The sequence below is a fragment of the Accipiter gentilis genome, unplaced genomic scaffold, assembly GCF_929443795.1.
Source record: "Accipiter gentilis unplaced genomic scaffold, bAccGen1.1, whole genome shotgun sequence".
In the NCBI taxonomy this organism is placed as follows: domain Eukaryota; kingdom Metazoa; phylum Chordata; class Aves; order Accipitriformes; family Accipitridae; genus Astur; species Astur gentilis.
Window position 1 is genome coordinate 693,598 of NW_026060884.1, and position 70,141 is coordinate 763,738.

Consider the following 70,141-nt stretch of genomic DNA (forward strand, 5'->3'; position numbering starts at 1 on the left):
GAGACTCCTCCCAGGCATCTCCCACAGTCTTCTGTCCTCTGCTTTACCTACCTAAGGGGTCAGGTAGAAGCCCCAGACTCCTCTTAGGAAGCTACCGTTGAGGTTTTTTCTGTTTTGGCGGAGCCTGTGCCCTCTGGGATCCCCTGTGATTCCTTCCAGACGTCTCCTAGAGTCTTTTGGGCTTTTCTTATAAGGACCGGAGATCGCAGGTAGCAGCCCCAGACTTGTCTAATGAGGCTACCCTAGATGATTCTTCTGTTTTGCAGGAAGCTCTCTTCTCCAGGATTGACCCAAGACTCCTCCCAGGCGTCATCCCAGAACGTTTTGACCTCTGCATTCGGGACCGGAGATCCCAGCTCCCTGCCCCAGACTCCTCCAAGTAAGTAGCTCGAGACATTTTTGTTCTCCTGTAGAGAAATCTCTCAACTCCGACAGCCACCTGAGACTCCTCCCAGGCATCTCCCACAGTCTTCTGTCCTCTGCTTTACCTACCTAAGGGGTCAGGTAGAAGCCCCAGACTCCTCCAAGGAAGCTACCGTTGAATTTTTTTTTCTTTTTTTCGAGGAGCCTCTGACCTCCGGGATTCCCTGTGATTCCTTCCAGACGTCTCCTAGCGTCTTTTGGCCTTTTCTTATAAGGACCGGAGATCCCAGGTAGCAGCCCCAGACTTGTCTAATGAGGCTACCCTATATGATTCTTCTCTTTTGCAGGAAGCTCTCTTCTCTGGGATCGACCCAAGACTCCTCCCAGGCGTCATCCCAGAACGTTTTGACCTCTGCGTTCGGGACCGGAGATCCCATCTACCTGCCCCAGACTCCTCCAAGTAAGTAGCTCGAGACATTTTTGTTCTCCTGTAGAGAAATCCCTCAACTCCGACAGGCACCTGAGACTCCTCCCAGGCATCTCCCACAGTCTTCTGTCCTCTGCTTTACCTACCTAAGGGGTCAGGTAGAAACCCCAGACACCTCCAAGGAAGCTACCGTTGAGGCTTTTTTTGTTTTTTGGAGGAAACACTGCCCTCCGTGATCGCCTTTGATTCCTTCCAGACGTCTCCTAGAGTCTTTTGGCCTTTTCTTATAAGGACCCGAGATCGCAGGTAGCAGCCCCAGACTTGTTTAATGAGGCTACCCTAGATGATTCTTCTCTTTTGCAGGAAGCTCTCTTCTCCGGAATCAACCCAAGACTCCTCCCAGGCGTCATCCCAGAACATTTTGACCTCTGCGTTCGGGACCGGAGATCCCAGCTACCTGCCCCAGACTCCTCCAAGTAACTAGCTCGAGACATTTTTGTTCTCCTGTAGAGAAATCTCTCAACTCCGACAGCCACCTGAGACTCCTCCCAGGCATCTCCCACAGTCTTCTGTCCTCTGCTTTACCTACCTAAGGGGTCAGGTAGAAGCCCCAGACTCCTCCAAGGAAGCTACCATTGAGGTTTTTTCTTTTTTGGAGGAGCCTGTGCCCTCCGGGATCCCCTGTGATTCCTTCCAGACGTCTCCTAGAGTCTTTTGGCCTTTTCTTATAAGGACCGGAGATCCCAGGTAGCAGCCCCAGACTTGTCTAATGAGGCTACCCTAGATGATTCTTTTCTTTTGCAGGAAGTTCTCTTCTCCGGGGTCGACCCAAGACTCCTCCCAGGCGTCATCCCAGAATGTTTTGACCTCTGCGTTCGGGACCGGAGATCCCATCTACCTGCCCCAGACTCCTCCAAGTAAGTAGCTCGAGACAGTTTTGTTCTCCTGTAGAGAAATCTCTCAACTCCGACAGCCACCTGAGACTCCTCCCAGGCATCTCCCACAGTCTTCTGTCCTCTGCTTTACCTACCTAAGGGGTCAGGTAGAAGCCCCAGACTCCTCTTAGGAAGCTACCGTTGAGGTTTTTTCTGTTTTGGAGGAGCCTGTGCCCTCTGGGATCCCCTGTGATTCCTTCCAGACGTCTCCTAGAGTCTTTTGGGCTTTTCTTATAAGGACCGGAGATCGCAGGTAGCAGCCCCAGACTTGTCTAATGAGGCTACCCTAGATGATTCTTCTGTTTTGCAGGAAGCTCTCTTCTCCAGGATTGACCCAAGACTCCTCCCAGGCGTCATCCCAGAACATTTTGACCTCTGCATTCGGGACCGGAGATCCCAGCTACCTGCCCCAGACTCCTCCAAGTAAGTAGCTCGAGACATTTTTGTTCTCCTGTAGAGAAATCTCTCAACTCCGACAGCCACCTGAGACTCCTCCCAGGCATCTCCCACAGTCTTCTGTCCTCTGCTTTACCTACCTAAGGGGTCAGGTAGAAGCCCCAGACTCCTCCAAGGAAGCTACCGTTGAGGTTTTTTTCTTTTTTTCGAGGAGCCTCTGACCTCCGGGATTCCCTGTGATTCCTTCCAGACGTCTCCTAGCGTCTTTTGGCCTTTTCTTATAAGGACCGGAGATCCCAGGTAGCAGCCCCAGACTTGTCTAATGAGGCTACCCTAGATGATTCTTCTCTTTTGCAGGAAGCTCTCTTCTCTGGGATCAACCCAAGAGTCCTCCCAGGCGTCATCCCAGAACGTTTTGACCTCTGCGTTCGGGACCGGAGATCCCATCTACCTGCCCCAGACTCCTCCAAGTAAGTAGCTCGAGACATTTTTGTTCTCCTGTAGAGAAATCCCTCAACTCCGACAGGCACCTGAGACTCCTCCCAGGCATCTCCCACAGTCTTCTGTCCTCTGCTTTACCTACCTAAGGGGTCAGGTAGAAACCCCAGACTCCTCCAAGGAAGCTACCGTTGAGGCTTTTTTCTTTTTTGGAGGAAACACTGCCCTCCGGGATCCCCTTTGATTCCTTCCAGACGTCTCCTAGAGTCTTTTGGCCTTTTCTTATAAGGACCCGAGATCGCAGGTAGCAGCCCCAGACTTGTTTAATGAGGCTACCCTAGATGATTCTTCTGTTTTGCAGGAAGCTCTCTTCTCCGGAATCAACCCAAGACTCCTCCCAGGCGTCATCCCAGAACATTTTGACCTCTGCGTTCGGGACCGGAGATCCCAGCTACCTGCCCCAGACTCCTCCAAGTAAGTAGCTCGAGACATTTTTGTTCTCCTGTAGAGAAATCTCTCAACTCCGTCAGCCACCTGAGACTCCTCCCAGGCATCTCCCACAGTCTTCTGTCCTCTGCTTTACCTACCTAAGGGGTCAGGTAGAAGCCCCAGACTCCTCCAAGGAAGCTACCGTTGAATTTTTTTTTCTTTTTTTCGAGGAGCCTCTGACCTCCGGGATTCCCTGTGATTCCTTCCAGACGTCTCCTAGCGTCTTTTGGCCTTTTCTTATAAGGACCGGAGATCCCAGGTAGCAGCCCCAGACTTGTCTAATGAGGCTACCCTATATGATTCTTCTCTTTTGCAGGAAGCTCTCTTCTCTGGGATCGACCCAAGACTCCTCCCAGGCGTCATCCCAGAACGTTTTGACCTCTGCGTTCGGGACCGGAGATCCCATCTACCTGCCCCAGACTCCTCCAAGTAAGTAGCTCGAGACATTTTTGTTCTCCTGTAGAGAAATCCCTCAACTCCGACAGGCACCTGAGACTCCTCCCAGGCATCTCCCACAGTCTTCTGTCCTCTGCTTTACCTACCTAAGGGGTCAGGTAGAAACCCCAGACACCTCCAAGGAAGCTACCGTTGAGGCTTTTTTTGTTTTTTGGAGGAAACACTGCCCTCCGTGATCCCCTTTGATTCCTTCCAGACGTCTCCTAGAGTCTTTTGGCCTTTTCTTATAAGGACCCGAGATCGCAGGTAGCAGCCCCAGACTTGTTTAATGAGGCTACCCTAGATGATTCTTCTCTTTTGCAGGAAGCTCTCTTCTCCGGAATCAACCCAAGACTCCTCCCAGGCGTCATCCCAGAACATTTTGACCTCTGCGTTCGGGACCGGAGATCCCAGCTACCTGCCCCAGACTCCTCCAAGTAACTAGCTCGAGACATTTTTGTTCTCCTGTAGAGAAATCTCTCAACTCCGACAGCCACCTGAGACTCCTCCCAGGCATCTCCCACAGTCTTCTGTCCTCTGCTTTACCTACCTAAGGGGTCAGGTAGAAGCCCCAGACTCCTCCAAGGAAGCTACCATTGAGGTTTTTTCTTTTTTGGAGGAGCCTGTGCCCTCCTGGATCCCCTGTGATTCCTTCCAGACGTCTCCTAGAGTCTTTTGGCCTTTTCTTATAAGGACCGGAGATCCCAGGTAGCAGCCCCAGACTTGTCTAATGAGGCTACCCTAGATGATTCTTTTCTTTTGCAGGAAGTTCTCTTCTCCGGGGTCGACCCAAGACTCCTCCCAGGCGTCATCCCAGAATGTTTTGACCTCTGCGTTCGGGACCGGAGATCCCATCTACCTGCCCCAGACTCCTCCAAGTAAGTAGCTCGAGACATTTTTGTTCTCCTGTAGAGAAATCTCTCAACTCCGACAGCCACCTGAGACTCCTCCCAGGCATCTCCCACAGTCTTCTGTCCTCTGCTTTACCTACCTAAGGGGTCAGGTAGAAGCCCCAGACTCCTCTTAGGAAGCTACCGTTGAGGTTTTTTCTGTTTTGGAGGAGCCTGTGCCCTCTGGGATCCCCTGTGATTCCTTCCAGACGTCTCCTAGAGTCTTTTGGGCTTTTCTTATAAGGACCGGAGATCGCAGGTAGCAGCCCCAGACTTGTCTAATGAGGCTACCCTAGATGATTCTTCTGTTTTGCAGGAAGCTCTCTTCTCCAGGATTGACCCAAGACTCCTCCCAGGCGTCATCCCAGAACATTTTGACCTCTGCATTCGGGACCGGAGATCCCAGCTACCTGCCCCAGACTCCTCCAAGTAAGTAGCTCGAGACATTTTTGTTCTCCTGTAGAGAAATCTCTCAACTCCGACAGCCACCTGAGACTCCTCCCAGGCATCTCCCACAGTCTTCTGTCCTCTGCTTTACCTACCTAAGGGGTCAGGTAGAAGCCCCAGACTCCTCCAAGGAAGCTACCGTTGAGGTTTTTTTCTTTTTTTCGAGGAGCCTCTGACCTCCGGGATTCCCTGTGATTCCTTCCAGACGTCTCCTAGCGTCTTTTGGCCTTTTCTTATAAGGACCGGAGATCCCAGGTAGCAGCCCCAGACTTGTCTAATGAGGCTACCCTAGATGATTCTTCTCTTTTGCAGGAAGCTCTCTTCTCTGGGATCAACCCAAGAGTCCTCCCAGGCGTCATCCCAGAATGTTTTGACCTCTGCGTTCGGGACCGGAGATCCCATCTACCTGCCCCAGACTCCTCCAAGTAAGTAGCTCGAGACATTTTTGTTCTCCTGTAGAGAAATCCCTCAACTCCGACAGGCACCTGAGACTCCTCCCAGGCATCTCCCACAGTCTTCTGTCCTCTGCTTTACCTACCTAAGGGGTCAGGTAGAAACCCCAGACTCCTCCAAGGAAGCTACCGTTGAGGCTTTTTTCTTTTTTGGAGGAAACACTGCCCTCCGGGATCCCCTTTGATTCCTTCCAGACGTCTCCTAGAGTCTTTTGGCCTTTTCTTATAAGGACCCGAGATCGCAGGTAGCAGCCCCAGACTTGTTTAATGAGGCTACCCTAGATGATTCTTCTGTTTTGCAGGAAGCTCTCTTCTCCGGAATCAACCCAAGACTCCTCCCAGGCGTCATCCCAGAACATTTTGACCTCTGCGTTCGGGACCGGAGATCCCAGCTACCTGCCCCAGACTCCTCCAAGTAAGTAGCTCGAGACATTTTTGTTCTCCTGTAGAGAAATCTCTCAACTCCGTCAGCCACCTGAGACTCCTCCCAGGCATCTCCCACAGTCTTCTGTCCTCTGCTTTACCTACCTAAGGGGTCAGGTAGAAGCCCCAGACTCCTCCAAGGAAGCTACCATTGAGGTTTTTTCTTTTTTGGAGGAGCCTGTGCCCTCCGGGATCCCCTGTGATTCCTTCCAGACGTCTCCTAGCGTCTTTTGGCCTTTTCTTATAAGGACCGGAGATCCCAGGTAGCAGCCCCAGACTTGTCTAATGAGGCTACCCTAGATGATTCTTTTCTTTTGCAGGAAGTTCTCTTCTCCGGGGTCGACCCAAGACTCCTCCCAGGCGTCATCCCAGAATGTTTTGACCTCTGCGTTCGGGACCGGAGATCCCATCTACCTGCCCCAGACTCCTCCAAGTAAGTAGCTCGACACATTTTCTCCTGTAGAGAAATCTCTCAACTCCGTCAGCCACCTGAGACTCCTCCCAGGCATCTCCCACAGTCTTCTGTCCTCTGCTTTACCTACCTAAGGGGTCAGGTAGAAGCCCCAGACTCCTCTTAGGAAGCTACTGTTGAGGCTTTTTTCTGTTTTGGAGGAGCCTGTGCCCTCTGGGATCCCCTGTGATTCCTTCCAGACGTCTCCTAGAGTCTTTTGGCCTTTTCTTATAAGGACCGGAGATCTCAGGTAGCAGCCCCAGATTTGTCTAATGAGGCTACCCTAGATGATTCTTCTCTTTTGCAGGAAGCTCTCTTCTCCGGGATCGACCCAAGACTCCTCCCAGGCGTCATCCCAGAACGTTTTGACCTCAGCTTTCGAGACCGGAGATCCCAGCTACCTGCCCCAGACTCCTCCAAGTAAGTAGCTCGAGACATTTTTGTTCTCCTGTAGAGAAATCTCTCAACTCCGACAGCCACCTGAGACTCCTCCCAGGCATCTCCCACAGTCTTCTGTCTTCTGCTTTACCTACCTAAGGGGTCAGGTAGAAGCCCCAGACTCCTCCAAGGAAGCTACCGTTGAGGTTTTTTTCTTTTTTGGAGGAACCTCTGCCCTCCTGGATTCCCTGTGATTCCTTCCAGACGTCTCCTAGCGTCTTTTGGCCTTTTCTTATAAGGACCGGAGATCCCAGGTAGCAGCCCCAGACTTGTCTAATGAGGCTACCCTAGATGATTCTTCTCTTTTGCAGGAAGCTCTCTTCTCTGGGATCAACCCAAGAGTCCTCCCAGGCGTCATCCCAGAATGTTTTGACCTCTGCGTTCAGGACCGGAGATCCCAGCTACCTGCCCCAGACTCCTCCAAGTAAGTAGCTCGACACATTTTTGTTCTCCTGTAGAGAAATCTCTCAACTCCGACAGCCACCTGAGACTCCTCCCAGGCATCTCCCACAGTCTTCTGTCTTCTGCTTTACCTACCTAAGGGGTCAGGTAGAAGCCCCAGACTCCTCCAAGGAAGCTACCGTTGAGGTTTTTTTCTTTTTTGGAGGAACCTCTGCCCTCCTGGATTCCCTGTGATTCCTTCCAGACGTCTCCTAGCGTCTTTTGGCCTTTTCTTATAAGGACCGGAGATCCCAGGTAGCAGCCCCAGACTTGTCTAATGAGGCTACCCTAGATGATTCTTCTCTTTTGCAGGAAGCTCTCTTCTCTGGGATCAACCCAAGAGTCCTCCCAGGCGTCATCCCAGAATGTTTTGACCTCTGCATTCAGGACCGGAGATCCCAGCTACCTGCCCCAGACTCCTCCAAGTAAGTAGCTCGAGACATTTTTGTTCTCCTGTAGAGAAATCTCTCAACTCCGACAGCCACCTGAGACTCCTCCCAGGCATCTCCCACAGTCTTCTGTCCTCTGCTTTACCTACCTAAGGGGTCAGGTAGAAGCCCCAGACTCCTCTTAGGAAGCTACCGTTGAGGTTTTTTCTGTTTTGGAGGAGCCTGTGCCCTCTGGGATCCCCTGTGATTCCTTCCAGACGTCTCCTAGAGTCTTTTGGGCTTTTCTTATAAGGACCGGAGATCGCAGGTAGCAGCCCCAGACTTGTCTAATGAGGCTACCCTAGATGATTCTTCTGTTTTGCAGGAAGCTCTCTTCTCCAGGATTGACCCAAGACTCCTCCCAGGCGTCATCCCAGAACGTTTTGACCTCTGCATTCGGGACCGGAGATCCCAGCTACCTGCCCCAGACTCCTCCAAGTAAGTAGCTCGAGACATTTTTGTTCTCCTGTAGAGAAATCTCTCAACTCCGACAGCCACCTGAGACTCCTCCCAGGCATCTCCCACAGTCTTCTGTCCTCTGCTTTACCTACCTAAGGGGTCAGGTAGAAGCCCTAGACTCCTCCAAGGAAGCTACCGTTGACGTTTTTTTCTTTTTTGGAGGAACCTCTGCCCTCGGGGATCCCCTGTGATTCCTTCCAGACGTCTCCTAGAGTCTTTTGGGCATTTCTTATAAGGACCCGAGATCGCAGGTAGCAGCCCCAGACTTGTCTGATGAGGCTACCCTAGATGATTCTTCTCTTTTGCAGGAAGCTCTCTTCTCCGGGATCGACCCAAGACTCCTCCCAGGCGTCATCCCAGAACATTTTGACCTCTGCGTTCGGGACCGGAGATCCCAGCTACCTGCCCCAGACTCCTCCAGGTAAGTAGCTCGAGACATTTTTGTTCTCCTGTAGAGAAATCTCTCAACTCCGACAGCCACCTGAGACTCCTCCCAGGCATCTCCCACAGTCTTCTGTCCTCTGCTTTACCTACCGAAGGGGTCAGGTAGAAGCCCCAGACTCCTCCAAGGAAGCTACCGTTTAGGTTTTTTTCTTTTTTTCGAGGAGCCTCTGACCTCTGGGATTCCCTGTGATTCCTTCCAGACGTCTCCTAGCGTCTTTTGGCCTTTTCTTATAAGGACCGGAGATCCCAGGTAGCAGCCCCAGACTTGTCTAATGAGGCTACCCTAGATGATTCTTCTCTTTTGCAGGAAGCTCTCTTCTCTGGGATCGACCCAAGACTCCTCCCAGGCGTCATCCCAGAACGTTTTGACCTCTGCGTTCGGGACCGGAGATCCCATCTACCTGCCCCAGACTCCTCCAAGTAAGTAGCTCGAGACATTTTTGTTCTCCTGTAGAGAAATCCCTCAACTCCGACAGGCACCTGAGACTCCTCCCAGGCATCTCCCACAGTCTTCTGTCCTCTGCTTTACCTACCTAAGGGGTCAGGTAGAAACCCCAGACACCTCCAAGGAAGCTACCGTTGAGGCTTTTTTCTTTTTTGGAGGAAACACTGCCCTCCGTGATCCCCTTTGATTCCTTCCAGACGTCTCCTAGAGTCTTTTGGCCTTTTCTTATAAGGACCCGAGATCGCAGGTAGCTGCCCCAGACTTGTCTAATGAGGCTACCCTAGATGATTCTTCTCTTTTGCAGGAAGCTCTCTTCTCCGGAATCAACCCAAGACTCCTCCCAGGCATCATCCCAGAACATTCTGACCTCTGCGTTCGGGACCGGAGATCCCAGCTACCTGCCCCAGACTCCTCCAAGTAAGTAGCTCGAGACATTTTTGTTCTCCTGTAGAGAAATCTCTCAACTCCGACAGCCACCTGAGACTCCTCCCAGGCATCTCCCACAGTCTTCTGTCCTCTGCTTTACCTACCTAAGGGGTCAGGTAGAAGCCCCAGACTCCTCCAAGGAAGCTACCATTGAGGTTTTTTCTGTTTTGGAGGAGCCTGTGCCCTCCGGGATCCCCTGTGATTCCTTCCAGACGTCTCCTAGAGTCTTTTGGCCTTTTCTTATAAGGACCGGAGATCCCAGGTAGCAGCCCCAGACTTGTCTAATGAGGCTACCCTAGATGATTCTTTTCTTTTGCAGGAAGTTCTCTTCTCCGGGGTCGACCCAAGACTCCTCCCAGGCGTCATCCCAGAATGTTTTGACCTCTGCGTTCGGGACCGGAGATCCCATCTACCTGCCCCAGACTCCTCCAAGTAAGTAGCTCGAGACATTTTTGTTCTCCTGTAGAGAAATCTCTCAACTCCGTCAGCCACCTGAGACTCCTCCCAGGCATCTCCCACAGTCTTCTGTCCTCTGCTTTACCTACCTAAGGGGTCAGGTAGAAGCCCCAGACTCCTCTTAGGAAGCTACTGTTGAGGCTTTTTTCTGTTTTGGAGGAGCCTGTGCCCTCTGGGATCCCCTGTGATTCCTTCCAGACGTCTCCTAGAGTCTTTTGGCCTTTTCTTATAAGGACCGGAGATCTCAGGTAGCAGCCCCAGATTTGTCTAATGAGGCTACCCTAGATGATTCTTCTCTTTTGCAGGAAGCTCTCTTCTCCGGGATCGACCCAAGACTCCTCCCAGGCGTCATCCCAGAACGTTTTGACCTCTGCGTTCGAGACCGGAGATCCCAGCTACCTGCCCCAGACTCCTCCAAGTAAGTAGCTCGAGACATTTTTGTTCTCCTGTAGAGAAATCTCTCAACTCCCACAGCCACCTGAGACTCCTCCCAGGCATCTCCCACAGTCTTCTGTCTTCTGCTTTACCTACCTAAGGGGTCAGGTAGAAGCCCCAGACTCCTCCAAGGAAGCTACCGTTGAGGTTTTTTTCTTTTTTGGAGGAACCTCTGCCCTCCTGGATTCCCTGTGATTCCTTCCAGACGTCTCCTAGCGTCTTTTGACCTTTTCTTATAAGGACCGGAGATCCCAGGTAGCAGCCCCAGACTTGTCTAATGAGGCTACCCTAGATGATTCTTCTCTTTTGCAGGAAGCTCTCTTCTCTGGGATCAACCCAAGAGTCCTCCCAGGCGTCATCCCAGAATGTTTTGACCTCTGCGTTCAGGACCGGAGATCCCAGCTACCTGCCCCAGACTCCTCCAAGTAAGTAGCTCGACACATTTTTGTTCTCCTGTAGAGAAATCTCTCAACTCCGACAGCCACCTGAGACTCCTCCCAGGCATCTCCCACAGTCTTCTGTCTTCTGCTTTACCTACCTAAGGGGTCAGGTAGAAGCCCCAGACTCCTCCAAGGAAGCTACCGTTGAGGTTTTTTTCTTTTTTGGAGGAACCTCTGCCCTCCTGGATTCCCTGTGATTCCTTCCAGACGTCTCCTAGCGTCTTTTGGCCTTTTCTTATAAGGACCGGAGATCCCAGGTAGCAGCCCCAGACTTGTCTAATGAGGCTACCCTAGATGATTCTTCTCTTTTGCAGGAAGCTCTCTTCTCTGGGATCAACCCAAGAGTCCTCCCAGGCGTCATCCCAGAATGTTTTGACCTCTGCGTTCAGGACCGGAGATCCCAGCTACCTGCCCCAGACTCCTCCAAGTAAGTAGCTCGAGACATTTTTGTTCTCCTGTAGAGAAATCTCTCAACTCTGACAGCCACCTGAGACTCCTCCCAGGCATCTCCCACAGTCTTCTGTCTTCTGCTTTACCTACCTAAGGGGTCAGGTAGAAGCCCCAGACTCCTCCAAGGAAGCTACCGTTGAGGTTTTTTTCTTTTTTGGAGGAACCTCTGCCCTCCTGGATTCCCTGTGATTCCTTCCAGACGTCTCCTAGCGTCTTTTGGCCTTTTCTTATAAGGACCGGAGATCCCAGGTAGCAGCCCCAGACTTGTCTAATGAGGCTACCCTAGATGATTCTTCTCTTTTGCAGGAAGCTCTCTTCTCTGGGATCAACCCAAGAGTCCTCCCAGGCGTCATCCCAGAATGTTTTGACCTCTGCGTTCAGGACCGGAGATCCCAGCTACCTGCCCCAGACTCCTCCAAGTAAGTAGCTCGAGACATTTTTGTTCTCCTGTAGAGAAATCTCTCAACTCTGACAGGCACCTGAGACTTCTCCCAGGCATCTCCCACAGTCTTCTGTCTTCTGCTTTACCTACCTAAGGGGTCAGGTAGAAGCCCCAGACTCCTCCAAGGAAGCTACCGTTGAGGTTTTTTTCTTTTTTGGAGGAACCTCTGCCCTCCTGGATTCCCTGTGATTCCTTCCAGACGTCTCCTAGCGTCTTTTGGCCTTTTCTTATAAGGACCGGAGATCCCAGGTAGCAGCCCCAGACTTGTCTAATGAGGCTACCCTAGATGATTCTTCTCTTTTGCAGGAAGCTCTCTTCTCTGGGATCAACCCAAGAGTCCTCCCAGGCGTCATCCCAGAATGTTTTGACCTCTGCGTTCAGGACCGGAGATCCCAGCTACCTGCCCCAGACTCCTCCAGGTAAGTAGCTCGAGACATTTTTGTTCTCCTGTAGAGAAATCTCTCAACTCCGACAGCCACCTGAGACTCCTCCCAGGCATCTCCCACAGTCTTCTGTCTTCTGCTTTACCTACCTAAGGGGTCAGGTAGAAGCCCCAGACTCCTCCAAGGAAGCTACCGTTGAGGTTTTTTTCTTTTTTTCGAGGAGCCTCTGACCTCCGGGATTCCCTGTGATTCCTTCCAGACGTCTCCTAGCGTCTTTTGGCCTTTTCTTATAAGGACCGGAGATCCCAGGTAGCAGCCCCAGACTTGTCTAATGAGGCTACCCTATATGATTCTTCTCTTTTGCAGGAAGCTCTCTTCTCTGGGATCGACCCAAGACTCCTCCCAGGCGTCATCCCAGAACGTTTTGACATCTGCGTTCGGGACCGGAGATCCCATCTACCTGCCCCAGACTCCTCCAAGTAAGTAGCTCGAGACATTTTTGTTCTCCTGTAGAGAAATCTCTCAACTCCGTCAGCCACCTGAGACTCCTCCCAGGCATCTCCCACAGTCTTCTGTCCTCTGCTTTACCTACCTAAGGGGTCAGGTAGAAGCCCCAGACTCCTCTTAGGAAGCTACTGTTGAGGCTTTTTTCTGTTTTGGAGGAGCCTGTGCCCTCTGGGATCCCCTGTGATTCCTTCCAGACGTCTCCTAGAGTCTTTTGGCCTTTTCTTATAAGGACCGGAGATCTCAGGTAGCAGCCCCAGATTTGTCTAATGAGGCTACCCTAGATGATTCTTCTCTTTTGCAGGAAGCTCTCTTCTCCGGGATCGACCCAAGACTCCTCCCAGGCGTCATCCCAGAACGTTTTGACCTCTGCGTTCGAGACCGGAGATCCCAGCTACCTGCCCCAGACTCCTCCAAGTAAGTAGCTCGAGACATTTTTGTTCTCCTGTAGAGAAATCTCTCAACTCCCACAGCCACCTGAGACTCCTCCCAGGCATCTCCCACAGTCTTCTGTCTTCTGCTTTACCTACCTAAGGGGTCAGGTAGAAGCCCCAGACTCCTCCAAGGAAGCTACCGTTGAGGTTTTTTTCTTTTTTGGAGGAACCTCTGCCCTCCTGGATTCCCTGTGATTCCTTCCAGACGTCTCCTAGCGTCTTTTGACCTTTTCTTATAAGGACCGGAGATCCCAGGTAGCAGCCCCAGACTTGTCTAATGAGGCTACCCTAGATGATTCTTCTCTTTTGCAGGAAGCTCTCTTCTCTGGGATCAACCCAAGAGTCCTCCCAGGCGTCATCCCAGAATGTTTTGACCTCTGCGTTCAGGACCGGAGATCCCAGCTACCTGCCCCAGACTCCTCCAAGTAAGTAGCTCGAGACATTTTTGTTCTCCTGTAGAGAAATCTCTCAACTCCGACAGCCACCTGAGACTCCTCCCAGGCATCTCCCACAGTCTTCTGTCTTCTGCTTTACCTACCTAAGGGGTCAGGTAGAAGCCCCAGACTCCTCCAAGGAAGCTACCGTTGAGGTTTTTTTCTTTTTTGGAGGAACCTCTGCCCTCCTGGATTCCCTGTGATTCCTTCCAGACGTCTCCTAGCGTCTTTTGGCCTTTTCTTATAAGGACCGGAGATCCCAGGTAGCAGCCCCAGACTTGTCTAATGAGGCTACCCTAGATGATTCTTCTCTTTTGCAGGAAGCTCTCTTCTCTGGGATCAACCCAAGAGTCCTCCCAGGCGTCATCCCAGAATGTTTTGACCTCTGCGTTCAGGACCGGAGATCCCAGCTACCTGCCCCAGACTCCTCCAAGTAAGTAGCTCGAGACATTTTTGTTCTCCTGTAGAGAAATCTCTCAACTCTGACAGCCACCTGAGACTCCTCCCAGGCATCTCCCACAGTCTTCTGTCTTCTGCTTTACCTACCTAAGGGGTCAGGTAGAAGCCCCAGACTCCTCCAAGGAAGCTACCGTTGAGGTTTTTTTCTTTTTTGGAGGAACCTCTGCCCTCCTGGATTCCCTGTGATTCCTTCCAGACGTCTCCTAGCGTCTTTTGGCCTTTTCTTATAAGGACCGGAGATCCCAGGTAGCAGCCCCAGACTTGTCTAATGAGGCTACCCTAGATGATTCTTCTCTTTTGCAGGAAGCTCTCTTCTCTGGGATCAACCCAAGAGTCCTCCCAGGCGTCATCCCAGAATGTTTTGACCTCTGCGTTCAGGACCGGAGATCCCAGCTACCTGCCCCAGACTCCTCCAAGTAAGTAGCTCGAGACATTTTTGTTCTCCTGTAGAGAAATCTCTCAACTCTGACAGGCACCTGAGACTTCTCCCAGGCATCTCCCACAGTCTTCTGTCTTCTGCTTTACCTACCTAAGGGGTCAGGTAGAAGCCCCAGACTCCTCCAAGGAAGCTACCGTTGAGGTTTTTTTCTTTTTTGGAGGAACCTCTGCCCTCCTGGATTCCCTGTGATTCCTTCCAGACGTCTCCTAGCGTCTTTTGGCCTTTTCTTATAAGGACCGGAGATCCCAGGTAGCAGCCCCAGACTTGTCTAATGAGGCTACCCTAGATGATTCTTCTCTTTTGCAGGAAGCTCTCTTCTCTGGGATCAACCCAAGAGTCCTCCCAGGCGTCATCCCAGAATGTTTTGACCTCTGCGTTCAGGACCGGAGATCCCAGCTACCTGCCCCAGACTCCTCCAGGTAAGTAGCTCGAGACATTTTTGTTCTCCTGTAGAGAAATCTCTCAACTCCGACAGCCACCTGAGACTCCTCCCAGGCATCTCCCACAGTCTTCTGTCTTCTGCTTTACCTACCTAAGGGGTCAGGTAGAAGCCCCAGACTCCTCCAAGGAAGCTACCGTTGAGGTTTTTTTCTTTTTTTCGAGGAGCCTCTGACCTCCGGGATTCCCTGTGATTCCTTCCAGACGTCTCCTAGCGTCTTTTGGCCTTTTCTTATAAGGACCGGAGATCCCAGGTAGCAGCCCCAGACTTGTCTAATGAGGCTACCCTATATGATTCTTCTCTTTTGCAGGAAGCTCTCTTCTCTGGGATCGACCCAAGACTCCTCCCAGGCGTCATCCCAGAACGTTTTGACATCTGCGTTCGGGACCGGAGATCCCATCTACCTGCCCCAGACTCCTCCAAGTAAGTAGCTCGAGACATTTTTGTTCTCCTGTAGAGAAATCTCTCAACTCCAACAGGCACCTGAGACTCCTCCCAGGCATCTCCCACAGTCTTCTGTCCTCTGCTTTACCTACCTAAGGGGTCAGGTAGAAGCCCCAGACTCCTCTTAGGAAGCTACCGTTGAGGTTTTTTCTGTTTTGGCGGAGCCTGTGCCCTCTGGGATCCCCTGTGATTCCTTCCAGACGTCTCCTAGAGTCTTTTGGGCTTTTCTTATAAGGACCGGAGATCGCAGGTAGCAGCCCCAGACTTGTCTAATGAGGCTACCCTATATGATTCTTCTGTTTTGCAGGAAGCTCTCTTCTCCGGAATCAACCCAAGACTCCTCCCAGGCGTCATCCCAGAACGTTTTGACCTCTGCATTCGGGACCGGAGATCCCAGCTACCTGCCCCAGACTCCTCCAAGTAAGTAGCTCGAGACATTTTTGTTCTCCTGTAGAGAAATCTCTCAACTCCGACAGCCACCTGAGACTCCTCCCAGGCATCTCCCACAGTCTTCTGTCCTCTGCTTTACCTACCTAAGGGGTCAGGTAGAAGCCCCAGACTCCTCCAAGGAAGCTACCATTGAGGTTTTTTCTTTTTTGGAGGAGCCTGTGCCCTCTGGGATCCCCTGTGATTCCTTCCAGACGTCTCCTAGAGTCTTTTGGCCTTTTCTTATAAGGACCGGAGATCCCAGGTAGCAGCCCCAGACTTGTCTAATGAGGCTACCCTAGATGATTCTTTTCTTTTGCAGGAAGTTCTCTTCTCCGGGGTCGACCCAAGACTCCTCCCAGGCGTCATCCCAGAATGTTTTGACCTCTGCGTTCAGGACCGGAGATCCCATCTACCTGCCCCAGACTCCTCCAAGTAAGTAGCTCGAGACATTTTTGTTCTCCTGTAGAGAAATCTCTCAACTCCGTCAGCCACCTGAGACTCCTCCCAGGCATCTCCCACAGTCTTCTGTCCTCTGCTTTACCTACCTAAGGGGTCAGGTAGAAGCCCCAGACTCCTCCAAGGAAGCTACCGTTGAGGTTTTTTTCTTTTTTGGAGGAACCTCTGCCCTCCTGGATTCCCTGTGATTCCTTCCAGACGTCTCCTAGCGTCTTTTGGCCTTTTCTTATAAGGACCGGAGATCCCAGGTAGCAGCCCCAGACTTGTCTAATGAGGCTACCCTAGATGATTCTTCTCTTTTGCAGGAAGCTCTCTTCTCTGGGATCAACCCAAGAGTCCTCCCAGGCGTCATCCCAGAATGTTTTGACCTCTGCGTTCAGGACCGGAGATCCCAGCTACCTGCCCCAGACTCCTCCAGGTAAGTAGCTCGAGACATTTTTGTTCTCCTGTAGAGAAATCTCTCAACTCCGTCAGCCACCTGAGACTCCTCCCAGGCATCTCCCACAGTCTTCTGTCCTCTGCTTTACCTACCTAAGGGGTCAGGTAGAAGCCCCAGACTCCTCCAAGGAAGCTACTGTTGAGGCTTTTTTCTGTTTTGGAGGAGCCTGTGCCCTCTGGGATCCCCTGTGATTCCTTCCAGACGTCTCCTAGAGTCTTTTGGCCTTTTCTTATAAGGACCAGAGATCTCAGGTAGCAGCCCCAGATTTGTCTAATGAGGCTATCCTAGATGATTCTTCTCTTTTGCAGGAAGCTCTCTTCTCTGGGATCGACCCAAGACTCCTCCCAGGCGTCATCCCAGAACGTTTTGACCTCTGCGTTCGATACCGGAGATCCCAGCTACCTGCCCCAGACTCCTCCAAGTAAGTAGCTCGAGACATTTTTGTTCTCCTGTAGACAAATCTCTCAACTCCGACAGCCACCTGAGACTCCTCCCAGGCATCTCCCACAGTCTTCTGTCTTCTGCTTTACCTACCTAAGGGGTCAGGTAGAAGCCCCAGACTCCTCCAAGGAAGCTACCGTTGAGGTTTTTTTCTTTTTTGGAGGAACCTCTGCCCTCCTGGATTCCCTGTGATTCCTTCCAGACGTCTCCTAGCGTCTTTTGGCCTTTTCTTATAAGGACCGGAGATCCCAGGTAGCAGCCCCAGACTTGTCTAATGAGGCTACCCTAGATGATTCTTCTCTTTTGCAGGAAGCTCTCTTCTCTGGGATCAACCCAAGAGTCCTCCCAGGCGTCATCCCAGAATGTTTTGACCTCTGCGTTCAGGACCGGAGATCCCAGCTACCTGCCCCAGACTCCTCCAAGTAAGTAGCTCGACACATTTTTGTTCTCCTGTAGAGAAATCTCTCAACTCCGACAGCCACCTGAGACTCCTCCCAGGCATCTCCCACAGTCTTCTGTCTTCTGCTTTACCTACCTAAGGGGTCAGGTAGAAGCCCCAGACTCCTCCAAGGAAGCTACCGTTGAGGTTTTTTTCTTTTTTGGAGGAACCTCTGCCCTCCTGGATTCCCTGTGATTCCTTCCAGACGTCTCCTAGCGTCTTTTGGCCTTTTCTTATAAGGACCGGAGATCCCAGGTAGCAGCCCCAGACTTGTCTAATGAGGCTACCCTAGATGATTCTTCTCTTTTGCAGGAAGCTCTCTTCTCTGGGATCAACCCAAGAGTCCTCCCAGGCGTCATCCCAGAATGTTTTGACCTCTGCGTTCAGGACCGGAGATCCCAGCTACCTGCCCCAGACTCCTCCAAGTAAGTAGCTCGAGACATTTTTGTTCTCCTGTAGAGAAATCTCTCAACTCCGACAGCCACCTGAGACTCCTCCCAGGCATCTCCCACAGTCTTCTGTCCTCTGCTTTACCTACCTAAGGGGTCAGGTAGAAGCCCCAGACTCCTCTTAGGAAGCTACCGTTGAGGTTTTTTCTGTTTTGGCGGAGCCTGTGCCCTCTGGGATCCCCTGTGATTCCTTCCAGACGTCTCCTAGAGTCTTTTGGGCTTTTCTTATAAGGACTGGAGATCGCAGGTAGCAGCCCCAGACTTGTCTAATGAGGCTACCCTAGATGATTCTTCTCTTTTGCAGGAAGCTCTCTTCTCCAGGATTGACCCAAGACTCCTCCCAGGCGTCATCCCAGAACGTTTTGACCTCTGCATTCGGGACCGGAGATCCCAGCTACCTGCCCCAGACTCCTCCAAGTAAGTAGCTCGAGACATTTTTGTTCTCCTGTAGAGAAATCTCTCAACTCCGACAGCCACCTGAGACTCCTCCCAGGCATCTCCCACAGTCTTCTGTCCTCTGCTTTACCTACCTAAGGGGTCAGGTAGAAGCCCTAGACTCCTCCAAGGAAGCTACCGTTGACGTTTTTTTCTTTTTTGGAGGAACCTCTGCCCTCCGGGATCCCCTGTGATTCCTTCCAGACGTCTCCTAGAGTCTTTTGGGCATTTCTTATAAGGACCCGAGATCGCAGGTAGCTGTAGGGATTGGCGCTCGGAAGATCTCGCGATGTACGGAAAGAGAAGGGTTAAGGGAGGCGGGATGACCGACAGGCAGTATATAAGGGCGTGACGCAGTTGAATAAACGCCATTTGCAGCATCCTCATATTGGTGTCAGTGCTCTGTGGCCCAGGGTATGGTGAACCCTGTGCCGAGTCCCACGGGGTGATCAGACGAATGTCTACAAGTGGTGACCCTGACGTGATTGGACATCGGCGGATTACGCGGGGCGTAATCGAAGGCCTGGCCAGGCATGGAAGGAGTCCTGAAGGTGTTGGACTCGTGCTCTAGAGAGGTAAAAATCCCTATGGGACAAAAAGAAGCGAAAGCTTGCCTAGAGCGGCTCCTGAAAGAGGAAGCGATAGAGCGCCCGGGGGACATATTGTCTCCTGAGTGCTGGCCGAAATGCACCGCGGCTTTAGCGGAACGGGCTATGGCGACGCAGCATGGTCCGGAGTTAAAGACGTGGGGGCGGATTAGGGCGATTGTCAGGAAAGTGCGGGAGGAGGGCTTAACATGGAAGGAAGCAAAGAGATTGATGCACGCGCAGGCGGAGCGGGGCGTGCAGGCGGATGGGGGGGCACGGACAGAAGGGCTGACGGAGGTAGCGGAGCAGACGCCTCTGGTGCTCCCAGTGCAGCCGTCGGCACCGGCCGAACCACCGGGATACCCTTGGGAGGAGTTTGAACGGGAGCGTGAACGGGCGAGAGAGGAGGAGCGGGAGAAAGAGCGACAGTTAATTCAGGAGGCAGAGGAACCCGTAGCTGAGCAAAGGAGACGGGAGAAGGAGAGGCAGAGACTAGAGGAGGCGGAGAGGGCGGTGATGAAGGGATCGGAAAAGGAGCAGGCAGAGGAGGTAGCGGTTCCCCTGTATGATCCGGAGGATTGGGTGCCGGGACGTGTTTTGCGAACCGCGCCACAAGCTCACCCTAAGATGGCGCCGACATCCGCCTTCTCCCCGGATGTCTCTCCGGAGGTCGGGAGAGGCGGAGCACGGCCAAAGGAAGGAGGAAGGAAAGTCAGGACACCCCCTCTTACGCGCGTAGCGGAAGAGGAAGAGAGTGGGCCAGACTCAATCGAGGGGTCGGCTCAACGGTTAGAGGAGGCGTGGCAGCTGGTGGGCGGACACCGCTGTCGTCCGCCGCACGCAGCGGTAAAGCAAAAGGCTGTCTCCGACTGTAAGGCGCAGTCGGCAGCAGCCAGTGAAACAGCAACGCCTATGTCTTTAATACCTGTGCCCGGCCCAGCTACAGATCCGCTGCAGATGTTGCAGCGAGTAGTAGAGGAGATACAGGAGCAGGTGAAGCAACAGCGGCAGCTGCTACAAGCAGCTGGGGAACAGAAAGGAGTTCCCGATTCACCAAAGATCACGTTGCCAGACTGGAAAATTGTAGCAAAGGAATGTGTTATGGACGGCATACGTTTTGAAGGACCCCCTTTAGTTTGCCCAGTCCGAGCTGGTCCAGGTGGTGTGGGGGTGGAGTGGTCTCCGTTAGATAGCAAGCTTTTGCAACAAGTGAAGAAGACCGTGGATGATTACGGCTTAGGACATCCCATGACAGGCTCTCTGTTAGACGTGGTTTTTTTTTTCAGGTTCACTGACTCCCTCGGATTCGCGACAGTTTTGCAGTATGATTTTGACTCCCATTTTTTTTTGATTTAGAAGGAAGCTTGGACAAACAGATTACAAGCAGCACTAGTTGAGACCCAACAGTGGGCAGATCGTTGGGGAATCCGACTGCTTCACGGTATTCCCTATAACAGTCAGGGACAGGCCATTGTAGAACGCGCACATCGCACATTAAAAGCCAAGCTTGATGTTCTTAGGGAGGGGGAGCAGGTACCCCAAGAGACAGACCCTCTTGACCACGAAAATCATCAGCAACAAAATCCCAAATGCCGACGTTCTGCTCGTGAGACCCCTGTGCACCGTAATGCACGGTTGTTGGCTTTAGCACTATTTGCACTCAATCAGTTTGCCCATGGTACAGAGTCACAGAGTCCAATGCAGAAGCATTGGCAACAGGCGATAAGGGGAGTAGGGCCACCAGTATTGGTCCGTGACCCAGAAACAGGAAAGTGGGAAGGAGGGTGGCGCTTGGTGACACAGGGAAGAGGGTATACTGCAGTACAGTCATCAGAGCACCCAGACTCACGTGTGCGCTGGGTGCCGTCACGGTGGTTGAAACCAGACCTCAGTCAATAACGATTTGTTGTGAGTTATTTTGCAGGATGCCGTTCAGAAGATCATCTGAGTACCTGCACTGTGGTCGTTGTGACCCTTGGGTGCTTGTCAAGTACGACCGCTGTGGACAACAACTCTGGTGACGCACCAGCCGAACATCAAAATGGTGTGACCGATGTTTTGAACACCGCAGATCCACTTTACAGCAACCGCTGTGTGTACCCCATAAGCGGGGGACTATGATATGCTTTTAGACAAAGCCAATCAATTACAGGAGGCAGGTGACAGTGGCTTGACAATCTCCTCTCGTCGACCTGGCAATGGCTCCTGTCTTTGATTGACTGAAAAACGTTGACCCTATTTGGAATCCTTTTGGTGGTGGTTATTATGGTTTGTTGTGGGATACCAGCACTGACTGTTTGCGTGCGGAAACTCTTTATACAGAGTGCGGGTACCCACCAGTACACGAATTACTATGAGGTGGTGGGATCACTTATACCTGTAACGCCAGTTTGTACCGTCGGTCATCCGCCATAGTGAGGGGGGAATTGTAGGGATTGGCGCTCGGAAGATCTCGCGATGTACGGAAAGAGAAGGGTTAAGGGAGGCGGGATGACCGACAGGCAGTATATAAGGGCGTGACGCAGTTGAATAAACGCCATTTGCAGCATCCTCATATTGGTGTCAGTGCTCTGTGGCCCAGGGTATGGTGGACCCTGTGCCGAGTCCCACGGGGTGATCAGATGAATGTCTACAGGTAGCAGCCCCAGACTTGTCTAATGAGGCTACCCTAGATGATTCTTCTCTTTTGCAGGAAGCTCTCTTCTCCGGGATCGACCCAAGACTCCTCCCAGGCGTCATCCCAGAACATTTTTACCTCTGCGTTCGGGACCGGAGATCCCAGCTACCTGCCCCAGACTCCTCCAGGTAAGTAGCTCGAGACATTTTTGTTCTCCTGTAGAGAAATCTCTCAACTCCGACAGCCACCTGAGACTCCTCCCAGGCATCTCCCACAGTCTTCTGTCCTCTGCTTTACCTACCTAAGGGGTCAGGTAGAAGCCCCAGACTCCTCCAAGGAAGCTACCGTTGAGGTTTTTTTCTTTTTTTCGAGGAGCCTCTGACCTCCGGGATTCCCTGTGATTCCTTCCAGACGTCTCCTAGCGTCTTTTGGCCTTTTCTTATAAGGACCGGAGATCCCAGGCAGCAGCCCCAGACTTGTCTAATAAGGCTACCCTAGATGATTCTTCTCTTTTGCAGGAAGCTCTCTTCTCTGGGATCAACCCAAGAGTCCTCCCAGGCGTCATCCCAGAACGTTTTGACATCTGCGTTCGGGACCGGAGATCCCATCTACCTGCCCCAGACTCCTCCAAGTAAGTAGCTCGAGACATTTTTGTTCTCCTGTAGAGAAATCCCTCAACTCCGACAGGCACCTGAGACTCCTCCCAGGCATCTCCCACAGTCTTCTGTCCTCTGCTTTACCTACCTAAGGGGTCAGGTAGAAACCCCAGACTCCTCCAAGGAAGCTACCGTTGAGGCTTTTTTCTTTTTTGGAGGAAACACTGCCCTCCGGGATCCCCTTTGATTCCTTCCAGACGTCTCCTAGAGTCTTTTGGCCTTTTCTTATAAGGACCCGAGATCGCAGGTAGCAGCCCCAGACTTGTTTAATGAGGCTACCCTAGATGATTCTTCTCTTTTGCAGGAAGCTCTCTTCTCCGGAATCAACCCAAGAGTCCTCCCAGGCGTCATCCCAGATTGTTTTGACCTCTGCGTTCAGGACCGGAGATCCCAGCTACCTGCCCCAGACTCCTCCAAGTAAGTAGCTCGAGACATTTTTGTTCTCCTGTAGAGAAATCTCTCAACTCCGACAGCCACCTGAGACTCCTCCCAGGCATCTCCCACAGTCTTCTGTCCTCTGCTTTACCTACCTAAGGGGTCAGGCAGAAGCCCCAGACTCCTCTTAGGAAGCTACCGTTGAGGTTTTTTCTGTTTTGGCGGAGCCTGTGCCCTCTGGGATCCCCTGTGATTCCTTCCAGACGTCTCCTAGAGTCTTTTGGGCTTTTCTTATAAGGACCGGAGATCGCAGGTAGCAGCCCCAGACTTGTCTAATGAGGCTACCCTAGATGATTCTTCTCTTTTGCAGGAAGTTCTCTTCTCCGGGGTCGACCCAAGACTCCTCACAGGCGTCATCCCAGAATGTTTTGACCTCTGCGTTCGGGACCGGAGATCCCATCTACCTGCCCCAGACTCCTCCAAGTAAGTAGCTCGACACATTTTCTCCTGTAGAGAAATCTCTCAACTCCGTCAGCCACCTGAGACTCCTCCCAGGCATCTCCCACAGTCTTCTGTCTTCTGCTTTACCTACCTAAGGGGTCAGGTAGAAGCCCCAGACTCCTCCAAGGAAGCTACCGTTGAGGTTTTTTTTCTATTTTGGAGGAACCTCTGCCCTCCTGGATTCCATGTGATTCCTTCCAGACGTCTCCTAGCGTCTTTTGGCCTTTTCTTATAAGGACCGGAGATCCCAGGTAGCAGCCCCAGACTTGTCTAATGAGGCTACCCTAGATGATTCTTCTCTTTTGCAGGAAGCTCTCTTCTCTGGGATCAACCCAAGAGTCCTCCCAGGCGTCATCCCAGAATGTTTTGACCTCTGCGTTCAGGACCGGAGATCCCATCTACCTGCCCCAGACTCCTCCAAGTAAGTAGCTCGACACATTTTCTCCTGTAGAGAAATCTCTCAACTCCGTCAGCCACCTGAGACTCCTCCCAGGCATCTCCCACAGTCTTCTGTCCTCTGCTTTACCTACCTAAGGGGTCAGGTAGAAGCCCCAGACTCCTCCAAGGAAGCTACCGTTGAGGTTTTTTTCTTTTTTGGAGGAACCTCTGCCCTCCTGGATTCCCTGTGATTCCTTCCAGACGTCTCCTAGCGTCTTTTGGCCTTTTCTTATAAGGACCGGAGATCCCAGGTAGCAGCCCCAGACTTGTCTAATGAGGCTACCCTAGATGATTCTTCTCTTTTGCAGGAAGCTCTCTTCTCTGGGATCAACCCAAGAGTCCTCCCAGGCGTCATCCCAGAATGTTTTGACCTCTGCGTTCAGGACCGGAGATCCCAGCTACCTGCCCCAGACTCCTCCAGGTAAGTAGCTCGAGACATTTTTGTTCTCCTGTAGAGAAATCTCTCAACTCCGTCAGCCACCTGAGACTCCTCCCAGGCATCTCCCACAGTCTTCTGTCCTCTGCTTTACCTACCTAAGGGGTCAGGTAGAAGCCCCAGACTCCTCCAAGGAAGCTACTGTTGAGGCTTTTTTCTGTTTTGGAGGAGCCTGTGCCCTCTGGGATCCCCTGTGATTCCTTCCAGACGTCTCCTAGAGTCTTTTGGCCTTTTCTTATAAGGACCGGAGATCTCAGGTAGCAGCCCCAGATTTGTCTAATGAGGCTATCCTAGATGATTCTTCTCTTTTGCAGGAAGCTCTCTTCTCTGGGATCGACCCAAGACTCCTCCCAGGCGTCATCCCAGAACGTTTTGACCTCTGCGTTCGATACCGGAGATCCCAGCTACCTGCCCCAGACTCCTCCAAGTAAGTAGCTCGAGACATTTTTGTTCTCCTGTAGAGAAATCTCTCAACTCCGACAGCCACCTGAGACTCCTCCCAGGCATCTCCCACAGTCTTCTGTCTTCTGCTTTACCTACCTAAGGGGTCAGGTAGAAGCCCCAGACTCCTCCAAGGAAGCTACCGTTGAGGTTTTTTTCTTTTTTTGGAGGAACCTCTGCCCTCCTGGATTCCCTGTGATTCCTTCCAGACGTCTCCTAGCGTCTTTTGGCCTTTTCTTATAAGGACCGGAGATCCCAGGTAGCAGCCCCAGACTTGTCTAATGAGGCTACCCTAGATGATTCTTCTCTTTTGCAGGAAGCTCTCTTCTCTGGGATCAACCCAAGAGTCCTCCCAGGCGTCATCCCAGAATGTTTTGACCTCTGCGTTCAGGACCGGAGATCCCAGCTACCTGCCCCAGACTCCTCCAAGTAAGTAGCTCGACACATTTTTGTTCTCCTGTAGAGAAATCTCTCAACTCCGACAGCCACCTGAGACTCCTCCCAGGCATCTCCCACAGTCTTCTGTCTTCTGCTTTACCTACCTAAGGGGTCAGGTAGAAGCCCCAGACTCCTCCAAGGAAGCTACCGTTGAGGTTTTTTTCTTTTTTGGAGGAACCTCTGCCCTCCTGGATTCCCTGTGATTCCTTCCAGACGTCTCCTAGCGTCTTTTGGCCTTTTCTTATAAGGACCGGAGATCCCAGGTAGCAGCCCCAGACTTGTCTAATGAGGCTACCCTAGATGATTCTTCTCTTTTGCAGGAAGCTCTCTTCTCTGGGATCAACCCAAGAGTCCTCCCAGGCGTCATCCCAGAATGTTTTGACCTCTGCGTTCAGGACCGGAGATCCCAGCTACCTGCCCCAGACTCCTCCAAGTAAGTAGCTCGAGACATTTTTGTTCTCCTGTAGAGAAATCTCTCAACTCCGACAGCCACCTGAGACTCCTCCCAGGCATCTCCCACAGTCTTCTGTCCTCTGCTTTACCTACCTAAGGGGTCAGGTAGAAGCCCCAGACTCCTCTTAGGAAGCTACCGTTGAGGTTTTTTCTGTTTTGGCGGAGCCTGTGCCCTCTGGGATCCCCTGTGATTCCTTCCAGACGTCTCCTAGAGTCTTTTGGGCTTTTCTTATAAGGACTGGAGATCGCAGGTAGCAGCCCCAGACTTGTTTAATGAGGCTACCCTAGATGATTCTTCTCTTTTGCAGGAAGCTCTCTTCTCCAGGATTGACCCAAGACTCCTCCCAGGCGTCATCCCAGAACGTTTTGACCTCTGCATTCGGGACCGGAGATCCCAGCTACCTGCCCCAGACTCCTCCAAGTAAGTAGCTCGAGACATTTTTGTTCTCCTGTAGAGAAATCTCTCAACTCCGACAGCCACCTGAGACTCCTCCCAGGCATCTCCCACAGTCTTCTGTCCTCTGCTTTACCTACCTAAGGGGTCAGGTAGAAGCCCTAGACTCCTCCAAGGAAGCTACCGTTGACGTTTTTTTTCTTTTTTGGAGGAACCTCTGCCCTCCGGGATCCCCTGTGATTCCTTCCAGACGTCTCCTAGAGTCTTTTGGGCATTTCTTATAAGGACCCGAGATCGCAGGTAGCAGCCCCAGACTTGTCTAATGAGGCTACCCTAGATGATTCTTCTCTTTTGCAGGAAGCTCTCTTCTCCGGGATCGACCCAAGACTCCTCCCAGGCGTCATCCCAGAACATTTTTACCTCTGCGTTCGGGACCGGAGATCCCAGCTACCTGCCCCAGACTCCTCCAGGTAAGTAGCTCGAGACATTTTTGTTCTCCTGTAGAGAAATCTCTCAACTCCGACAGCCACCTGAGACTCCTCCCAGGCATCTCCCACAGTCTTCTGTCCTCTGCTTTACCTACCTAAGGGGTCAGGTAGAAGCCCCAGACTCCTCCAAGGAAGCTACCGTTGAGGTTTTTTTCTTTTTTTCGAGGAGCCTCTGACCTCCGGGATTCCCTGTGATTCCTTCCAGACGTCTCCTAGCGTCTTTTGGCCTTTTCTTATAAGGACCGGAGATCCCAGGTAGCAGCCCCAGACTTGTCTAATAAGGCTACCCTAGATGATTCTTCTCTTTTGCAGGAAGCTCTCTTCTCTGGGATCAACCCAAGAGTCCTCCCAGGCGTCATCCCAGAACGTTTTGACATCTGCGTTCGGGACCGGAGATCCCATCTACCTGCCCCAGACTCCTCCAAGTAAGTAGCTCGAGACATTTTTGTTCTCCTGTAGAGAAATCCCTCAACTCCGACAGGCACCTGAGACTCCTCCCAGGCATCTCCCACAGTCTTCTGTCCTCTGCTTTACCTACCTAAGGGGTCAGGTAGAAACCCCAGACTCCTCCAAGGAAGCTACCGTTGAGGCTTTTTTCTTTTTTGGAGGAAACACTGCCCTCCGGGATCCCCTTTGATTCCTTCCAGACGTCTCCTAGAGTCTTTTGGCCTTTTCTTATAAGGACCCGAGATCGCAGGTAGCAGCCCCAGACTTGTTTAATGAGGCTACCCTAGATGATTCTTCTCTTTTGCAGGAAGCTCTCTTCTCCGGAATCAACCCAAGAGTCCTCCCAGGCGTCATCCCAGAATGTTTTGACCTCTGCGTTCAGGACCGGAGATCCCAGCTACCTGCCCCAGACTCCTCCAAGTAAGTAGCTCGAGACATTTTTGTTCTCCTGTAGAGAAATCTCTCAACTCCGACAGCCACCTGAGACTCCTCCCAGGCATCTCCCACAGTCTTCTGTCCTCTGCTTTACCTACCTAAGGGGTCAGGCAGAAGCCCCAGACTCCTCTTAGGAAGCTACCGTTGAGGTTTTTTCTGTTTTGGCGGAGCCTGTGCCCTCTGGGATCCCCTGTGATTCCTTCCAGACGTCTCCTAGAGTCTTTTGGGCTTTTCTTATAAGGACCGGAGATCGCAGGTAGCAGCCCCAGACTTGTCTAATGAGGCTACCCTAGATGATTCTTCTCTTTTGCAGGAAGTTCTCTTCTCCGGGGTCGACCCAAGACTCCTCCCAGGCGTCATCCCAGAATGTTTTGACCTCTGCGTTCGGGACCGGAGATCCCATCTACCTGCCCCAGACTCCTCCAAGTAAGTAGCTCGACACATTTTCTCCTGTAGAGAAATCTCTCAACTCCGTCAGCCACCTGAGACTCCTCCCAGGCATCTCCCACAGTCTTCTGTCTTCTGCTTTACCTACCTAAGGGGTCAGGTAGAAGCCCCAGACTCCTCCAAGGAAGCTACCGTTGAGGTTTGTTTTCTTTTTTGGAGGAACCTCTGCCCACCTGGATTCCATGTGATTCCTTCCAGACGTCTCCTAGCGTCTTTTGGCCTTTTCTTATAAGGACCGGAGATCCCAGGTAGCAGCCCCAGACTTGTCTAATGAGGCTACCCTAGATGATTCTTCTCTTTTGCAGGAAGCTCTCTTCTCTGGGATCAACCCAAGAGTCCTCCCAGGCGTCATCCCAGAATGTTTTGACCTCTGCGTTCAGGACCGGAGATCCCATCTACCTGCCCCAGACTCCTCCAAGTAAGTAGCTCGACACATTTTCTCCTGTAGAGAAATCTCTCAACTCCGTCAGCCACCTGAGACTCCTCCCAGGCATCTCCCACAGTCTTCTGTCCTCTGCTTTACCTACCTAAGGGGTCAGGTAGAAGCCCCAGACTCCTCTTAGGAAGCTACCGTTGAGGTTTTTTCTGTTTTGGCGGAGCCTGTGCCCTCTGGGATCCCCTGTGATTCCTTCCAGACGTCTCCTAGAGTCTTTTGGGCTTTTCTTATAAGGACCGGAGATCGCAGGTAGCAGCCCCAGACTTGTCTAATGAGGCTACCCTAGATGATTCTTCTGTTTTGCAGGAAGCTCTCTTCTCCAGGATTGACCCAAGACTCCTCCCAGGCGTCATCCCAGAACGTTTTGACCTCTGCATTCGGGACCGGAGATCCCAGCTACCTGCCCCAGACTCCTCCAAGTAAGTAGCTCGAGACATTTTTGTTCTCCTGTAGAGAAATCTCTCAACTCCGACAGCCACCTGAGACTCCTCCCAGGCATCTCCCACAGTCTTCTGTCCTCTGCTTTACCTACCTAAGGGGTCAGGTAGAAGCCCTAGACTCCTCCAAGGAAGCTACCGTTGACGTTTTTTTCTTTTTTGGAGGAACCTCTGCCCTCCGGGATCCCCTGTGATTCCTTCCAGACGTCTCCTAGAGTCTTTTGGGCATTTCTTATAAGGACCCGAGATCGCAGGTAGCAGCCCCAGACTTGTCTAATGAGGCTACCCTAGATGATTCTTCTCTTTTGCAGGAAGCTCTCTTCTCCGGGATCGACCCAAGACTCCTCCCAGGCGTCATCCCAGAACATTTTGACCTCTGCGTTCGGGACCGGAGATCCCAGCTACCTGCCCCAGACTCCTCCAGGTAAGTAGCTCGAGACATTTTTGTTCTCCTGTAGAGAAATCTCTCAACTCCGACAGCCACCTGAGACTCCTCCCAGGCATCTCCCACAGTCTTCTGTCCTCTGCTTTACCTACCTAAGGGGTCAGGTAGAAGCCCCAGACTCCTCCAAGGAAGCTACCATTGAGGTTTTTTCTTTTTTGGAGGAGCCTGTGCCCTCCGGGATCCCCTGTGATTCCTTCCAGACGTCTCCTAGCGTCTTTTGGCCTTTTCTTATAAGGACCGGAGATCCCAGGTAGCAGCCCCAGACTTGTCTAATGAGGCTACCCTAGATGATTCTTTTCTTTTGCAGGAAGTTCTCTTCTCCGGGGTCGACCCAAGACTCCTCCCAGGCGTCATCCCAGAATGTTTTGACCTCTGCGTTCGGGACCGGAGATCCCATCTACCTGCCCCAGACTCCTCCAAGTAAGTAGCTCGACACATTTTCTCCTGTAGAGAAATCTCTCAACTCCGTCAGCCACCTGAGACTCCTCCCAGGCATCTCCCACAGTCTTCTGTCCTCTGCTTTACCTACCTAAGGGGTCAGGTAGAAGCCCCAGACTCCTCCAAGGAAGCTACTGTTGAGGCTTTTTTCTGTTTTGGAGGAGCCTGTGCCCTCTGGGATCCCCTGTGATTCCTTCCAGACGTCTCCTAGAGTCTTTTGGCCTTTTCTTATAAGGACCGGAGATCTCAGGTAGCAGCCCCAGATTTGTCTAATGAGGCTACCCTAGATGATTCTTCTCTTTTGCAGGAAGCTCTCTTCTCCGGGATCGACCCAAGACTCCTCCCAGGCGTCATCCCAGAATGTTTTGACCTCTGCGTTCGAGACCGGAGATCCCAGCTACCTGCCCCAGACTCCTCCAAGTAAGTAGCTCGAGACATTTTTGTTCTCCTGTAGAGAAATCTCTCAACTCCGACAGCCACCTGAGACTCCTCCCAGGCATCTCCCACAGTCTTCTGTCTTCTGCTTTACCTACCTAAGGGGTCAGGTAGAAGCCCCAGACTCCTCCAAGGAAGCTACCGTTGAGGTTTTTTTCTTTTTTGGAGGAACCTCTGCCCTCCTGGATTCCCTGTGATTCCTTCCAGACGTCTCCTAGCGTCTTTTGGCCTTTTCTTATAAGGACCGGAGATCCCAGGTAGCAGCCCCAGACTTGTCTAATGAGGCTACCCTAGATGATTCTTCTCTTTTGCAGGAAGCTCTCTTCTCTGGGATCAACCCAAGAGTCCTCCCAGGCGTCATCCCAGAATGTTTTGACCTCTGCGTTCAGGACCGGAGATCCCAGCTACCTGCCCCAGACTCCTCCAAGTAAGTAGCTCGAGACATTTTTGTTCTCCTGTAGAGAAATCTCTCAACTCCGACAGCCACCTGAGACTCCTCCCAGGCATCTCCCACAGTCTTCTGTCTTCTGCTTTACCTACCTAAGGGGTCAGGTAGAAGCCCCAGACTCCTCCAAGGAAGCTACCGTTGAGGTTTTTTTCTTTTTTGGAGGAACCTCTGCCCTCCTGGATTCCCTGTGATTCCTTCCAGACGTCTCCTAGCGTCTTTTGGCCTTTTCTTATAAGGACCGGAGATCCCAGGTAGCAGCCCCAGACTTGTCTAATGAGGCTACCCTAGATGATTCTTCTCTTTTGCAGGAAGCTCTCTTCTCTGGGATCAACCCAAGAGTCCTCCCAGGCGTCATCCCAGAATGTTTTGACCTCTGCGTTCAGGACCGGAGATCCCAGCTACCTGCCCCAGACTCCTCCAAGTAAGTAGCTCGAGACATTTTTGTTCTCCTGTAGAGAAATCTCTCAACTCCTTCAGCCACCTGAGACTCCTCCCAGGCATCTCCCACAGTCTTCTGTCCTCTGCTTTACCTACCTAAGGGGTCAGGTAGAAGCCCCAGACTCCTCTTAGGAAGCTACCGTTGAGGTTTTTTCTGTTTTGGCGGAGCCTGTGCCCTCTGGGATCCCCTGTGATTCCTTCCAGACGTCTCCTAGAGTCTTTTGGGCTTTTCTTATAAGGACCGGAGATCGCAGGTAGCAGCCCCAGACTTGTCTAATGAGGCTACCCTAGATGATTCTTCTGTTTTGCAGGAAGCTCTCTTCTCCAGGATTGACCCAAGACTCCTCCCAGGCGTCATCCCAGAACGTTTTGACCTCTGCATTCGGGACCGGAGATCCCAGCTACCTGCCCCAGACTCCTCCAAGTAAGTAGCTCGAGACATTTTTGTTCTCCTGTAGAGAAATCTCTCAACTCCGACAGCCACCTGAGACTCCTCCCAGGCATCCCCCACAGTCTTCTGTCCTCTGCTCTACCTACCTAAGGGGTCAGGTAGAAGCCCCAGACTCCTCCAAGGAAGCTACCGTTGAATTTTTTTTTCTTTTTTTCGAGGAGCCTCTGACCTCCGGGATTCCCTGTGATTCCTTCCAGACGTCTCCTAGCGTCTTTTGGCCTTTTCTTATAAGGACCGGAGATCCCAGGTAGCAGCCCCAGACTTGTCTAATGAGGCTACCCTATATGATTCTTCTCTTTTGCAGGAAGCTCTCTTCTCTGGGATCGACCCAAGACTCCTCCCAGGCGTCATCCCAGAACGTTTTGACCTCTGCGTTCGGGACCGGAGATCCCATCTACCTGCCCCAGACTCCTCCAAGTAAGTAGCTCGAGACATTTTTGTTCTCCTGTAGAGAAATCCCTCAACTCCGACAGGCACCTGAGACTCCTCCCAGGCATCTCCCACAGTCTTCTGTCCTCTGCTTTACCTACCTAAGGGGTCAGGTAGAAACCCCAGACACCTCCAAGGAAGCTACCGTTGAGGCTTTTTTCTTTTTTGGAGGAAACACTGCCCTCCGTGATCCCCTTTGATTCCTTCCAGACGTCTCCTAGAGTCTTTTGGCCTTTTCTTATAAGGACCCGAGATCGCAGGTAGCAGCCCCAGACTTGTTTAATGAGGCTACCCTAGATGATTCTTCTCTTTTGCAGGAAGCTCTCTTCTCCGGAATCAACCCAAGACTCCTCCCAGGCGTCATCCCAGAACATTTTGACCTCTGCGTTCGGGACCGGAGATCCCAGCTACCTGCCCCAGACTCCTCCAAGTAAGTAGCTCGAGACATTTTTGTTCTCCTGTAGAGAAATCTCTCAACTCCGACAGCCACCTGAGACTCCTCCCAGGCATCTCCCACAGTCTTCTGTCCTCTGCTTTACCTACCTAAGGGGTCAGGTAGAAGCCCCAGACTCCTCCAAGGAAGCTACCATTGAGGTTTTTTCTTTTTTGGAGGAGCCTGTGCCCTCCTGGATCCCCTGTGATTCCTTCCAGACGTCTCCTAGAGTCTTTTGGCCTTTTCTTATAAGGACCGGAGATCCCAGGTAGCAGCCCCAGACTTGTCTAATGAGGCTACCCTAGATGATTCTTTTCTTTTGCAGGAAGTTCTCTTCTCCGGTGTCGACCCAAGACTCCTCCCAGGCGTCATCCCAGAATGTTTTGACCTCTGCGTTCGGGACCGGAGATCCCATCTACCTGCCCCAGACTCCTCCAAGTAAGTAGCTCGAGACATTTTTGTTCTCCTGTAGAGAAATCTCTCAACTCCGACAGCCACCTGAGACTCCTCCCAGGCATCTCCCACAGTCTTCTGTCCTCTGCTTTACCTACCTAAGGGGTCAGGTAGAAGCCCCAGACTCCTCTTAGGAAGCTACCGTTGAGGTTTTTTCTGTTTTGGAGGAGCCTGTGCCCTCTGGGATACCCTGTGATTCCTTCCAGACGTCTCCTAGAGTCTTTTGGGCTTTTCTTATAAGGACCGGAGATCCCAGGTAGCAGCCCCAGACTTGTCTAATGAGGCTACCCTAGATGATTCTTCTCTTTTGCAGGAAGCTCTCTTCTCTGGGATCAACCCAAGAGTCCTCCCAGGCGTCATCCCAGAACGTTTTGACCTCTGCGTTCGGGACCGGAGATCCCATCTACCTGCCCCAGACTCCTCCAAGTAAGTAGCTCGAGACATTTTTGTTCTCCTGTAGAGAAATCCCTCAACTCCGACAGGCACCTGAGACTCCTCCCAGGCATCTCCCACAGTCTTCTGTCCTCTGCTTTACCTACCTAAGGGGTCAGGTAGAAACCCCAGACTCCTCCAAGGAAGCTACCGTTGAGGCTTTTTTCTTTTTTGGAGGAAACACTGCCCTCCGGGATCCCCTTTGATTCCTTCCAGACGTCTCCTAGAGTCTTTTGGCCTTTTCTTATAAGGACCCGAGATCGCAGGTAGCAGCCCCAGACTTGTTTAATGAGGCTACCCTAGATGATTCTTCTGTTTTGCAGGAAGCTCTCTTCTCCGGAATCAACCCAAGACTCCTCCCAGGCGTCATCCCAGAACATTTTGACCTCTGCGTTCGGGACCGGAGATCCCAGCTACCTGCCCCAGACTCCTCCAAGTAAGTAGCTCGAGACATTTTTGTTCTCCTGTAGAGAAATCTCTCAACTCCGACAGCCACCTGAGACTCCTCCCAGGCATCTCCCACAGTCTTCTGTCCTCTGCTTTACCTACCTAAGGGGTCAGGTAGAAGCCCCAGACTCCTCCAAGGAAGCTACCATTGAGGTTTTTTCTTTTTTGGAGGAGCCTGTGCCCTCCTGGATCCCCTGTGATTCCTTCCAGACGTCTCCTAGAGTCTTTTGGCCTTTTCTTATAAGGACCGGAGATCCCAGGTAGCAGCCCCAGACTTGTCTAATGAGGCTACCCTAGATGATTCTTTTCTTTTGCAGGAAGTTCTCTTCTCCGGGGTCGACCCAAGACTCCTCCCAGGCGTCATCCCAGAATGTTTTGACCTCTGCGTTCGGGACCGGAGATCCCAGCTACCTGCCCCAGACTCCTCCAAGTAAGTAGCTCGAGACATTTTTGTTCTCCTGTAGAGAAATCTCTCAACTCCGACAGCCACCTGAGACTCCTCCCAGGCATCTCCCACAGTCTTCTGTCCTCTGCTTTACCTACCTAAGGGGTCAGGTAGAAGCCCCAGACTCCTCTTAGGAAGCTACCGTTGAGGTTTTTTCTGTTTTGGCGGAGCCTGTGCCCTCTGGGATCCCCTGTGATTCCTTCCAGACGTCTCCTAGAGTCTTTTGGGCTTTTCTTATAAGGACCGGAGATCCCAGGTAGCAGCCCCAGACTTGTCTAATGAGGCTACCCTAGATGATTCTTCTCTTTTGCAGGAAGCTCTCTTCTCTGGGATCAACCCAAGAGTCCTCCCAGGCGTCATCCCAGAACGTTTTGACCTCTGCGTTCGGGACCGGAGATCCCATCTACCTGCCCCAGACTCCTCCAAGTAAGTAGCTCGAGACATTTTTGTTCTCCTGTAGAGAAATCCCTCAACTCCGACAGGCACCTGAGACTCCTCCCAGGCATCTCCCACAGTCTTCTGTCCTCTGCTTTACCTACCTAAGGGGTCAGGTAGAAACCCCAGACTCCTCCAAGGAAGCTACCGTTGAGGCTTTTTTCTTTTTTGGAGGAAACACTGCCCTCCGGGATCCCCTTTGATTCCTTCCAGACGTCTCCTAGAGTCTTTTGGCCTTTTCTTATAAGGACCCGAGATCGCAGGTAGCAGCCCCAGACTTGTTTAATGAGGCTACCCTAGATGATTCTTCTGTTTTGCAGGAAGCTCTCTTCTCCGGAATCAACCCAAGACTCCTCCCAGGCGTCATCCCAGAACATTTTGACCTCTGCGTTCGGGACCGGAGATCCCAGCTACCTGCCCCAGACTCCTCCAAGTAAGTAGCTCGAGACATTTTTGTTCTCCTGTAGAGAAATCTCTCAACTCCGTCAGCCACCTGAGACTCCTCCCAGGCATCTCCCACAGTCTTCTGTCCTCTGCTTTACCTACCTAAGGGGTCAGGTAGAAGCCCCAGACTCCTCCAAGGAAGCTACCATTGAGGTTTTTTCTTTTTTGGAGGAGCCTGTGCCCTCCGGGATCCCCTGTGATTCCTTCCAGACGTCTCCTAGCGTCTTTTGGCCTTTTCTTATAAGGACCGGAGATCCCAGGTAGCAGCCCCAGACTTGTCTAATGAGGCTACCCTAGATGATTCTTTTCTTTTGCAGGAAGTTCTCTTCTCCGGGGTCGACCCAAGACTCCTCCCAGGCGTCATCCCAGAATGTTTTGACCTCTGCGTTCGGGACCGGAGATCCCATCTACCTGCCCCAGACTCCTCCAAGTAAGTAGCTCGACACATTTTCTCCTGTAGAGAAATCTCTCAACTCCGACAGCCACCTGAGACTCCTCCCAGGCATCTCCCACAGTCTTCTGTCCTCTGCTTTACCTACCTAAGGGGTCAGGTAGAAGCCCCAGACTCCTCCAAGGAAGCTACTGTTGAGGCTTTTTTCTGTTTTGGAGGAGCCTGTGCCCTCTGGGATCCCCTGTGATTCCTTCCAGACGTCTCCTAGAGTCTTTTGGCCTTTTCTTATAAGGACCGGAGATCTCAGGTAGCAGCCCCAGATTTGTCTAATGAGGCTACCCTAGATGATTCTTCTCTTTTGCAGGAAGCTCTCTTCTCCGGGATCGACCCAAGACTCCTCCCAGGCGTCATCCCAGGATGTTTTGACCTCTGCGTTCGAGACCGGAGATCCCAGCTACCTGCCCCAGACTCCTCCAAGTAAGTAGCTCGAGACATTTTTGTTCTCCTGTAGAGAAATCTCTCAACTCCGACAGCCACCTGAGACTCCTCCCAGGCATCTCCCACAGTCTTCTGTCTTCTGCTTTACCTACCTAAGGGGTCAGGTAGAAGCCCCAGACTCCTCCAAGGAAGCTACCGTTGAGGTTTTTTTCTTTTTTGGAGGAACCTCTGCCCTCCTGGATTCCCTGTGATTCCTTCCAGACGTCTCCTAGCGTCTTTTGGCCTTTTCTTATAAGGACCGGAGATCCCAGGTAGCAGCCCCAGACTTGTCTAATGAGGCTACCCTAGATGATTCTTCTCTTTTGCAGGAAGCTCTCTTCTCTGGGATCAACCCAAGAGTCCTCCCAGGCGTCATCCCAGAATGTTTTGACCTCTGCGTTCAGGACCGGAGATCCCAGCTACCTGCCCCAGACTCCTCCAAGTAAGTAGCTCGAGACATTTTTGTTCTCCTGTAGAGAAATCTCTCAACTCCGACAGCCACCTGAGACTCCTCCCAGGCATCTCCCACAGTCTTCTGTCTTCTGCTTTACCTACCTAAGGGGTCAGGTAGAAGCCCCAGACTCCTCCAAGGAAGCTACCGTTGAGGTTTTTTTCTTTTTTGGAGGAACCTCTGCCCTCCTGGATTCCCTGTGATTCCTTCCAGACGTCTCCTAGCGTCTTTTGGCCTTTTCTTATAAGGACCGGAGATCCCAGGTAGCAGCCCCAGACTTGTCTAATGAGGCTACCCTAGATGATTCTTCTCTTTTGCAGGAAGCTCTCTTCTCTGGGATCAACCCAAGAGTCCTCCCAGGCGTCATCCCAGAACGTTTTGACCTCTGCGTTCAGGACCGGAGATCCCAGCTACCTGCCCCAGACTCCTCCAAGTAAGTAGCTCGAGACATTTTTGTTCTCCTGTAGAGAAATCTCTCAACTCCGTCAGCCACCTGAGACTCCTCCCAGGCATCTCCCACAGTCTTCTGTCCTCTGCTTTACCTACCTAAGGGGTCAGGTAGAAGCCCCAGACTCCTCTTAGGAAGCTACCGTTGAGGTTTTTTCTGTTTTGGCGGAGCCTGTGCCCTCTGGGATCCCCTGTGATTCCTTCCAGACGTCTCCTAGAGTCTTTTGGGCTTTTCTTATAAGGACCGGAGATCGCAGGTAGCAGCCCCAGACTTGTCTAATGAGGCTACCCTAGATGATTCTTCTGTTTTGCAGGAAGCTCTCTTCTCCAGGATTGACCCAAGACTCCTCCCAGGCGTCATCCCAGAACGTTTTGACCTCTGCATTCGGGACCGGAGATCCCAGCTACCTGCCCCAGACTCCTCCAAGTAAGTAGCTCGAGACATTTTTGTTCTCCTGTAGAGAAATCTCTCAACTCCGACAGCCACCTGAGACTCCTCCCAGGCATCTCCCACAGTCTTCTGTCCTCTGCTTTACCTACCTAAGGGGTCAGGTAGAAGCCCCAGACTCCTCCAAGGAAGCTACCGTTGAGGTTTTTTTTCTTTTTTTCGAGGAGCCTCTGACCTCCGGGATTCCCTGTGATTCCTTCCAGACGTCTCCTAGCGTCTTTTGGCCTTTTCTTATAAGGACCGGAGATCCCAGGTAGCAGCCCCAGACTTGTCTAATGAGGCTACCCTATATGATTCTTCTCTTTTGCAGGAAGCTCTCTTCTCTGGGATCGACCCAAGACTCCTCCCAGGCGTCATCCCAGAACGTTTTGACCTCTGCGTTCGGGACCGGAGATCCCATCTACCTGCCCCAGACTCCTCCAAGTAAGTAGCTCGAGACATTTTTGTTCTCCTGTAGAGAAATCCCTCAACTCCGACAGGCACCTGAGACTCCTCCCAGGCATCTCCCACAGTCTTCTGTCCTCTGCTTTACCTACCTAAGGGGTCAGGTAGAAACCCCAGACACCTCCAAGGAAGCTACCGTTGAGGCTTTTTTCTTTTTTGGAGGAAACACTGCCCTCCGTGATCCCCTTTGATTCCTTCCAGACGTCTCCTAGAGTCTTTTGGCCTTTTCTTATAAGGACCCGAGATCGCAGGTAGCAGCCCCAGACTTGTTTAATGAGGCTACCCTAGATGATTCTTCTCTTTTGCAGGAAGCTCTCTTCTCCGGAATCAACCCAAGACTCCTCCCAGGCGTCATCCCAGAACATTTTGACCTCTGCGTTCGGGACCGGAGATCCCAGCTACCTGCCCCAGACTCCTCCAAGTAAGTAGCTCGAGACATTTTTGTTCTCCTGTAGAGAAATCTCTCAACTCCGACAGCCACCTGAGACTCCTCCCAGGCATCTCCCACAGTCTTCTGTCCTCTGCTTTACCTACCTAAGGGGTCAGGTAGAAGCCCCAGACTCCTCCAAGGAAGCTACCATTGAGGTTTTTTCTTTTTTGGAGGAGCCTGTGCCCTCCTGGATCCCCTGTGATTCCTTCCAGACGTCTCCTAGAGTCTTTTGGCCTTTTCTTATAAGGACCGGAGATCCCAGGTAGCAGCCCCAGACTTGTCTAATGAGGCTACCCTAGATGATTCTTTTCTTTTGCAGGAAGTTCTCTTCTCCGGGGTCGACCCAAGACTCCTCCCAGGCGTCATCCCAGAATGTTTTGACCTCTGCGTTCGGGACCGGAGATCCCATCTACCTGCCCCAGACTCCTCCAAGTAAGTAGCTCGAGACATTTTTGTTCTCCTGTAGAGAAATCTCTCAACTCCGACAGCCACCTGAGACTCCTCCCAGGCATCTCCCACAGTCTTCTGTCCTCTGCTTTACCTACCTAAGGGGTCAGGTAGAAGCCCCAGACTCCTCCAAGGAAGCTACCGTTGAGGTTTTTTCTGTTTTGGAGGAGCCTGTGCCCTCTGGGATCCCCTGTGATTCCTTCCAGACGTCTCCTAGAGTCTTTTGGGCTTTTCTTATAAGGACCGGAGATCCCAGGTAGCAGCCCCAGACTTGTCTAATGAGGCTACCCTAGATGATTCTTCTCTTTTGCAGGAAGCTCTCTTCTCTAGGATCAACCCAAGAGTCCTCCCAGGCGTCATCCCAGAACGTTTTGACCTCTGCGTTCGGGACCGGAGATCCCATCTACCTGCCCCAGACTCCTCCAAGTAAGTAGCTCGAGACATTTTTGTTCTCCTGTAGAGAAATCCCTCAACTCCGACAGGCACCTGAGACTCCTCCCAGGCATCTCCCACAGTCTTCTGTCCTCTGCTTTACCTACCTAAGGGGTCAGGTAGAAACCCCAGACTCCTCCAAGGAAGCTACCGTTGAGGCTTTTTTCTTTTTTGGAGGAAACACTGCCCTCCGGGATCCCCTTTGATTCCTTCCAGACGTCTCCTAGAGTCTTTTGGCCTTTTCTTATAAGGACCCGAGATCGCAGGTAGCAGCCCCAGACTTGTTTAATGAGGCTACCCTAGATGATTCTTCTGTTTTGCAGGAAGCTCTCTTCTCCGGAATCAACCCAAGACTCCTCCCAGGCGTCATCCCAGAACATTTTGACCTCTGCGTTCGGGACCGGAGATCCCAGCTACCTGCCCCAGACTCCTCCAAGTAAGTAGCTCGAGACATTTTTGTTCTCCTGTAGAGAAATCTCTCAACTCCGTCAGCCACCTGAGACTCCTCCCAGGCATCTCCCACAGTCTTCTGTCCTCTGCTTTACCTACCTAAGGGGTCAGTTAGAAGCCCCAGACTCCTCCAAGGAAGCTACCATTGAGGTTTTTTCTTTTTTGGAGGAGCCTGTGCCCTCCGGGATCCCCTGTGATTCCTTCCAGACGTCTCCTAGCGTCTTTTGGGCTTTTCTTATAAGGACCGGAGATCCCAGGTAGCAGCCCCAGACTTGTCTAATGAGGCTACCCTAGATGATTCTTTTCTTTTGCAGGAAGTTCTCTTCTCCGGGGTCGACCCAAGACTCCTCCCAGGCGTCATCCCAGAATGTTTTGACCTCTGCGTTCGGGACCGGAGATCCCATCTACCTGCCCCAGACTCCTCCAAGTAAGTAGCTCGACACATTTTCTCCTGTACAGAAATCTCTCAACTCCGTCAGCCACCTGAGACTCCTCCCAGGCATCTCCCACAGTCTTCTGTCCTCTGCTTTACCTACCTAAGGGGTCAGGTAGAAGCCCCAGACTCCTCTTAGGAAGCTACTGTTGAGGCTTTTTTCTGTTTTGGAGGAGCCTGTGCCCTCTGGGATCCCCTGTGATTCCTTCCAGACGTCTCCTAGAGTCTTTTGGCCTTTTCTTATAAGGACCGGAGATCTCAGGTAGCAGCCCCAGATTTGTCTAATGAGGCTACCCTAGATGATTCTTCTCTTTTGCAGGAAGCTCTCTTCTCCGGGATCGACCCAAGACTCCTCCCAGGCGTCATCCCAGAACGTTTTGACCTCTGCTTTCGAGACCGGAGATCCCAGCTACCTGCCCCAGACTCCTCCAAGTAAGTAGCTCGAGACATTTTTGTTCTCCTGTAGAGAAATCTCTCAACTCCGACAGCCACCTGAGACTCCTCCCAGGCATCTCCCACAGTCTTCTGTCTTCTGCTTTACCTACCTAAGGGGTCAGGTAGAAGCCCCAGACTCCTCCAAGGAAGCTACCGTTGAGGTTTTTTTCTTTTTTGGAGGAACCTCTGCCCTCCTGGATTCCCTGTGATTCCTTCCAGACGTCTCCTAGCGTCTTTTGGCCTTTTCTTATAAGGACCGGAGATCCCAGGTAGCAGCCCCAGACTTGTCTAATGAGGCTACCCTAGATGATTCTTCTCTTTTGCAGGAAGCTCTCTTCTCTGGGATCAACCCAAGAGTCCTCCCAGGCGTCATCCCAGAATGTTTTGACCTCTGCGTTCAGGACCGGAGATCCCAGCTACCTGCCCCAGACTCCTCCAAGTAAGTAGCTCGACACATTTTTGTTCTCCTGTAGAGAAATCTCTCAACTCCGACAGCCACCTGAGACTCCTCCCAGGCATCTCCCACAGTCTTCTGTCTTCTGCTTTACCTACCTAAGGGGTCAGGTAGAAGCCCCAGACTCCTCCAAGGAAGCTACCGTTGAGGTTTTTTTCTTTTTTGGAGGAACCTCTGCCCTCCTGGATTCCCTGTGATTCCTTCCAGACGTCTCCTAGCGTCTTTTGGCCTTTTCTTATAAGGACCGGAGATCCCAGGTAGCAGCCCCAGACTTGTCTAATGAGGCTACCCTAGATGATTCTTCTCTTTTGCAGGAAGCTCTCTTCTCCGGAATCAACCCAAGACTCCTCCCAGGCATCATCCCAGAATGTTTTGACCTCTGCGTTCAGGACCGGAGATCCCAGCTACCTGCCCCAGACTCCTCCAAGTAAGTAGCTCGAGACATTTTTGTTCTCCTGTAGAGAAATCTCTCAACTCCGACAGCCACCTGAGACTCCTCCCAGGCATCTCCCACAGTCTTCTGTCCTCTGCTTTACCTACCTAAGGGGTCAGGTAGAAGCCCCAGACTCCTCCAAGGAAGCTACCATTGAGGTTTTTTCTTTTTTGGAGGAGCCTGTGCCCTCCTGGATCCCCTGTGATTCCTTCCAGACGTCTCCTAGAGTCTTTTGGCCTTTTCTTATAAGGACCGGAGATCCCAGGTAGCAGCCCCAGACTTGTCTAATGAGGCTACCCTAGATGATTCTTTTCTTTTGCAGGAAGTTCTCTTCTCCGGGGTCGACCCAAGACTCCTCCCAGGCGTCATCCCAGAATGTTTTGACCTCTGCGTTCGGGACCGGAGATCCCATCTACCTGCCCCAGACTCCTCCAAGTAAGTAGCTCGAGACATTTTTGTTCTCCTGTAGAGAAATCTCTCAACTCCGTCAGCCACCTGAGACTCCTCCCAGGCATCTCCCACAGTCTTCTGTCCTCTGCTTTACCTACCTAAGGGGTCAGGTAGAAGCCCCAGACTCCTCTTAGGAAGCTACTGTTGAGGCTTTTTTCTGTTTTGGAGGAGCCTGTGCCCTCTGGGATCCCCTGTGATTCCTTCCAGACGTCTCCTAGAGTCTTTTGGCCTTTTCTTATAAGGACCGGAGATCTCAGGTAGCAGCCCCAGATTTGTCTAATGAGGCTACCCTAGATGATTCTTCTCTTTTGCAGGAAGCTCTCTTCTCCGGGATCGACCCAAGACTCCTCCCAGGCGTCATCCCAGAACGTTTTGACCTCTGCGTTCGAGACCGGAGATCCCAGCTACCTGCCCCAGACTCCTCCAAGTAAGTAGCTCGACACATTTTTGTTCTCCTGTAGAGAAATCTCTCAACTCCGACAGCCACCTGAGACTCCTCCCAGGCATCTCCCACAGTCTTCTGTCCTCTGCTTTACCTACCTAAGGGGTCAGGTAGAAACCCCAGACTCCTCCAAGGAAGCTACCGTTGAGGCTTTTTTCTTTTTTGGAGGAAACACTGCCCTCCGGGATCCCCTTTGATTCCTTCCAGACGTCTCCTAGAGTCTTTTGGCCTTTTCTTATAAGGACCCGAGATCGCAGGTAGCAGCCCCAGACTTGTTTAATGAGGCTACCCTAGATGATTCTTCTGTTTTGCAGGAAGCTCTCTTCTCCGGAATCAACCCAAGACTCCTCCCAGGCGTCATCCCAGAACATTTTGACCTCTGCGTTCGGGACCGGAGATCCCAGCTACCTGCCCCAGACTCCTCCAAGTAAGTAGCTCGAGACATTTTTGTTCTCCTGTAGAGAAATCTCTCAACTCCGTCAGCCACCTGAGACTCCTCCCAGGCATCTCCCACAGTCTTCTGTCCTCTGCTTTACCTACCTAAGGGGTCAGGTAGAAGCCCCAGACTCCTCCAAGGAAGCTACCATTGAGGTTTTTTCTTTTTTGGAGGAGCCTGTGCCCTCCGGGATCCCCTGTGATTCCTTCCAGACGTCTCCTAGCGTCTTTTGGCCTTTTCTTATAAGGACCGGAGATCCCAGGTAGCAGCCCCAGACTTGTCTAATGAGGCTACCCTAGATGATTCTTTTCTTTTGCAGGAAGTTCTCTTCTCCGGGGTCGACCCAAGACTCCTCCCAGGCGTCATCCCAGAATGTTTTGACCTCTGCGTTCGGGACCGGAGATCCCATCTACCTGCCCCAGACTCCTCCAAGTAAGTAGCTCGACACATTTTCTCCTGTAGAGAAATCTCTCAACTCCGTCAGCCACCTGAGACTCCTCCCAGGCATCTCCCACAGTCTTCTGTCCTCTGCTTTACCTACCTAAGGGGTCAGGTAGAAGCCCCAGACTCCTCTTAGGAAGCTACTGTTGAGGCTTTTTTCTGTTTTGGAGGAGCCTGTGCCCTCTGGGATCCCCTGTGATTCCTTCCAGACGTCTCCTAGAGTCTTTTGGCCTTTTCTTATAAGGACCGGAGATCTCAGGTAGCAGCCCCAGATTTGTCTAATGAGGCTACCCTAGATGATTCTTCTCTTTTGCAGGAAGCTCTCTTCTCCGGGATCGACCCAAGACTCCTCCCAGGCGTCATCCCAGAACGTTTTGACCTCTGCTTTCGAGACCGGAGATCCCAGCTACCTGCCCCAGACTCCTCCAAGTAAGTAGCTCGAGACATTTTTGTTCTCCTGTAGAGAAATCTCTCAACTCCGACAGCCACCTGAGACTCCTCCCAGGCATCTCCCACAGTCTTCTGTCTTCTGCTTTACCTACCTAAGGGGTCAGGTAGAAGCCCCAGACTCCTCCAAGGAAGCTACCGTTGAGGTTTTTTTCTTTTTTGGAGGAACCTCTGCCCTCCTGGATTCCCTGTGATTCCTTCCAGACGTCTCCTAGCGTCTTTTGGCCTTTTCTTATAAGGACCGGAGATCCCAGGTAGCAGCCCCAGACTTGTCTAATGAGGCTACCCTAGATGATTCTTCTCTTTTGCAGGAAGCTCTCTTCTCTGGGATCAACCCAAGAGTCCTCCCAGGCGTCATCCCAGAATGTTTTGACCTCTGCGTTCGGGACCGGAGATCCCATCTACCTGCCCCAGACTCCTCCAAGTAAGTAGCTCGACACATTTTTGTTCTCCTGTAGAGAAATCTCTCAACTCCGACAGCCACCTGAGACTCCTCCCAGGCATCTCCCACAGTCTTCTGTCTTCTGCTTTACCTACCTAAGGGGTCAGGTAGAAGCCCCAGACTCCTCCAAGGAAGCTACCGTTGAGGTTTTTTTCTTTTTTGGAGGAACCTCTGCCCTCCTGGATTCCCTGTGATTCCTTCCAGACGTCTCCTAGCGTCTTTTGGCCTTTTCTTATAAGGACCGGAGATCCCAGGTAGCAGCCCCAGACTTGTCTAATGAGGCTACCCTAGATGATTCTTCTCTTTTGCAGGAAGCTCTCTTCTCTGGGATCAACCCAAGAGTCCTCCCAGGCGTCATCCCAGAATGTTTTGACCTCTGCGTTCAGGACCGGAGATCCCAGCTACCTGCCCCAGACTCCTCCAGGTAAGTAGCTCGAGACATTTTTGTTCTCCTGTAGAGAAATCTCTCAACTCCGACAGCCACCTGAGACTCCTCCCAGGCATCTCCCACAGTCTTCTGTCCTCTGCTTTACCTACCTAAGGGGTCAGGTAGAAGCCCCAGACTCCTCTTAGGAAGCTACCGTTGAGGTTTTTTCTGTTTTGGCGGAGCCTGTGCCCTCTGGGATCCCCTGTGATTCCTTCCAGACGTCTCCTAGAGTCTTTTGGCCTTTTCTTATAAGGACCCGAGATCGCAGGTAGCTGCCCCAGACTTGTCTAATGAGGCTACCCTAGATGATTCTTCTCTTTTGCAGGAAGCTCTCTTCTCCGGAATCAACCCAAGACTCCTCCCAGGCATCATCCCAGAACATTCTGACCTCTGCGTTCGGGACCGGAGATCCCAGCTACCTGCCCCAGACTCCTCCAAGTAAGTAGCTCGAGACATTTTTGTTCTCCTGTAGAGAAATCTCTCAACTCCGTCAGCCACCTGAGACTCCTCCCAGGCATCTCCCACAGTCTTCTGTCCTCTGCTTTACCTACCTAAGGGGTCAGGTAGAAGCCCCAGACTCCTCCAAGGAAGCTACCATTGAGGTTTTTTCTTTTTTGGAGGAGCCTGTGCCCTCCGGGATCCCCTGTGATTCCTTCCAGACGTCTCCTAGCGTCTTTTGGCCTTTTCTTATAAGGACCGGAGATCCCAGGTAGCAGCCCCAGACTTGTCTAATGAGGCTACCCTAGATGATTCTTTTCTTTTGCAGGAAGTTCTCTTCTCCGGGGTCGACCCAAGACTCCTCCCAGGCGTCATCCCAGAATGTTTTGACCTCTGCGTTCGGGACCGGAGATCCCATCTACCTGCCCCAGACTCCTCCAAGTAAGTAGCTCGACACATTTTCTCCTGTAGAGAAATCTCTCAACTCCGTCAGCCACCTGAGACTCCTCCCAGGCATCTCCCACAGTCTTCTGTCCTCTGCTTTACCTACCTAAGGGGTCAGGTAGAAGCCCCAGACTCCTCTTAGGAAGCTACTGTTGAGGCTTTTTTCTGTTTTGGAGGAGCCTGTGCCCTCTGGGATCCCCTGTGATTCCTTCCAGACGTCTCCTAGAGTCTTTTGGCCTTTTCTTATAAGGACCGGAGATCTCAGGTAGCAGCCCCAGATTTGTCTAATGAGGCTACCCTAGATGATTCTTCTCTTTTGCAGGAAGCTCTCTTCTCCGGGATCGACCCAAGACTCCTCCCAGGCGTCATCCCAGAACGTTTTGACCTCTGCTTTCGTGACCGGAGATCCCAGCTACCTGCCCCAGACTCCTCCAAGTAAGTAGCTCGAGACATTTTTGTTCTCCTGTAGAGAAATCTCTCAACTCCGACAGCCACCTGAGACTCCTCCCAGGCATCTCCCACAGTCTTCTGTCTTCTGCTTTACCTACCTAAGGGGTCAGGTAGAAGCCCCAGACTCCTCCAAGGAAGCTACCGTTGAGGTTTTTTTCTTTTTTGGAGGAACCTCTGCCCTCCTGGATTCCCTGTGATTCCTTCCAGACGTCTCCTAGCGTCTTTTGGCCTTTTCTTATAAGGACCGGAGATCCCAGGTAGCAGCCCCAGACTTGTCTAATGAGGCTACCCTAGATGATTCTTCTCTTTTGCAGGAAGCTCTCTTCTCTGGGATCAACCCAAGAGTCCTCCCAGGCGTCATCCCAGAATGTTTTGACCTCTGCGTTCGGGACCGGAGATCCCATCTACCTGCCCCAGACTCCTCCAAGTAAGTAGCTCGACACATTTTTGTTCTCCTGTAGAGAAATCTCTCAACTCCGACAGCCACCTGAGACTCCTCCCAGGCATCTCCCACAGTCTTCTGTCTTCTGCTTTACCTACCTAAGGGGTCAGGTAGAAGCCCCAGACTCCTCCAAGGAAGCTACCGTTGAGGTTTTTTTCTTTTTTGGAGGAACCTCTGCCCTCCTGGATTCCCTGTGATTCCTTCCAGACGTCTCCTAGCGTCTTTTGGCCTTTTCTTATAAGGACCGGAGATCCCAGGTAGCAGCCCCAGACTTGTCTAATGAGGCTACCCTAGATGATTCTTCTCTTTTGCAGGAAGCTCTCTTCTCTGGGATCAACCCAAGAGTCCTCCCAGGCGTCATCCCAGAATGTTTTGACCTCTGCGTTCAGGACCGGAGATCCCAGCTACCTGCCCCAGACTCCTCCAGGTAAGTAGCTCGAGACATTTTTGTTCTCCTGTAGAGAAATCTCTCAACTCCGACAGCCACCTGAGACTCCTCCCAGGCATCTCCCACAGTCTTCTGTCCTCTGCTTTACCTACCTAAGGGGTCAGGTAGAAGCCCCAGACTCCTCTTAGGAAGCTACCGTTGAGGTTTTTTCTGTTTTGGCGGAGCCTGTGCCCTCTGGGATCCCCTGTGATTCCTTCCAGACGTCTCCTAGAGTCTTTTGGCCTTTTCTTATAAGGACCCGAGATCGCAGGTAGCTGCCCCAGACTTGTCTAATGAGGCTACCCTAGATGATTCTTCTCTTTTGCAGGAAGCTCTCTTCTCCGGAATCAACCCAAGACTCCTCCCAGGCATCATCCCAGAACATTCTGACCTCTGCGTTCGGGACCGGAGATCCCAGCTACCTGCCCCAGACTCCTCCAAGTAAGTAGCTCGAGACATTTTTGTTCTCCTGTAGAGAAATCTCTCAACTCCGTCAGCCACCTGAGACTCCTCCCAGGCATCTCCCACAGTCTTCTGTCCTCTGCTTTACCTACCTAAGGGGTCAGGTAGAAGCCCCAGACTCCTCTTAGGAAGCTACTGTTGAGGCTTTTTTCTGTTTTGGAGGAGCCTGTGCCCTCTGGGATCCCCTGTGATTCCTTCCAGACGTCTCCTAGAGTCTTTTGGCCTTTTCTTATAAGGACCGGAGATCTCAGGTAGCAGCCCCAGATTTGTCTAATGAGGCTACCCTAGATGATTCTTCTCTTTTGCAGGAAGCTCTCTTCTCCGGGATCGACCCAAGACTCCTCCCAGGCGTCATCCCAGAACGTTTTGACCTCTGCGTTCGAGACCGGAGATCCCAGCTACCTGCCCCAGACTCCTCCAAGTAAGTAGCTCGACACATTTTTGTTCTCCTGTAGAGAAATCTCTCAACTCCGACAGCCACCTGAGACTCCTCCCAGGCATCTCCCACAGTCTTCTGTCCTCTGCTTTACCTACCTAAGGGGTCAGGTAGAAACCCCAGACTCCTCCAAGGAAGCTACCGTTGAGGCTTTTTTCTTTTTTGGAGGAAACACTGCCCTCCGGGATCCCCTGTGATTCCTTCCAGACGTCTCCTAGAGTCTTTTGGCCTTTTCTTATAAGGACCCGAGATCGCAGGTAGCAGCCCCAGACTTGTTTAATGAGGCTACCCTAGATGATTCTTCTGTTTTGCAGGAAGCTCTCTTCTCCGGAATCAACCCAAGACTCCTCCCAGGCGTCATCCCAGAACATTTTGACCTCTGCGTTCGGGACCGGAGATCCCAGCTACCTGCCCCAGACTCCTCCAAGTAAGTAGCTCGAGACATTTTTGTTCTCCTGTAGAGAAATCTCTCAACTCCGTCAGCCACCTGAGACTCCTCCCAGGCATCTCCCACAGTCTTCTGTCCTCTGCTTTACCTACCTAAGGGGTCAGGTAGAAACCCCAGACTCCTCCAAGGAAGCTACCATTGAGGTTTTTTCTTTTTTGGAGGAGCCTGTGCCCTCCGGGATCCCCTGTGATTCCTTCCAGACGTCTCCTAGCGTCTTTTGGCCTTTTCTTATAAGGACCGGAGATCCCAGGTAGCAGCCCCAGACTTGTCTAATGAGGCTACCCTAGATGATTCTTTTCTTTTGCAGGAAGTTCTCTTCTCCGGGGTCGACCCAAGACTCCTCCCAGGCGTCATCCCAGAATGTTTTGACCTCTGCGTTCGGGACCGGAGATCCCATCTACCTGCCCCAGACTCCTCCAAGTAAGTAGCTCGACACATTTTCTCCTGTAGAGAAATCTCTCAACTCCGTCAGCCACCTGAGACTCCTCCCAGGCATCTCCCACAGTCTTCTGTCCTCTGCTTTACCTACCTAAGGGGTCAGGTAGAAGCCCCAGACTCCTCTTAGGAAGCTACTGTTGAGGCTTTTTTCTGTTTTGGAGGAGCCTGTGCCCTCTGGGATCCCCTGTGATTCCTTCCAGACGTCTCCTAGAGTCTTTTGGCCTTTTCTTATAAGGACCGGAGATCTCAGGTAGCAGCCCCAGATTTGTCTAATGAGGCTACCCTAGATGATTCTTCTCTTTTGCAGGAAGCTCTCTTCTCCGGGATCGACCCAAGACTCCTCCCAGGCGTCATCCCAGAACGTTTTGACCTCTGCTTTCTGGACCGGAGATCCCAGCTACCTGCCCCAGACTCCTCCAAGTAAGTAGCTCGAGACATTTTTGTTCTCCTGTAGAGAAATCTCTCAACTCCGACAGCCACCTGAGACTCCTCCCAGGCATCTCCCACAGTCTTCTGTCTTCTGCTTTACCTACCTAAGGGGTCAGGTAGAAGCCCCAGACTCCTCCAAGGAAGCTACCGTTGAGGTTTTTTTCTTTTTTGGAGGAACCTCTGCCCTCCTGGATTCCCTGTGATTCCTTCCAGACGTCTCCTAGCGTCTTTTGGCCTTTTCTTATAAGGACCGGAGATCCCAGGTAGCAGCCCCAGACTTGTCTAATGAGGCTACCCTAGATGATTCTTCTCTTTTGCAGGAAGCTCTCTTCTCTGGGATCAACCCAAGAGTCCTCCCAGGCGTCATCCCAGAATGTTTTGACCTCTGCGTTCAGGACCGGAGATCCCAGCTACCTGCCCCAGACTCCTCCAAGTAAGTAGCTCGACACATTTTTGTTCTCCTGTAGAGAAATCTCTCAACTCCGACAGCCACCTGAGACTCCTCCCAGGCATCTCCCACAGTCTTCTGTCTTCTGCTTTACCTACCTAAGGGGTCAGGTAGAAGCCCCAGACTCCTCCAAGGAAGCTACCGTTGAGGTTTTTTTCTTTTTTGGAGGAACCTCTGCCCTCCTGGATTCCCTGTGATTCCTTCCAGACGTCTCCTAGCGTCTTTTGGCCTTTTCTTATAAGGACCGGAGATCCCAGGTAGCAGCCCCAGACTTGTCTAATGAGGCTACCCTAGATGATTCTTCTCTTTTGCAGGAAGCTCTCTTCTCTGGGATCAACCCAAGAGTCCTCCCAGGCGTCATCCCAGAATGTTTTGACCTCTGCGTTCAGGACCGGAGATCCCAGCTACCTGCCCCAGACTCCTCCAGGTAAGTAGCTCGAGACATTTTTGTTCTCCTGTAGAGAAATCTCTCAACTCCGACAGCCACCTGAGACTCCTCCCAGGCATCTCCCACAGTCTTCTGTCCTCTGCTTTACCTACCTAAGGGGTCAGGTAGAAGCCCCAGACTCCTCTTAGGAAGCTACCGTTGAGGTTTTTTCTGTTTTGGCGGAGCCTGTGCCCTCTGGGATCCCCTGTGATTCCTTCCAGACGTCTCCTAGAGTCTTTTGGCCTTTTCTTATAAGGACCCGAGATCGCAGGTAGCTGCCCCAGACTTGTCTAATGAGGCTACCCTAGATGATTCTTCTCTTTTGCAGGAAGCTCTCTTCTCCGGAATCAACCCAAGACTCCTCCCAGGCATCATCCCAGAACATTCTGACCTCTGCGTTCGGGACCGGAGATCCCAGCTACCTGCCCCAGACTCCTCCAAGTAAGTAGCTCGAGACATTTTTGTTCTCCTGTAGAGAAATCTCTCAACTCCGACAGCCACCTGAGACTCCTCCCAGGCATCTCCCACAGTCTTCTGTCCTCTGCTTTACCTACCTAAGGGGTCAGGTAGAAGCCCCAGACTCCTCCAAGGAAGCTACCATTGAGGTTTTTTCTTTTTTGGAGGAGCCTGTGCCCTCCGGGATCCCCTGTGATTCCTTCCAGACGTCTCCTAGAGTCTTTTGGCCTTTTCTTATAAGGACCGGAGATCCCAGGTAGCAGCCCCAGACTTGTCTAATGAGGCTACCCTAGATGATTCTTTTCTTTTGCAGGAAGTTCTCTTCTCCGGGGTCGACCCAAGACTCCTCCCAGGCGTCATCCCAGAATGTTTTGACCTCTGCGTTCGGGACCGGAGATCCCATCTACCTGCCCCAGACTCCTCCAAGTAAGTAGCTCGAGACATTTTTGTTCTCCTGTAGAGAAATCTCTCAACTCCGTCAGCCACCTGAGACTCCTCCCAGGCATCTCCCACAGTCTTCTGTCCTCTGCTTTACCTACCTAAGGGGTCAGGTAGAAGCCCCAGACTCCTCTTAGGAAGCTACTGTTGAGGCTTTTTTCTGTTTTGGAGGAGCCTGTGCCCTCTGGGATCCCCTGTGATTCCTTCCAGACGTCTCCTAGAGTCTTTTGGCCTTTTCTTATAAGGACCGGAGATCTCAGGTAGCAGCCCCAGATTTGTCTAATGAGGCTACCCTAGATGATTCTTCTCTTTTGCAGGAAGCTCTCTTCTCCGGGATCGACCCAAGACTCCTCCCAGGCGTCATCCCAGAACGTTTTGACCTCTGCGTTCGAGACCGGAGATCCCAGCTACCTGCCCCAGACTCCTCCAAGTAAGTAGCTCGACACATTTTTGTTCTCCTGTAGAGAAATCTCTCAACTCCGACAGCCACCTGAGACTCCTCCCAGGCATCTCCCACAGTCTTCTGTCTTCTGCTTTACCTACCTAAGGGGTCAGGTAGAAGCCCCAGACTCCTCCAAGGAAGCTACCGTTGAGGTTTTTTTCTTTTTTGGAGGAACCTCTGCCCTCCTGGATTCCCTGTGATTCCTTCCAGACGTCTCCTAGCGTCTTTTGACCTTTTCTTATAAGGACCGGAGATCCCAGGTAGCAGCCCCAGACTTGTCTAATGAGGCTACCCTAGATGATTCTTCTCTTTTGCAGGAAGCTCTCTTCTCTGGGATCAACCCAAGAGTCCTCCCAGGCGTCATCCCAGAATGTTTTGACCTCTGCGTTCAGGACCGGAGATCCCAGCTACCTGCCCCAGACTCCTCCAAGTAAGTAGCTCGAGACATTTTTGTTCTCCTGTAGAGAAATCTCTCAACTCTGACAGCCACCTGAGACTCCTCCCAGGCATCTCCCACAGTCTTCTGTCTTCTGCTTTACCTACCTAAGGGGTCAGGTAGAAGCCCCAGACTCCTCCAAGGAAGCTACCGTTGAGGTTTTTTTCTTTTTTGGAGGAACCTCTGCCCTCCTGGATTCCCTGTGATTCCTTCCAGACGTCTCCTAGCGTCTTTTGGCCTTTTCTTATAAGGACCGGAGATCCCAGGTAGCAGCCCCAGACTTGTCTAATGAGGCTACCCTAGATGATTCTTCTCTTTTGCAGGAAGCTCTCTTCTCTGGGATCAACCCAAGAGTCCTCCCAGGCGTCATCCCAGAATGTTTTGACCTCTGCGTTCAGGACCGGAGATCCCAGCTACCTGCCCCAGACTCCTCCAAGTAAGTAGCTCGACACATTTTTGTTCTCCTGTAGAGAAATCTCTCAACTCTGACAGCCACCTGAGACTCCTCCCAGGCATCTCCCACAGTCTTCTGTCTTCTGCTTTACCTACCTAAGGGGTCAGGTAGAAGCCCCAGACTCCTCCAAGGAAGCTACCGTTGAGGTTTTTTTCTTTTTTGGAGGAACCTCTGCCCTCCTGGATTCCCTGTGATTCCTTCCAGACGTCTCCTAGCGTCTTTTGGCCTTTTCTTATAAGGACCGGAGATCCCAGGTAGCAGCCCCAGACTTGTCTAATGAGGCTACCCTAGATGATTCTTCTCTTTTGCAGGAAGCTCTCTTCTCTGGGATCAACCCAAGAGTCCTCCCAGGCGTCATCCCAGAATGTTTTGACCTCTGCGTTCAGGACCGGAGATCCCAGCTACCTGCCCCAGACTCCTCCAGGTAAGTAGCTCGAGACATTTTTGTTCTCCTGTAGAGAAATCTCTCAACTCCCACAGCCACCTGAGACTCCTCCCAGGCATCTCCCACAGTCTTCTGTCCTCTGCTTTACCTACCGAAGGGGTCAGGTAGAAGCCCCAGACTCCTCCAAGGAAGCTACCGTTGAGGTTTTTTTCTTTTTTTCGAGGAGCCTCTGACCTCCGGGATTCCCTGTGATTCCTTCCAGACGTCTCCTAGCGTCTTTTGGCCTTTTCTTATAAGGACCGGAGATCCCAGGTAGCAGCCCCAGACTTGTCTAATGAGGCTACCCTAGATGATTCTTCTCTTTTGCAGGAAGCTCTCTTCTCTGGGATCGACCCAAGACTCCTCCCAGGCGTCATCCCAGAACGTTTTGACCTCTGCGTTCGGGACCGGAGATCCCAGCTACCTGCCCCAGACTCCTCCAAGTAAGTAGCTCGAGACATTTTTGTTCTCCTGTAGAGAAATCCCTCAACTCCGACAGGCACCTGAGACTCCTCCCAGGCATCTCCCACAGTCTTCTGTCCTCTGCTTTACCTACCTAAGGGGTCAGGTAGAAACCCCAGACACCTCCAAGGAAGCTACCGTTGAGGCTTTTTTCTTTTTTGGAGGAAACACTGCCCTCCGTGATCCCCTTTGATTCCTTCCAGACGTCTCCTAGAGTCTTTTGGCCTTTTCTTATAAGGACCCGAGATCGCAGGTAGCAGCCCCAGACTTGTCTAATGAGGCTACCCTAGATGATTCTTCTCTTTTGCAGGAAGCTCTCTTCTCCGGAATCAACCCAAGACTCCTCCCAGGCATCATCCCACAACATTCTGACCTCTGCGTTCGGGACCGGAGATCCCAGCTACCTGCCCCAGACTCCTCCAAGTAAGTAGCTCGAGACATTTTTGTTCTCCTGTAGAGAAATCTCTCAACTCCGACAGCCACCTGAGACTCCTCCCAGGCATCTCCCACAGTCTTCTGTCCTCTGCTTTACCTACCTAAGGGGTCAGGTAGAAGCCCCAGACTCCTCCAAGGAAGCTACCATTGAGGTTTTTTCTTTTTTGGAGGAGCCTGTGCCCTCCGGGATCCCCTGTGATTCCTTCCAGACGTCTCCTAGAGTCTTTTGGCCTTTTCTTATAAGGACCGGAGATCCCAGGTAGCAGCCCCAGACTTGTCTAATGAGGCTACCCTAGATGATTCTTTTCTTTTGCAGGAAGCTCTCTTCTCTGGGATAAACCCAAGAGTCCTCCCAGGCGTCATCCCAGAATGTTTTGACCTCTGCGTTCGGGACCGGAGATCCCATCTACCTGCCCCAGACTCCTCCAAGTAAGTAGCTCGAGACATTTTTGTTCTCCTGTCGAGAAATCTCTCAACTCCGTCAGCCACCTGAGACTCCTCCCAGGCATCTCCCACAGTCTTCTGTCCTCTGCTTTACCTACCTAAGGGGTCAGGTAGAAGCCCCAGACTCCTCTTAGGAAGCTACTGTTGAGGCTTTTTTCTGTTTTGGAGGAGCCTGTGCCCTCTGGGATCCCCTGTGATTCCTTCCAGACGTCTCCTAGAGTCTTTTGGCCTTTTCTTATAAGGACCGGAGATCTCAGGTAGCAGCCCCAGATTTGTCTAATGAGGCTACCCTAGATGATTCTTCTCTTTTGCAGGAAGCTCTCTTCTCCGGGATCGACCCAAGACTCCTCCCAGGCGTCATCCCAGAACGTTTTGACCTCTGCGTTCGAGACCGGAGATCCCAGCTACCTGCCCCAGACTCCTCCAAGTAAGTAGCTCGAGACATTTTTGTTCTCCTGTAGAGAAATCTCTCAACTCCGACAGCCACCTGAGACTCCTCCCAGGCATCTCCCACAGTCTTCTGTCTTCTGCTTTACCTACCTAAGGGGTCAGGTAGAAGCCCCAGACTCCTCCAAGGAAGCTACCGTTGAGGTTTTTTTCTTTTTTGGAGGAACCTCTGCCCTCCTGGATTCCCTGTGATTCCTTCCAGACGTCTCCTAGCGTCTTTTGACCTTTTCTTATAAGGACCGGAGATCCCAGGTAGCAGCCCCAGACTTGTCTAATGAGGCTACCCTAGATGATTCTTCTCTTTTGCAGGAAGCTCTCTTCTCTGGGATCAACCCAAGAGTCCTCCCAGGCGTCATCCCAGAACGTTTTGACCTCTGCGTTCAGGACCGGAGATCCCATCTACCTGCCCCAGACTCCTCCAAGTAAGTAGCTCGAGACATTTTTGTTCTCCTGTAGAGAAATCTCTCAACTCCGACAGCCACCTGAGACTCCTCCCAGGCATCTCCCACAGTCTTCTGTCTTCTGCTTTACCTACCTAAGGGGTCAGGTAGAAGCCCCAGACTCCTCCAAGGAAGCTACCGTTGAGGTTTTTTTCTTTTTTGGAGGAACCTCTGCCCTCCTGGATTCCCTGTGATTCCTTCCAGACGTCTCCTAGCGTCTTTTGGCCTTTTCTTATAAGGACCGGAGATCCCAGGTAGCAGCGCCAGACTTGTCTAATGAGGCTACCCTAGATGATTCTTCTCTTTTGCAGGAAGCTCTCTTCTCTGGGATCAACCCAAGAGTCCTCCCAGGCGTCATCCCAGAATGTTTTGACCTCTGCGTTCAGGACCGGAGATCCCAGCTACCTGCCCCAGACTCCTCCAAGTAAGTAGCTCGAGACATTTTTGTTCTCCTGTAGAGAAATCTCTCAACTCTGACAGCCACCTGAGACTCCTCCCAGGCATCTCCCACAGTCTTCTGTCTTCTGCTTTACCTACCTAAGGGGTCAGGTAGAAGCCCCAGACTCCTCCAAGGAAGCTACCGTTGAGGTTTTTTTCTTTTTTGGAGGAACCTTTGCCCTCCTGGATTCCCTGTGATTCCTTCCAGACGTCTCCTAGCGTCTTTTGGCCTTTTCTTATAAGGACCGGAGATCCCAGGTAGCAGCCCCAGACTTGTCTAATGAGGCTACCCTAGATGATTCTTCTCTTTTGCAGGAAGCTCTCTTCTCTGGGATCAACCCAAGAGTCCTCCCAGGCGTCATCCCAGAATGTTTTGACCTCTGCGTTCAGGACCGGAGATCCCAGCTACCTGCCCCAGACTCCTCCAAGTAAGTAGCTCGACACATTTTTGTTCTCCTGTAGAGAAATCTCTCAACTCCGACAGCCACCTGAGACTCCTCCCAGGCATCTCCCACAGTCTTCTGTCTTCTGCTTTACCTACCTAAGGGGTCAGGTAGAAGCCCCAGACTCCTCCAAGGAAGCTACCGTTGAGGTTTTTTTCTTTTTTGGAGGAACCTCTGCCCTCCTGGATTCCCTGTGATTCCTTCCAGACGTCTCCTAGCGTCTTTTGGCCTTTTCTTATAAGGACCGGAGATCCCAGGTAGCAGCCCCAGACTTGTCTAATGAGGCTACCCTAGATGATTCTTCTCTTTTGCAGGAAGCTCTCTTCTCTGGGATCAACCCAAGAGTCCTCCCAGGCGTCATCCCAGAATGTTTTGACCTCTGCGTTCAGGACCGGAGATCCCAGCTACCTGCCCCAGACTCCTCCAAGTAAGTAGCTCGAGACATTTTTGTTCTCCTGTAGAGAAATCTCTCAACTCCGACAGCCACCTGAGACTCCTCCCAGGCATCTCCCACAGTCTTCTGTCTTCTGCTTTACCTACCTAAGGGGTCAGGTAGAAGCCCCAGACTCCTCCAAGGAAGCTACCGTTGAGGTTTTTTTCTTTTTTGGAGGAACCTCTGCCCTCCTGGATTCCCTGTGATTCCTTCCAGACGTCTCCTAGCGTCTTTTGGCCTTTTCTTATAAGGACCGGAGATCCCAGGTAGCAGCGCCAGACTTGTCTAATGAGGCTACCCTAGATGATTCTTCTCTTTTGCAGGAAGCTCTCTTCTCTGGGATCAACCCAAGAGTCCTCCCAGGCGTCATCCCAGAATGTTTTGACCTCTGCGTTCAGGACCGGAGATCCCAGCTACCTGCCCCAGACTCCTCCAAGTAAGTAGCTCGAGACATTTTTGTTCTCCTGTAGAGAAATCTCTCAACTCCGACAGCCACCTGAGACTCCTCCCAGGCATCTCCCACAGTCTTCTGTCTTCTGCTTTACCTACCTAAGGGGTCAGGTAGAAGCCCCAGACTCCTCCAAGGAAGCTACCGTTGAGGTTTTTTTCTTTTTTGGAGGAACCTCTGCCCTCCTGGATTCCCTGTGATTCCTTCCAGACGTCTCCTAGCGTCTTTTGGCCTTTTCTTATAAGGACCGGAGATCCCAGGTAGCAGCCCCAGACTTGTCTAATGAGGCTACCCTAGATGATTCTTCTCTTTTGCAGGAAGCTCTCTTCTCTGGGATCAACCCAAGAGTCCTCCCAGGCGTCATCCCAGAATGTTTTGACCTCTGCGTTCAGGACCGGAGATCCCAGCTACCTGCCCCAGACTCCTCCAAGTAAGTAGCTCGAGACATTTTTGTTCTCCTGTAGAGAAATCTCTCAACTCTGACAGCCACCTGAGACTCCTCCCAGGCATCTCCCACAGTCTTCTGTCTTCTGCTTTACCTACCTAAGGGGTCAGGTAGAAGCCCCAGACTCCTCCAAGGAAGCTACCGTTGAGGTTTTTTTCTTTTTTGGAGGAACCTCTGCCCTCCTGGATTCCCTGTGATTCCTTCCAGACGTCTCCTAGCGTCTTTTGGCCTTTTCTTATAAGGACCGGAGATCCCAGGTAGCAGCCCCAGACTTGTCTAATGAGGCTACCCTAGATGATTCTTCTCTTTTGCAGGAAGCTCTCTTCTCTGGGATCAACCCAAGAGTCCTCCCAGGCGTCATCCCAGAATGTTTTGACCTCTGCGTTCAGGACCGGAGATCCCAGCTACCTGCCCCAGACTCCTCCAAGTAAGTAGCTCGACACATTTTTGTTCTCCTGTAGAGAAATCTCTCAACTCCGACAGCCACCTGAGACTCCTCCCAGGCATCTCCCACAGTCTTCTGTCTTCTGCTTTACCTACCTAAGGGGTCAGGTAGAAGCCCCAGACTCCTCCAAGGAAGCTACCGTTGAGGTTTTTTTCTTTTTTTCGAGGAGCCTCTGACCTCCGGGATTCCCTGTGATTCCTTCCAGACGTCTCCTAGCGTCTTTTGGCCTTTTCTTATAAGGACCGGAGATCCCAGGTAGCAGCCCCAGACTTGTCTAATGAGGCTACCCTATATGATTCTTCTCTTTTGCAGGAAGCTCTCTTCTCTGGGATCGACCCAAGACTCCTCCCAGGCGTCATCCCAGAACGTTTTGACATCTGCGTTCGGGACCGGAGATCCCAGCTACCTGCCCCAGACTCCTCCAAGTAAGTAGCTCGAGACATTTTTGTTCTCCTGTAGAGAAATCTCTCAACTCCGACAGCCACCTGAGACTCCTCCCAGGCATCTCCCACAGTCTTCTGTCCTCTGCTTTACCTACCTAAGGGGTCAGGTAGAAGCCCCAGACTCCTCCAAGGAAGCTACCGTTGAGGTTTTTTTCTTTTTTGGAGGAACCTCTGCCCTCCTGGATTCCCTGTGATTCCTTCCAGACGTCTCCTAGAGTCTTTTGGGCTTTTCTTATAAGGACCGGAGATCCCAGGTAGCAGCCCCAGACTTGTCTAATGAGGCTAACCTAGATGATTCTTCTGTTTTGCAGGAAGCTCTCTTCTCCGGAATCAACCCAAGACTCCTCCCAGGCGTCATCCCAGAACATTCTGACCTCTGCGTTCGGGACCGGAGATCCCAGCTACCTGCCCCAGACTCCTCCAAGTAAGTAGCTCGAGACATTTTTGTTCTCCTGTAGAGAAATCTCTCAACTCCGACAGCCACCTGAGACTCCTCCCAGGCATCTCCCACAGTCTTCTGTCCTCTGCTTTACCTACCTAAGGGGTCAGGTAGAAGCCCCAGACTCCTCCAAGGAAGCTACCATTGAGGTTTTTTCTTTTTTTGGAGGAGCCTGTGCCCTCCGGGATCCCCTGTGATTCCTTCCAGACGTCTCCTAGAGTCTTTTGGCCTTTTCTTATAAGGACCGGAGATCCCAGGTAGCAGCCCCAGACTTGTCTAATGAGGCTACCCTAGATGATTCTTTTCTTTTGCAGGAAGTTCTCTTCTCCGGGGTCGACCCAAGACTCCTCCCAGGCGTCATCCCAGAATGTTTTGACCTCTGCGTTCGGGACCGGAGATCCCATCTACCTGCCCCAGACTCCTCCAAGTAAGTAGCTCGAGACATTTTTGTTCTCCTGTAGAGAAATCTCTCAACTCCGTCAGCCACCTGAGACTCCTCCCAGGCATCTCCCACAGTCTTCTGTCCTCTGCTTTACCTACCTAAGGGGTCAGGTAGAAGCCCCAGACTCCTCTTAGGAAGCTACTGTTGAGGCTTTTTTCTGTTTTGGAGGAGCCTGTGCCCTCTGGGATCCCCTGTGATTCCTTCCAGACGTCTCCTAGAGTCTTTTGGCCTTTTCTTATAAGGACCGGAGATCTCAGGTAGCAGCCCCAGATTTGTCTAATGAGGCTACCCTAGATGATTCTTCTCTTTTGCAGGAAGCTCTCTTCTCCGGGATCGACCCAAGACTCCTCCCAGGCGTCATCCCAGAATGTTTTGACCTCTGCGTTCGAGACCGGAGATCCCAGCTACCTGCCCCAGACTCCTCCAAGTAAGTAGCTCGAGACATTTTTGTTCTCCTGTAGAGAAATCTCTCAACTCCGACAGCCACCTGAGACTCCTCCCAGGCATCTCCCACAGTCTTCTGTCTTCTGCTTTACCTACCTAAGGGGTCAGGTAGAAGCCCCAGACTCCTCCAAGGAAGCTACCGTTGAGGTTTTTTTCTTTTTTGGAGGAACCTCTGCCCTCCTGGATTCCCTGTGATTCCTTCCAGACGTCTCCTAGCGTCTTTTGGCCTTTTCTTATAAGGACCGGAGATCCCAGGTAGCAGCCCCAGACTTGTCTAATGAGGCTACCCTAGATGATTCTTCTCTTTTGCAGGAAGCTCTCTTCTCTGGGATCAACCCAAGAGTCCTCCCAGGCGTCATCCCAGAATGTTTTGACCTCTGCGTTCAGGACCGGAGATCCCAGCTACCTGCCCCAGACTCCTCCAAGTAAGTAGCTCGAGACATTTTTGTTCTCCTGTAGAGAAATCTCTCAACTCCGACAGCCACCTGAGACTCCTCCCAGGCATCTCCCACAGTCTTCTGTCTTCTGCTTTACCTACCTAAGGGGTCAGGTAGAAGCCCCAGACTCCTCCAAGGAAGCTACCGTTGAGGTTTTTTTCTTTTTTGGAGGAACCTCTGCCCTCCTGGATTCCCTGTGATTCCTTCCAGACGTCTCCTAGCGTCTTTTGGCCTTTTCTTATAAGGACCGGAGATCCCAGGTAGCAGCCCCAGACTTGTCTAATGAGGCTACCCTAGATGATTCTTCTCTTTTGCAGGAAGCTCTCTTCTCTGGGATCAACCCAAGAGTCCTCCCAGGCGTCATCCCAGAATGTTTTGACCTCTGCGTTCAGGACCGGAGATCCCATCTACCTGCCCCAGACTCCTCCAAGTAAGTAGCTCGAGACATTTTTGTTCTCCTGTAGAGAAATCTCTCAACTCTGACAGCCACCTGAGACTCCTCCCAGGCATCTCCCACAGTCTTCTGTCTTCTGCTTTACCTACCTAAGGGGTCAGGTAGAAGCCCCAGACTCCTCCAAGGAAGCTACCGTTGAGGTTTTTTTCTTTTTTGGAGGAACCTTTGCCCTCCTGGATTCCCTGTGATTCCTTCCAGACGTCTCCTAGCGTCTTTTGGCCTTTTCTTATAAGGACCGGAGATCCCAGGTAGCAGCCCCAGACTTGTCTAATGAGGCTACCCTAGATGATTCTTCTCTTTTGCAGGAAGCTCTCTTCTCTGGGATCAACCCAAGAGTCCTCCCAGGCGTCATCCCAGAATGTTTTGACCTCTGCGTTCAGGACCGGAGATCCCAGCTACCTGCCCCAGACTCCTCCAAGTAAGTAGCTCGAGACATTTTTGTTCTCCTGTAGAGAAATCTCTCAACACCGACAGCCACCTGAGACTCCTCCCAGGCATCTCCCACAGTCTTCTGTCCTCTGCTTTACCTACCTAAGGGGTCAGGTAGAAGCCCCAGACTCCTCTTAGGAAGCTACCGTTGAGGTTTTTTCTGTTTTGGCGGAGCCTGTGCCCTCTGGGATCCCCTGTGATTCCTTCCAGACGTCTCCTAGAGTCTTTTGGGCTTTTCTTATAAGGACCGGAGATCGCAGGTAGCAGCCCCAGACTTGTCTAATGAGGCTACCCTAGATGATTCTTCTGTTTTGCAGGAAGCTCTCTTCTCCAGGATTGACCCAAGACTCCTCCCAGGCGTCATCCCAGAACATTTTGACCTCTGCATTCGGGACCGGAGATCCCAGCTACCTGCCCCAGACTCCTCCAAGTAAGTTGCTCGAGACATTTTTGTTCTCCTGTAGAGAAATCTCTCAACTCCGACAGCCACCTGAGACTCCTCCCAGGCATCTCCCACAGTCTTCTGTCCTCTGCTTTACCTACCTAAGGGGTCAGGTAGAAGCCCCAGACTCCTCCAAGGAAGCTACCATTGAGGTTTTTTCTTTTTTGGAGGAGCCTGTGCCCTCCGGGATCCCCTGTGATTCCTTCCAGACGTCTCCTAGAGTCTTTTGGCCTTTTCTTATAAGGACCGGAGATCCCAGGTAGCAGCCCCAGACTTGTCTAATGAGGCTACCCTAGATGATTCTTTTCTTTTGCAGGAAGCTCTCTTCTCTGGGATAAACCCAAGAGTCCTCCCAGGCGTCATCCCAGAATGTTTTGACCTCTGCGTTCGGGACCGGAGATCCCATCTACCTGCCCCAGACTCCTCCAAGTAAGTAGCTCGAGACATTTTTGTTCTCCTGTCGAGAAATCTCTCAACTCCGTCAGCCACCTGAGACTCCTCCCAGGCATCTCCCACAGTCTTCTGTCCTCTGCTTTACCTACCTAAGGGGTCAGGTAGAAGCCCCAGACTCCTCTTAGGAAGCTACTGTTGAGGCTTTTTTCTGTTTTGGAGGAGCCTGTGCCCTCTGGGATCCCCTGTGATTCCTTCCAGACGTCTCCTAGAGTCTTTTGGCCTTTTCTTATAAGGACCCGAGATCGCAGGTAGCAGCCCCAGATTTGTCTAATGAGGCTACCCTAGATGATTCTTCTCTTTTGCAGGAAGCTCTCTTCTCCGGGATCGACCCAAGACTCCTCCCAGGCGTCATCCCAGAACGTTTTGACCTCTGCGTTCGAGACCGGAGATCCCAGCTACCTGCCCCAGACTCCTCCAAGTAAGTAGCTCGAGACATTTTTGTTCTCCTGTAGAGAAATCTCTCAACTCCGACAGCCACCTGAGACTCCTCCCAGGCATCTCCCACAGTCTTCTGTCTTCTGCTTTACCTACCTAAGGGGTCAGGTAGAAGCCCCAGACTCCTCCAAGGAAGCTACCGTTGAGGTTTTTTTCTTTTTTGGAGGAACCTCTGCCCTCCTGGATTCCCTGTGATTCCTTCCAGACGTCTCCTAGCGTCTTTTGACCTTTTCTTATAAGGACCGGAGATCCCAGGTAGCAGCCCCAGACTTGTCTAATGAGGCTACCCTAGATGATTCTTCTCTTTTGCAGGAAGCTCTCTTCTCTGGGATCAACCCAAGAGTCCTCCCAGGCGTCATCCCAGAACGTTTTGACCTCTGCGTTCAGGACCGGAGATCCCAGCTACCTGCCCCAGACTCCTCCAAGTAAGTAGCTCGAGACATTTTTGTTCTCCTGTAGAGAAATCTCTCAACTCCGACAGCCACCTGAGACTCCTCCCAGGCATCTCCCACAGTCTTCTGTCTTCTGCTTTACCTACCTAAGGGGTCAGGTAGAAGCCCCAGACTCCTCCAAGGAAGCTACCGTTGAGGTTTTTTTCTTTTTTGGAGGAACCTCTGCCCTCCTGGATTCCCTGTGATTCCTTCCAGACGTCTCCTAGCGTCTTTTGGCCTTTTCTTATAAGGACCGGAGATCCCAGGTAGCAGCGCCAGACTTGTCTAATGAGGCTACCCTAGATGATTCTTCTCTTTTGCAGGAAGCTCTCTTCTCTGGGATCAACCCAAGAGTCCTCCCAGGCGTCATCCCAGAATGTTTTGACCTCTGCGTTCAGGACCGGAGATCCCAGCTACCTGCCCCAGACTCCTCCAAGTAAGTAGCTCGAGACATTTTTGTTCTCCTGTAGAGAAATCTCTCAACTCTGACAGCCAGCTGAGACTCCTCCCAGGCATCTCCCACAGTCTTCTGTCTTCTGCTTTACCTACCTAAGGGGTCAGGTAGAAGCCCCAGACTCCTCCAAGGAAGCTACCGTTGAGGTTTTTTTCTTTTTTGGAGGAACCTCTGCCCTCCTGGATTCCCTGTGATTCCTTCCAGACGTCTCCTAGCGTCTTTTGGCCTTTTCTTATAAGGACCGGAGATCCCAGGTAGCAGCCCCAGACTTGTCTAATGAGGCTACCCTAGATGATTCTTCTCTTTTGCAGGAAGCTCTCTTCTCTGGGATCAACCCAAGAGTCCTCCCAGGCGTCATCCCAGAATGTTTTGACCTCTGCGTTCAGGACCGGAGATCCCAGCTACCTGCCCCAGACTCCTCCAAGTAAGTAGCTCGACACATTTTTGTTCTCCTGTAGAGAAATCTCTCAACTCCGACAGCCACCTGAGACTCCTCCCAGGCATCTCCCACAGTCTTCTGTCTTCTGCTTTACCTACCTAAGGGGTCAGGTAGAAGCCCCAGACTCCTCCAAGGAAGCTACCGTTGAGGTTTTTTTCTTTTTTGGAGGAACCTCTGCCCTCCTGGATTCCCTGTGATTCCTTCCAGACGTCTCCTAGCGTCTTTTGGCCTTTTCTTATAAGGACCGGAGATCCCAGGTAGCAGCCCCAGACTTGTCTAATGAGGCTACCCTAGATGATTCTTCTCTTTTGCAGGAAGCTCTCTTCTCTGGGATCAACCCAAGAGTCCTCCCAGGCGTCATCCCAGAATGTTTTGACCTCTGCGTTCAGGACCGGAGATCCCAGCTACCTGCCCCAGACTCCTCCAAGTAAGTAGCTCGAGACATTTTTGTTCTCCTGTAGAGAAATCTCTCAACTCCGACAGCCACCTGAGACTCCTCCCAGGCATCTCCCACAGTCTTCTGTCTTCTGCTTTACCTACCTAAGGGGTCAGGTAGAAGCCCCAGACTCCTCCAAGGAAGCTACCGTTGAGGTTTTTTTCTTTTTTGGAGGAACCTCTGCCCTCCTGGATTCCCTGTGATTCCTTCCAGACGTCTCCTAGCGTCTTTTGGCCTTTTCTTATAAGGACCGGAGATCCCAGGTAGCAGCGCCAGACTTGTCTAATGAGGCTACCCTAGATGATTCTTCTCTTTTGCAGGAAGCTCTCTTCTCTGGGATCAACCCAAGAGTCCTCCCAGGCGTCATCCCAGAATGTTTTGACCTCTGCGTTCAGGACCGGAGATCCCAGCTACCTGCCCCAGACTCCTCCAAGTAAGTAGCTCGAGACATTTTTGTTCTCCTGTAGAGAAATCTCTCAACTCTGACAGCCACCTGAGACTCCTCCCAGGCATCTCCCACAGTCTTCTGTCTTCTGCTTTACCTACCTAAGGGGTCAGGTAGAAGCCCCAGACTCCTCCAAGGAAGCTACCGTTGAGGTTTTTTTCTTTTTTGGAGGAACCTCTGCCCTCCTGGATTCCCTGTGATTCCTTCCAGACGTCTCCTAGCGTCTTTTGGCCTTTTCTTATAAGGACCGGAGATCCCAGGTAGCAGCCCCAGACTTGTCTAATGAGGCTACCCTAGATGATTCTTCTCTTTTGCAGGAAGCTCTCTTCTCTGGGATCAACCCAAGAGTCCTCCCAGGCGTCATCCCAGAATGTTTTGACCTCTGCGTTCAGGACCGGAGATCCCAGCTACCTGCCCCAGACTCCTCCAAGTAAGTAGCTCGACACATTTTTGTTCTCCTGTAGAGAAATCTCTCAACTCTGACAGCCACCTGAGACTCCTCCCAGGCATCTCCCACAGTCTTCTGTCTTCTGCTTTACCTACCTAAGGGGTCAGGTAGAAGCCCCAGACTCCTCCAAGGAAGCTACCGTTGAGGTTTTTTTCTTTTTTGGAGGAACCTCTGCCCTCCTGGATTCCCTGTGATTCCTTCCAGACGTCTCCTAGCGTCTTTTGGCCTTTTCTTATAAGGACCGGAGATCCCAGGTAGCAGCCCCAGACTTGTCTAATGAGGCTACCCTAGATGATTCTTCTCTTTTGCAGGAAGCTCTCTTCTCTGGGATCAACCCAAGAGTCCTCCCAGGCGTCATCCCAGAATGTTTTGACCTCTGCGTTCAGGACCGGAGATCCCAGCTACCTGCCCCAGACTCCTCCAAGTAAGTAGCTCGACACATTTTTGTTCTCCTGTAGAGAAATCTCTCAACTCCGACAGCCACCTGAGACTCCTCCCAGGCATCTCCCACAGTCTTCTGTCTTCTGCTTTACCTACCTAAGGGGTCAGGTAGAAGCCCCAGACTCCTCCAAGGAAGCTACCGTTGAGGTTTTTTTCTTTTTTTCGAGGAGCCTCTGACCTCCGGGATTCCCTGTGATTCCTTCCAGACGTCTCCTAGCGTCTTTTGGCCTTTTCTTATAAGGACCGGAGATCCCAGGTAGCAGCCCCAGACTTGTCTAATGAGGCTACCCTATATGATTCTTCTCTTTTGCAGGAAGCTCTCTTCTCTGGGATCGACCCAAGACTCCTCCCAGGCGTCATCCCAGAACGTTTTGACATCTGCGTTCGGGACCGGAGATCCCAGCTACCTGCCCCAGACTCCTCCAAGTAAGTAGCTCGAGACATTTTTGTTCTCCTGTAGAGAAATCTCTCAACTCCGACAGCCACCTGAGACTCCTCCCAGGCATCTCCCACAGTCTTCTGTCCTCTGCTTTACCTACCTAAGGGGTCAGGTAGAAGCCCCAGACTCCTCCAAGGAAGCTACCGTTGAGGTTTTTTTCTTTTTTGGAGGAACCTCTGCCCTCCTGGATTCCCTGTGATTCCTTCCAGACGTCTCCTAGAGTCTTTTGGGCTTTTCTTATAAGGACCGGAGATCCCAGGTAGCAGCCCCAGACTTGTCTAATGAGGCTACCCTAGATGATTCTTCTGTTTTGCAGGAAGCTCTCTTCTCCGGAATCAACCCAAGACTCCTCCCAGGCGTCATCCCAGAACATTCTGACCTCTGCGTTCGGGACCGGAGATCCCAGCTACCTGCCCCAGACTCCTCCAAGTAAGTAGCTCGAGACATTTTTGTTCTCCTGTAGAGAAATCTCTCAACTCCGACAGCCACCTGAGACTCCTCCCAGGCATCTCCCACAGTCTTCTGTCCTCTGCTTTACCTACCTAAGGGGTCAGGTAGAAGCCCCAGACTCCTCCAAGGAAGCTACCATTGAGGTTTTTTCTTTTTTGGAGGAGCCTGTGCCCTCCGGGATCCCCTGTGATTCCTTCCAGACGTCTCCTAGAGTCTTTTGGCCTTTTCTTATAAGGACCGGAGATCCCAGGTAGCAGCCCCAGACTTGTCTAATGAGGCTACCCTAGATGATTCTTTTCTTTTGCAGGAAGTTCTCTTCTCCGGGGTCGACCCAAGACTCCTCCCAGGCGTCATCCCAGAATGTTTTGACCTCTGCGTTCGGGACCGGAGATCCCATCTACCTGCCCCAGACTCCTCCAAGTAAGTAGCTCGAGACATTTTTGTTCTCCTGTAGAGAAATCTCTCAACTCCGTCAGCCACCTGAGACTCCTCCCAGGCATCTCCCACAGTCTTCTGTCCTCTGCTTTACCTACCTAAGGGGTCAGGTAGAAGCCCCAGACTCCTCTTAGGAAGCTACTGTTGAGGCTTTTTTCTGTTTTGGAGGAACCTCTGCCCTCCTGGATTCCCTGTGATTCCTTCCAGACGTCTCCTAGCGTCTTTTGGCCTTTTCTTATAAGGACCGGAGATCCCAGGTAGCAGCCCCAGACTTGTCTAATGAGGCTACCCTAGATGATTCTTCTCTTTTGCAGGAAGCTCTCTTCTCTGGGATCAACCCAAGAGTCCTCCCAGGCGTCATCCCAGAATGTTTTGACCTCTGCGTTCAGGACCGGAGATCCCAGCTACCTGCCCCAGACTCCTCCAAGTAAGTAGCTCGAGACATTTTTGTTCTCCTGTAGAGAAATCTCTCAACTCCGACAGCCACCTGAGACTCCTCCCAGGCATCTCCCACAGTCTTCTGTCTTCTGCTTTACCTACCTAAGGGGTCAGGTAGAAGCCCCAGACTCCTCCAAGGAAGCTACCGTTGAGGTTTTTTTCTTTTTTGGAGGAACCTCTGCCCTCCTGGATTCCCTGTGATTCCTTCCAGACGTCTCCTAGCGTCTTTTGGCCTTTTCTTATAAGGACCGGAGATCCCAGGTAGCAGCCCCAGACTTGTCTAATGAGGCTACCCTAGATGATTCTTCTCTTTTGCAGGAAGCTCTCTTCTCTGGGATCAACCCAAGAGTCCTCCCAGGCGTCATCCCAGAATGTTTTGACCTCTGCGTTCAGGACCGGAGATCCCATCTACCTGCCCCAGACTCCTCCAAGTAAGTAGCTCGAGACATTTTTGTTCTCCTGTAGAGAAATCTCTCAACTCTGACAGCCACCTGAGACTCCTCCCAGGCATCTCCCACAGTCTTCTGTCTTCTGCTTTACCTACCTAAGGGGTCAGGTAGAAGCCCCAGACTCCTCCAAGGAAGCTACCGTTGAGGTTTTTTTCTTTTTTGGAGGAACCTTTGCCCTCCTGGATTCCCTGTGATTCCTTCCAGACGTCTCCTAGCGTCTTTTGGCCTTTTCTTATAAGGACCGGAGATCCCAGGTAGCAGCCCCAGACTTGTCTAATGAGGCTACCCTAGATGATTCTTCTCTTTTGCAGGAAGCTCTCTTCTCTGGGATCAACCCAAGAGTCCTCCCAGGCGTCATCCCAGAATGTTTTGACCTCTGCGTTCAGGACCGGAGATCCCAGCTACCTGCCCCAGACTCCTCCAAGTAAGTAGCTCGAGACATTTTTGTTCTCCTGTAGAGAAATCTCTCAACACCGACAGCCACCTGAGACTCCTCCCAGGCATCTCCCACAGTCTTCTGTCCTCTGCTTTACCTACCTAAGGGGTCAGGTAGAAGCCCCAGACTCCTCTTAGGAAGCTACCGTTGAGGTTTTTTCTGTTTTGGCGGAGCCTGTGCCCTCTGGGATCCCCTGTGATTCCTTCCAGACGTCTCCTAGAGTCTTTTGGGCTTTTCTTATAAGGACCGGAGATCGCAGGTAGCAGCCCCAGACTTGTCTAATGAGGCTACCCTAGATGATTCTTCTGTTTTGCAGGAAGCTCTCTTCTCCAGGATTGACCCAAGACTCCTCCCAGGCGTCATCCCAGAACATTTTGACCTCTGCATTCGGGACCGGAGATCCCAGCTACCTGCCCCAGACTCCTCCAAGTAAGTTGCTCGAGACATTTTTGTTCTCCTGTAGAGAAATCTCTCAACTCCGACAGCCACCTGAGACTCCTCCCAGGCATCTCCCACAGTCTTCTGTCCTCTGCTTTACCTACCTAAGGGGTCAGGTAGAAGCCCTAGACTCCTCCAAGGAAGCTACCGTTGACGTTTTTTTCTTTTTTGGAGGAACCTCTGCCCTCCGGGATCCCCTGTGATTCCTTCCAGACGTCTCCTAGAGTCTTTTGGGCATTTCTTATAAGGACCCGAGATCGCAGGTAGCAGCCCCAGACTTGTCTAATGAGGCTACCCTAGATGATTCTTCTCTCTTGCAGGAAGCTCTCTTCTCCGGGATCGACCCAAGACTCCTCCCAGGCGTCATCCCAGAACATTTTTACCTCTGCGTTCGGGACCGGAGATCCCAGCTACCTGCCCCAGACTCCTCCAGGTAAGTAGCTCGAGACATTTTTGTTCTCCTGTAGAGAAATCTCTCAACTCCCACAGCCACCTGAGACTCCTCCCAGGCATCTCCCACAGTCTTCTGTCCTCTGCTTTACCTACCTAAGGGGTCAGGTAGAAGCCCCAGACTCCTCCAAGGAAGCTACCGTTGAGGTTTTTTTCTTTTTTTCGAGGAGCCTCTGACCTCCGGGATTCCCTGTGATTCCTTCCAGACGTCTCCTAGCGTCTTTTGGCCTTTTCTTATAAGGACCGGAGATCCCAGGTAGCAGCCCCAGACTTGTCTAATGAGGCTACCCTAGATGATTCTTCTCTTTTGCAGGAAGCTCTCTTCTCTGGGATCGACCCAAGACTCCTCCCAGGCGTCATCCCAGAACGTTTTGACATCTGCGTTCGGGACCGGAGATCCCATCTACCTGCCCCAGACTCCTCCAAGTAAGTAGCTCGAGACATTTTTGTTCTCCTGTAGAGAAATCCCTCAACTCCGACAGGCACCTGAGACTCCTCCCAGGCATCTCCCACAGTCTTCTGTCCTCTGCTTTACCTACCTAAGGGGTCAGGTAGAAACCCCAGACTCCTCCAAGGAAGCTACCGTTGAGGCTTTTTTCTTTTTTGGAGGAAACACTGCCCTCCGGGATCCCCTTTGATTCCTTCCAGACGTCTCCTAGAGTCTTTTGGCCTTTTCTTATAAGGACCCGAGATCGCAGGTAGCAGCCCCAGACTTGTTTAATGAGGCTACCCTAGATGATTCTTCTCTTTTGCAGGAAGCTCTCTTCTCCGGAATCAACCCAAGACTCCTCCCAGGCGTCATCCCAGAACGTTTTGACCTCTGCGTTCGGGACCGGAGATCCCATCTACCTGCCCCAGACTCCTCCAAGTAAGTAGCTCGAGACATTTTTGTTCTCCTGTAGAGAAATCTCTCAACTCCGACAGCCACCTGAGACTCCTCCCAGGCATCTCCCACAGTCTTCTGTCTTCTGCTTTACCTACCTAAGGGGTCAGGTAGAAGCCCCAGACTCCTCCAAGGAAGCTACCGTTGAGGTTTTTTTCTTTTTTGGAGGAACCTCTGCCCTCCTGGATTCCCTGTGATTCCTACCAGACGTCTCCTAGCGTCTTTTGGCCTTTTCTTATAAGGACCGGAGATCCCAGGTAGCAGCCCCAGACTTGTCTAATGAGGCTACCCTAGATGATTCTTCTCTTTTGCAGGAAGCTCTCTTCTCTGGGATCAACCCAAGAGTCCTCCCAGGCGTCATCCCAGAATGTTTTGACCTCTGCGTTCAGGACCGGAGATCCCAGCTACCTGCCCCAGACTCCTCCAAGTAAGTAGCTCGAGACATTTTTGTTCTCCTGTAGAGAAATCTCTCAACTCCGACAGCCACCTGAGACTCCTCCCAGGCATCTCCCACAGTCTTCTGTCTTCTGCTTTACCTACCTAAGGGGTCAGGTAGAAGCCCCAGACTCCTCCAAGGAAGCTACCGTTGAGGTTTTTTTCTTTTTTGGAGGAACCTCTGCCCTCCTGGATTCCCTGTGATTCCTTCCAGACGTCTCCTAGCGTCTTTTGGCCTTTTCTTATAAGGACCGGAGATCCCAGGTAGCAGCCCCAGACTTGTCTAATGAGGCTACCCTAGATGATTCTTCTCTTTTGCAGGAAGCTCTCTTCTCTGGGATCAACCCAAGAGTCCTCCCAGGCGTCATCCCAGAATGTTTTGACCTCTGCGTTCAGGACCGGAGATCCCAGCTACCTGCCCCAGACTCCTCCAGGTAAGTAGCTCGAGACATTTTTGTTCTCCTGTAGAGAAATCTCTCAACTCCGTCAGCCACCTGAGACTCCTCCCAGGCATCTCCCACAGTCTTCTGTCTTCTGCTTTACCTACCTAAGGGGTCAGGTAGAAGCCCCAGACTCCTCCAAGGAAGCTACCGTTGAGGTTTTTTTCTTTTTTGGAGGAACCTCTGCCCTCCTGGATTCCCTGTGATTCCTTCCAGACGTCTCCTAGCGTCTTTTGGCCTTTTCTTATAAGGACCGGAGATCCCAGGTAGCAGCCCCAGACTTGTCTAATGTGGCTACCCTAGATGATTCTTCTCTTTTGCAGGAAGCTCTCTTCTCTGGGATCAACCCAAGAGTCCTCCCAGGCGTCATCCCAGAATGTTTTGACCTCTGCATTCGGGACCGGAGATCCCAGCTACCTGCCCCAGACTCCTCCAAGTAAGTAGCTCGAGACATTTTTGTTCTCCTGTAGAGAAATCTCTCAACTCCGACAGCCACCTGAGACTCCTCCCAGGCATCTCCCACAGTCTTCTGTCCTCTGCTTTACCTACCTAAGGGGTCAGGTAGAAGCCCCAGACTCCTCTTAGGAAGCTACCGTTGAGGTTTTTTCTGTTTTGGCGGAGCCTGTGCCCTCTGGGATCCCCTGTGATTCCTTCCAGACGTCTCCTAGAGTCTTTTGGGCTTTTCTTATAAGGACCGGAGATCGCAGGTAGCAGCCCCAGACTTGTCTAATGAGGCTACCCTAGATGATTCTTCTGTTTTGCAGGAAGCTCTCTTCTCCAGGATTGACCCAAGACTCCTCCCAGGCGTCATCCCAGAACATTTTGACCTCTGCATTCGGGACCGGAGATCCCAGCTACCTGCCCCAGACTCCTCCAAGTAAGTTGCTCGAGACATTTTTGTTCTCCTGTAGAGAAATCTCTCAACTCCGACAGCCACCTGAGACTCCTCCCAGGCATCTCCCACAGTCTTCTGTCCTCTGCTTTACC